The 63,644-nt window shown below is 40.2% G+C and overlaps 3 protein-coding genes and 1 long non-coding RNA gene across 8 annotated transcripts; 2 read left to right on the top strand and 2 right to left on the bottom strand.

The window, feature by feature from the left end:
* Positions 1-6,528: 6,528 nt before the first annotated feature.
* Positions 6,529-27,097, top strand: gcc2 (GRIP and coiled-coil domain containing 2). Its single transcript, XM_005451973.4, has 24 exons — positions 6,529-6,739; positions 7,310-7,372; positions 7,599-7,683; positions 7,768-7,847; positions 7,938-8,042; positions 8,220-8,724; positions 8,846-10,704; positions 10,860-10,935; positions 11,068-11,168; positions 11,399-11,497; positions 13,587-13,706; positions 14,639-14,803; positions 14,972-15,076; positions 15,759-15,921; positions 16,333-16,433; positions 16,646-16,723; positions 16,817-16,954; positions 18,151-18,269; positions 18,762-18,938; positions 19,208-19,416; positions 21,123-21,350; positions 21,559-21,698; positions 24,129-24,330; positions 25,184-27,097. Exons 1-24 carry the CDS (start codon positions 6,734-6,736, stop codon positions 25,255-25,257), a joined length of 4,998 nt encoding a protein of 1,665 aa, XP_005452030.1. The 5' UTR covers positions 6,529-6,733; the 3' UTR covers positions 25,258-27,097.
* On the bottom strand, positions 22,855-23,860 carry tmem223 (transmembrane protein 223). Its single transcript, XM_003445309.5, has one exon. The coding sequence runs from the start codon at positions 23,746-23,748 to the stop codon at positions 22,966-22,968; it is 783 nt and encodes a 260-aa protein (XP_003445357.3). The 5' UTR covers positions 23,749-23,860; the 3' UTR covers positions 22,855-22,965.
* On the bottom strand, positions 26,880-28,011 carry LOC112844068 (uncharacterized). Its single transcript, XR_003216639.1, has 2 exons — positions 27,951-28,011; positions 26,880-27,591 (listed from the first exon to the last, which is right to left on the bottom strand). It is a non-coding gene; the product is annotated as an uncharacterized LOC112844068 (long non-coding RNA).
* Positions 28,012-29,012: 1,001 nt separating this feature from the next.
* On the top strand, positions 29,013-63,032 carry lims2 (LIM and senescent cell antigen-like domains 2). 5 transcript variants are annotated; one of them, XM_005451977.4, is made up of 11 exons: positions 29,013-29,198; positions 52,330-52,489; positions 54,646-54,712; positions 54,868-54,988; positions 55,701-55,850; positions 56,128-56,278; positions 57,521-57,613; positions 59,104-59,152; positions 59,394-59,469; positions 59,823-60,010; positions 61,387-63,032. In XM_005451977.4, the coding sequence occupies exons 1-10, from the start codon at positions 29,170-29,172 to the stop codon at positions 59,962-59,964; spliced, it is 1,038 nt and encodes a 345-aa protein (XP_005452034.1). In that variant the 5' UTR covers positions 29,013-29,169; the 3' UTR covers positions 59,965-60,010; positions 61,387-63,032. The 5 variants fall into 5 exon arrangements, with proteins under 5 accessions (XP_005452034.1, XP_005452035.1, XP_005452033.1 ...); XM_005451978.4 differs by lacking the exon at positions 29,013-29,198 and adding an exon at positions 33,305-33,446; XM_005451976.4 differs by lacking the exon at positions 29,013-29,198 and adding an exon at positions 37,436-37,714.
* The last annotated feature ends 612 nt before the right edge of the window (positions 63,033-63,644 follow it).

The raw sequence follows: 63,644 nt of genomic DNA, 5'->3' as shown, positions 1-63,644 counted from the left end.
CTAAACAATGCTTTTATATATAAGACACTGTCTCACTGCTGAGAAGCTTTTTATTTATGTAAGGAGTTTTTTATCTTTTACTGCAAATGCTGAATGCTTAACTTCGCTGAATTTAACACACACGTTCCCGTACTTGTGTGTGTGCAAAGAAGCAGGGCTGAGCTGAGGGTTGGCCAGCACTTCCATTAGCTCTGATTGAAATTGAACCATGTAGATGAAATATGTGAAGGCTAAGAGATCTCTTTAGTACACACATATACACACACACACACACTGGAAAATATGTTCATGCGTACAGCTACAGGCCAATGGTTACAGGTCACAGCTCCACCAGACTGATGATGAATGACAAGAAGCAGAAGAGAGAGAAAAAGGTGGAGAGAGAAGAAGCGTAAGAGGGACGCAGAGCGAGGCAGTATTTCAGTCACACTTAGCAAACAGCTGTCACTGGTGAATCCAGATGCCTCATCACTCTCTGAGCCTTCAGCTACAGCGCTTTATCTCCACAGCCGCTAATGAAATCAACACCGGCCTGCTGTGTGCAAGCGTGTGTGTGTTTTGTATCTGCATGTATGAGTTTGGGTTGTTGTTTGGCTCATGTATTAAACAGAGCTGACGTTTCAGGGCTGCCTCACTAGGCTGAATGAATGTGTACATTAGCTTCTGTGGCGACTGAGCAACAGGGTCATGTATAACAAACTGACAGTGAAAAATTGCATTCTCACTGATGGTCTTGAAATGATTTGCATTACAGCTGGCTGTTTGAATGCACAGACTTCAGAAAATGTCCAATATGAAAAGCTACTACTGGCTGCAGACTTCTCATAACCAGTATATGTGTTATGCAAAAATTATATGTTAACTGACCCTTACAGCTCCTGTGGCAGTTTCCCCAAAATTTCACCTTTATTTTTAAGATGACAGCACTGTTTGGTTTCAGTTTTCTTCGGAGGAAGCAATTCAGTGAATCTGCAGCATCTGTGCAGGATGTTCAAAATGTGGTGTAAGCATGTGGAAGAGGCAGGCAGGGAGTGGGGACAAAGGAGGAGGAAGAGGGGGGAGAGAGGAAGATGGTTGTAATCAAGTGTATCAAGCGTAAGTGCAGACGGATGCAGGTTGTGCCCGTGGTCCTTGATGAAGTGCTGTTCTCCTGCTGAGCCACCAAACTATTTATATACAAGACACTGACAGCCTATAGGTACGGAAGAGAAAACTGCTACACTTACCACTCTTTTTCCCTTATTGCTCGATACCTCACGTGTATCCCCCCACTGTGTGCTATTGTACACAAAGCGAAGTCCAAGAGTTGCTCTCTCCCAAAATTTTAAAGTGTTTACAGAAGCAGTTGACCCTGTCCTGTGGTAACTGGTGTTCTGGACCCAGGGGCATCTGCCTCAAAATGTCTGGTTAACCAGAGAGCAAAATCCTGATGAGATCAAAGGTCACCCATGCATTTGGATTCATCAGATCAGAGGCCTTGCTGCCAGTATGCAACATCAATAATATACTAGCATCACCGGGATCAAGGGCCGCCACCTCTTCTGTTACACCACACCTGGAAACACAGAATCAGTGAGAAGATCCACCACCAATTTTTGTTATCTTATCACATTTAAGCAGTCATTCTTTTAACTTCAAATTGTTCTGTATTTTTCAGCAGCCTGCCCAGAACACCTCCTGTTGCAAAGCTAAATGGAGTTAGGTGATGGAGGCCATTTAACAGTCACAAAATACCTTTCATGTTGCTTCTTTTCATGATTCCTTCATGTTACATATGATGCATCATAATGACCAGTAACCTTGACATGGATTGTTATTTGCATTTTAACTACCGATGCATGGTTTGATATCGAGGTTTAGGTCTCCAAAGCTCCAGATGTTTCATAATGCTGCCTTTGACTTGACTTGATTTATCATTATAGATTCACAGAACTGATGTGATTTACATCACCTTGAGCTCTACATTCATTTATGATGATGAACATTCAGTATGGTAAACTAAGATGGCAAACATGGTTATTATTACCCTTCCTTAATATCGGCATTTTAAGTCACGGCATATGGCTACTGCTCCCCGAGCCTGATTATGCCGGTGTTTCCTTCCTGTGAAAAGGAAGTTTCTTCTCTCCACTGCTGCCAAGTGCTTGCTGTTGGAGTTGTCTTTTCATTATTGTACATTCTCAGTGTACCTACGAAACATCTTGAGGCAACTGTTGTTGCAATGTGGCACCATATAAATACAGTTTGAATGTAATTAGAAACTAAAAGACTACACAAAAAGACTACCTATCGCTCATCTCTACTTGAATAATGAAATACAGCCACTGACAAATTGCCTCTTCTGGGAATTCTGACACACTGATTTGACTATTAACCTGTTACATAAAGAGCCAGAGTTATTAACAGCAGCTCAGAACATAATGACATATTCTGTCATCTCTCAGGTGTTCACGCTTTGGTCATTTATTAGAGAACCTGCGCTCTCGGGGTCTGTGGTGAAAAGAACAATCTGAGAGGTTCAGTTCCCACATTAATACATTAAAATGTCAAAGCTATATGTTAAAATGCCAACCCTATTAATGGTGCTGCCAGTCTGCAAAGGTAAAATGTCAAGAGGGAAACAAATGCAGAAAACAATGAAGGAAATAAGGGGGAGACCAGTATAAATGCTGAGCAAAGGTAACAATCTTATCTCAAGGACTCATTCAAACAAATGCAAATACTTTGTTACAAGAGAGGTAGCAAAAAATAACTCAATGAAGTCGCTATTGCTGTGGTGATTAAAGATGGCAGATTATAATCCAAAGAGTGTGTAAAGAATTTTATACATAGTTAGTGATGAGTAGAAATCTTGTATTCTGAATTGTTCATTCAGTCTTTATTAGCAGTGAGTTGTGCTTGTTTAAGCCTAAATCAAAATGTCATTGTTTTCAGTGAAGTTGTTGCTTACTCAGGAGCTAATCAACAACTGCCTTGGCTTCTGAAGGGTACCCACTGGGAGGCTTCAATCACACTGTAGGGGTCAGTGACATAAGCACTCCACCTCGCCACCCCCAAAGTCACCTTTCAGTGATTGGGTAGGAGGTCGAGTGGAATAGATTGGGGGAGCAAGTGAAGACAGAAATGGGGCACGGATGCCAATTTTTTTTTATCTCCCCTTCAGCTCTGCTACAGCTTCACTACAGCTACACTGATTTCCATATTGTTTAAATCACAGTTGGTACCTTACACATCACTGATTTAAGAAATCCATTACACTGTCAAAGATTTGCCTAATGTAGCGACAAACACACTGAGGATGATCGCCAAAGTCTGCTGGATCACTAAGCTTGACTGAGCTGTGTGTCTTTAACCTTATTATTATAGTTTTCTTGCAAGGTTCCTACAACTTTACTATTTTATTTTATTAAGTTCAATTCATTTTTATTTATGAAGCACCAAATCACAACAACAGTCACCTCAAGGCACTTATATTTTAAGGTAAATACCTCATTATAATATTGAGTAAACCCCAACAATTAAATGACCACCTATGAGCAAGCACATGGGGACAGTGGGAAGGAAAAACTCCCTTTTAACAGGAAGAAACCTCCAGCAGAACAAGGTTTAGGGAGGCGCAGCCATCTGCAGTGGCCGTTTGGGGGTGAGGGGATGGAAACAGGACAAAAGAGTGGAAGACGGTCAGAGATGAATATGCCGAGTAGTGTGCACACAGAGAGTGAAAAAAAGGTGAGTGAAGAAGAAACACCCCGTGCCAGCAGCCTAGGCCTATTGTAGTTAGTTAGTTATCTTTAGCTGATGCTAAAGATGCTCTAACAATCCTTTTATTTGCTACTGTCAACTAGCTAGTGAGGACAGAAAATGGCTTCAAAAGTCTTTTCATTCATAGGTTACTCGCTCATTAAACACTCATCAGCAGAAACATTTATTATGTGACAGTTGTTGCTGATTAGTGGTTGTGATTTCGTAGGGTAAATTTGTACTGAACTAAATCTGAACAATAAATTTACTTCCCCAGTAACAAGTTAGCCATATCAGCAAAGCTTAAGGTGATGATTAAAGTGATGATGAATGGCTGTTGTGCGTACCAGCTATTAGTCACAACTATCAGTAAATGTGTGTAAATGCATAAATATTTAAAGTTAAATTGTAGAGATGAAAGATGTGATTTTTGTGACAGCATGTGTATATGCTTTTTAATGACAAAAAACAACTGATTTTTATATTTACTATATTTATAAAGTCACAAATGCAAATCATGTATGCGTGTGAAGCATAAGAGGAGCCCACTTCCTGTGGCTCCATGTTCTTATACAAAGAGATGAGGTGAGGGAGAGCAGCAAAAAAAGGTGAATGTGTCTCACTTGTTATGTTACTTTGAAATGTGGGAGCAGAACTTACAGGAGAGAGAGATAGAAATAAAGAAAGGCAGAAGCATGAAGGAGCGTCTGTTGCTCCTCTTGATAGACCCAGTCAGGCTATTCATTACTCCCGGAACGCCAGCCAGTGTCAGTTATATTACGGCAAAGCCATCCCTGACTGACGGCCACGAGTGGGGGGAGAAAAATGGCAGCAAAATACTGCTCCATGCCCTGGGAGAAAACAAGGGAGTTGCTGTGATGGATGGATGTGTTTGACCCAGGCGGGGTGGAAGGTAGAGATGGGTCTCTTCCAGATGAGACAGGGAGCCGGCAGAGTCTCTGCACCCCCCTGCTCGGAGCATCTCAGCCTTGTCAGGATGAGAGGCATCTTGCTAAGTTGCTTCCGTCAGTGCTTCTATCACTTGTGTCAAAACAGACGCTCTCCATATTCAACGGATAAAACTGGACCTCACGTGATTGGAATACTGAAGCAGAGCTAGGCTGTCCACTGGGTTTATGACAGCCCTGATGTCAGCAGGAGGGCAGATACCCCCCAACCTCTCTATAGCAGTCCCAAAAATATCATTGTAGTATCAGACAGCTTTGGGATGATTTTATGGCACTATAGGCTTGCACACACAGTAAAAAAAGTCTCTCTTTTTTAGGATCTCAACTATAGTATGCAACCAACTCCAATCTAGCCTTTGACTCCACACTCTATATTGCCTATTTCTTCCTGAATATTTCTTATGCAGTCATGCTTTTTGTTTTTCTTTTTTAAATTTGTCTTACTGGCATGTGTTTTCTATAGGTTGATAAGGTATTCCTCTTTAGTGGGACTGCAGAACAAATGGTTTCAGTAAAAACAAAATGCATGTCTCAAATGAAAAAATGTGTCTAAAAAAGAGATTTGCAATTTATGGATGGTCCGTGAAACCCAAAGATGATTAACAGAGAGAACAGCAGATGAAATAACTGTAAACTGTTTAAACAGATGTTGCAATACAAAAGCCAAATACAGGATGGCAGAAAGCCCATCAATAAAAGTCTGAACCATTTAATTTAAATAAATATAACAGAATATCCCAAACTTATGACCTGCATAGTTTTCTTGTCTTAATCTCTTAAGTTATATATCAAAATTAAATTCTACCCCGTCCTGCCTTGTCCCATGCAAACATACACTTTGCCTCATGTAGTTTGCTGGTATCTGTTCACCCTACGGCTAGATCGAGTGGCTTTGATACAGTGTATGTGTATAATAAACAGCAGTTGTATTTTACTTTTACAGTGGAATAAAATCTTTCTTGACCATAATACTAAATTCTGTTAATAATTTATTAAATGCTGAAAACCCTGCTGCAGGCAGCTATTTACTATTTCTCCTCTCAGACGTCAGGCCAGCACTTAATTACAGGTTTTGCTGCCATATAACATACCCAGATAGACATCACATCTATGTAGCCATTTAAGACTATTTACCATAATCACTATTTAATTAAGTTATTATCTAGGTTATTTTCAGTTTTTGCCATTTCCACATTTTAAAAATCCAAGCTGTTTGTATCTAACAGGTGAGAGTGAACAGGAATTACGTCTGTGCACAACTCAGAGTATGTAAAAGACTCTGACTTAAAAGACAGATGTGCTGAGCTGGTGAAAGTGAGATGGAGAAACTCAAATTCCAGTTGGTAAAAAATGTAATTAGATATAAATAAATTAAATATGAACATAGCAAATAAACAATGATCAGCCAGGATCAGTATAACTTATACTACTGTTATACTCTTTTTTTCTTTTCTTTTCTTTCTAAATTTCTTTACTAAATTTCTTTACTAAATAAGGGATTTTATCATGTAAATTATTTTTATTATCATCATCATTATTATTATTATTGTTATTATTATTATTATTATTATTATTATTATGAAAGCATATCGGGGGGCGCAATTCGTTATAAAGTTTAGCTGCTGACATGCTTTTATTTGTTATGAATTTATAAGACTCAAAGTACTCATCTTCACCACTTAGAAACAATGTAACAGTTAGAAATGTACCAATAATACATCATTTGTTGTCTTTACGTTCAAAATAGATAGTTAACTTTTTCTCTTCAATGTTAAATTGATGCCGGTGTCTGTTTTTGAAGATGTGACGTCAATTATACCGACGTCACCTGGTTGACGAATGCGGAAGCGTGTGCTTTAGCTTGTTAACTCAAAACCATAACAGAGGAGATGTTTTCCGTGTTTAGTCTGTGACGAATCGTAAATTACTTTGGAAATCGATTCATCTTTGTCCGGTCAACTTCCCGGCTATCTCCCTGCGCTTGTCAAACGATTGAGAAGCAGTAAAAAGTCCGAAAAGCTGGGATGGAGGTAAATGATCATTGTGTGGAGGGGTTAGCGTTAGCCAGTCTCACAGATAGTAACGATGTGTATCTCGAGGTTAGCTAATATATATACATATATGCGTCTTTTTCTTAATATCTGTTGTTATAATGCATAGTTAATTATCACGATGAACTGTGCTGGTAAAAGTAAAAGTCACCTGCAGTAGTCCTACTGTAACAACCATGAATTTTAAATGTGCTTAATATCGAGACGTTACCTGGTGGTACTTCACTAACTTTGCTTATGGAGTTTCAGTAAAAATTCTTCTGCTTAGTTTCTTTGCCGAATTGAAAAGAAGTCCGTAATCAATCACAAAATGTTGTAAATGTGCGCCACCAGAGGTAGACTTTTGGTAAAAAAGGACCTTAAAGTAAAGTTCAAAGGAAATATTATGTGACCTTTGTGGAATAAATCTGGAGTTGACCATAAAAACAAAAACTGTAAGGGTTAACATCTTTCTAGTTTTTAGATTCTGTGTTTGTTCCTCTCTACATAATTACTCATTTATTTCTTTTTGTTTGTTTGTTTTTTCATATTTTTCTTTTATTAAAAAAGGACCCTGGTGGTACCGGAGCTGAGTCTGTGACTCCATCAGCAGCCAGCACACCCAAATCAAAGGTACTGCACTTTAGCAATCATCTCAGCTATCTACAGGCTTGTGACAAGCCCAAAGAGTTCAACTTATTCTGTTCCTGTAATTTTTATTACTGTCCTGCATACTGTTACAAATTACACATAATAATTATATGTATCAACACTCTTCAACAGGATTTTTTTCTCTTTTGTTAGAGATGTTTTGGTAAAGATATCTTAGCCTCATTTTAACTTTGTGTCTTATTTTTAGCTGGACACGCTCTCTAAAGATGATCTCATCAAGTATGCAAAAAAGCAGGTAGCTGCCATGCAGAAGATGAAGAGCAGATGTATAGGTATCATTACACATTCATCCTGTGTTTGTATTGTGCCAGTACTATACAAGTTTATGTCATGATTTTGTTTATTTGTCTTCTTAGATTTGGAAAAAGAAGTTGCAGCCCTGAAACAGCAATCCAAAAGCAGCAACAACAGCAGTTCAGATGACTCTTTGATACAGGTTTGCATGTTAGCTAAAAGGTTCCTCTGTTAACATGCAGTACTTCATTTTCATACTGCATTATGTGAATCGTTTATTTGTGTGTAACAGGAGCTGACTGAGAGGATGGATGCGGTGCTGCTGGAAAAGGCGGAAACTCAGCAAAGTCTTGCAGTGTCCCGTAAAGAACTAGAGAACACTAAACAGCAAGCCAAGGTGAAAGATAACACTCACACCACTGTATGATGTGTAAGCCTGATTACACATTCAGGTTTGTGTTCAGAGAAACTCAAACGGGTTTATTTGAACACACTTTGACATTTATGCAGTCTAATAAACGTATTTTGTTATTATAACCAGATCTTCTTAAAACACGTATGCTGTTTGTTGCAGGATGATCTGGCAGCGCTGCAAGGTGAGTTTGACCGGGCGATAGAAGAGCACCAAAAGAAGATCAAAGCCCTAGAGAGCAGCATTGAGGAGTGCAACAGCAAACACCAAGAAGAGGTGTCTCATTTCCAGAAATTACTAAAAGAGCGAGAGGAGAGTGACAGAGAACGGGAGAGTGAAAGAGAGAGGGAGCGCCAAGCAGATCTTGCTAATGCAAAAGAGAGTGCAGAGGAAGTCCGACATTGCTTAGAAGCTCAGCTGGAAACCCTTCGAGCTGAACTGCAAACAATGCAAGAGCGAAATTCTCAGGAGGTTCTTGAGGTCCAGGAGAACCACCAAAAGGAGTTGACACTGGCCCAGCAAGAGGTGGAGAACTTGAAGGAGGAGCTGGCTCAGAAGAGTCTGCAGCACGAAGAGGAAATGAGGACTCTAGAAGAGGACTATGAGATTGAGAGGGAACGTCTCTTGTTGCTCCAAGAGGAGCTAACTGAGCAGCTTGCACTCAAAGGTAAAAAAGCTCTTTTTAGTTAACTCTGTTCTGGTATCGAAGTATTAATATTGTGTTTGCCTCCTTTTTTTTCTTTAAATTCAGTTTCAATTAAATCAAAATATTACTCTTATATTTCCAGATAGCTATCTGCAGGATGTGCAGGAGGAAGAGGAAGAAGCTGCACGTGGTTCGGGGATCGCCAAAATGCTGGAGCTGTCTGGCTGCAGTCAGGGTGACTCGAGCCATGGTGATGGAGAGGAGACAGAGACGGGAAGACTAAAAGCGACACTGGATGATGTTCAAGCCCAGAACACCATGTTACAGGATGAGCTGACCCTGCTCAGTAATGTGAAGGGTGAGCTTGAGGCAGAGCTGGAGAGGGTTAAAGAAGAGTTTCAAATGGAAAGAGAAGAACTGGAGTTCAAAATTAATGAGCTGCAGTTGCTCAAGGACAGTGCTTCTGCTGAAGCTTCAGTGACCCAAGATCCTGATCAGCAAGGTGTCCTCAGAGAAGCTGAAGAGTCTGTAACCAGTCCAGCCGAAGAGCAAAAGTCTCAGAGTCCAGAGGAGGAGCAGCAGAACCTAAACCAGGAGCTGAGGACAAAATGTGAGGCCTTAACCAAAGAGCGAGACTCTGCCCAGGCCGAGTGCCACCATATGAGGGGCATACTTCAGAGTTTTGAGACAGAATTGGGAGAGAAGACAAATGATTTTATAGTACAGTACAAAGCCATGAAGGAACAGGCAGCTAATAATATACGAGACCTTAATGAGAAGGTAGAACAGCTCAGCAAGGAGAGGGATGAACTGCTGGCGAAGATGAGAGAAGCTACAGATGAGAAAAATGCTCTGATGGGGGATATGCAAGACCTGAAACTGAAGCTTGAGAGCTCTCAAGGTGAAGAGCAAATGTCTTCAGCCTGCGAATTGAAACAGTCGTTGGAGGACATTACTAGGCGGAATGAGGAGATCATATCCCAGCTAGAGATGAAGGAGAACATGACCCAAGATCTGAACAAAAGGGTCAAAACACTGACTGAAGAGCGAGACGAAATGCAACACCTGCTAAAGATCAAAGAAGAGGAAATGCAAAAGCTCAATGATGAGAGAACAAAAGAAATCGAGAGGCTACAGGAGGAGAAAGAAAAGGAGGTGCTTTTGCTAACAGAGGAAAAAGAGACGGAGCTGAAAAGCCTGAAAACAGAAACTGAGGATAAAGTGAAACGTTTAAAGGAGGAGAGAGAAAAGTTAGAGGGAAGCCTAAAAGAGGAGTTTGTGAGATCTGAACAGACAGTTTCCACTTTAGAGCTGACTATAAAAGAGCTTTCCACTGAAAAGTCTGAACTCCAGCAGAAAATGGAAGAGGCTCTCTCAGGGCTTTCCAAGGCTCAGGAAGAGAGGGAGCTCTTAGACTCTAAGCTAGCAGCCCTGGAAGCTCAGCTGAACCAGGAGACATCTGAAAAGCAAGAACAAGAAGCAAGGCTGAATTCAATGAAAACAGAGGCAGAACGAATCTCTGGTTTTCTTGGCGTAATGGAGGAAAATCTGGGTGAAGAACTCCAAGAGTCCATGAAAGAAGTCAAAGACCTCCAAGCACGGGTTGATGAGCTGGAGAAGGAGAGGGCCCTGTTGAGAAGCAGCCTTGAAGAAGCTCAAGGGGACAGAACATTTGAGGAGGTACAAACAGAGCTCAAGGCCCACATCAAAGACCTGGAACAAGAAAGAAACATGTTGAGAACCAACATAGAGGAGGTGGTGAAAGATACTGAGGGTCTCCAGAAAGACCTGCAGGATATGAAATCAGTCAATGAGAAGATCATTGAGGAGAATGAGAAACTGCAAGCTCAAATTTCTCTCATGACCAAAGAGGAAGAAGAGAGGGAGGAAATGGTGAGAAAGGTGGAGATCATGGAGAAAGAGAGCAGAGAGCTCAAAGAGCAGCTGACAGAAAAGGATTCACTCATATCGCAGCTGAGGACCGAAATGGCTTCTATCCAGGTGAGTGGAGCACGTGATGTGTGTTTATTTTCTGTAAATGGGGAGAGTAAGTGCTTCTCCACACTAGGAGTAATGCATCTGTGAGGGGGGGAAAAAAACTGTTACTATGACAGTTTGTTTTTGTGCTCTTTCTAACGTTCTGTCTTTTTCCTCAGTCACCCTCTCAGGAGTCTCCTGAACAGTCTGCTTCCTCTGAGGAGAATAAACCCAATGAGACTGCAGAGAAAATAGGTGTGGAGATGATTTCTGTTCATGCTATTTATAAAAGCAATCTAATCTACAAGTTATCATGCCGAAGAGAACCAAAGTTATTTTCCTGGACTTTTGATGAATCATATTCTTCTTTATTTTAACTTCCTGCAGCTCTTTTGGAGAAAGAAAATAAAGAAAAGGATGAGAAAATGAATAAAATCAAGGCAGTCGCTGTCAAAGCAAAGAAGGAGCTGGACGCCAGTAAGAAAGAGGTACTGTGAAGAATGAAGAATGTTATCATTTACCAACACACACACAAGGCTATAATGAAAAGCTTTAGATTTCTCTAAATAGCAAACATTGTGGTAGAAAACTTGCACTCCATACTCATCCTTAGGAGAACTCCACAACATTCTCCTGTTTTACAGATTAATGTAAACATGATCATCAGTATATTTTTGGCCAGTAACTGAATGCATGATGGTTTTTGGGGTTTTTTCAGGTTATAACCCTGAAGGAGGAAGTAGAATCACTGAAAGCAGAGAGGGAGAAAGTGAACAGTTCTATGAAAGATATCATCCATGGTGCTGAAGGCTACAAGGTAGGAATCTTGGGTTGGAGAAGACTTGTAGCATACAAAGGCAAATAGTTTGCATGAAGTAGTGCACAAAGTATGTGAACTATTACAGTTTTGTCTTCTCACTATACAAACGTAAAATACTGGGACAACTACATATTAATGCCTACGGGAGTTTTATGCCGTGAAAACCATGGCATGAAGCTCCTGGCCCACAGTTTTTGTGCTGATTTTAATCCCAGAGGAGGTTTGGAGCTCTGCAGCTACTGAAGTACCTCTGTATCTCTGCATTCGACAAACCTGCTCTGTAACTTTATGTGATCTGACACTTCCTAAACACTAACGCTCTCAGTGGCAGTATTTCAAAGTGGATCATGGAATATCTAAGACAGCATCCTGTTACAGCATCACACTCAAATTCAGCAAACTTTTTAAAACAGCCCATTCTTTCACAAGTAAATGCAAAGCAGAAATTTGTATTTTCTTATATAAGTAGAGCGTTATAACTCCAGGAAGCCACTCTTTTCTTTCTCATTGGATGCGGTACCCTCAACATATTTTGGTTCAAAGTTTAATTTATCAGCTCACCAACAAGCTCTAGATTTTAGCGTCTTACATAGTGAGAATATATATTTTAACATAAGTAGTGATTCCGCTTGTTTCTGAGTAAATTACCTGACAGTGAAGCAGTAAGTTGGGATAATCTTTCAAGGTTGACTCCATTAATACAGCACCATTGATTCAATCAGTTAACAAGCATAATGCATTCACTAGAGAAAGAAAATATTTGGCTTATTTTGGAGAAGTTTCTAATGAAATATAGGTGCAAAGTGAATGCTTTGGAGTTACTGGGATTTCTGACTTTCCTGCTTATAAAATGTAAAAGGGTGGCTGTAGCTCAGGAGAACAGGTCATCTACTGATCGGAAGGTTGGTGGTTCGATCCCTGGCTCCCCCTAGTCTGCATGCCAAATATCCTTGGGCAAGATATTAATCTTAAGTTACTCTCCAATGCATCCATCAGAGTATGAATGTGTGTGAATGTTAGTTGGTGAGCACTTAAAATCATAGAAGAAAGTGCTTGTGTGAATGGGTGTATGTGACATATTGTATTAAGCGCTTTGAGTACTCCGGGAGAGTAGAAAAGTAGAATCAGTCCATTTACCATTTAATTTGATACTGATCAAAATGATTGAAAAACAGCATTTAAATAAAGTAATAAAACATATACAGTTTTACACTGTAAAGATTTGCATTGCAGGCTGTTTGTCTATAAGAGTAATTTTTAGGCACATTTTATAAGCCAGCACTGGAGAAGTCCTTGTCCTTGAGAAGGCTTCACAAACATGTTCTTCCTACAGTACCTGCAAGAAGAATCCTGCACTGTTTCTAATAGGCCTGACCTCCTAACAGTTAAGATAAAGGGTGTGAATAAGGCATCTGTTGTTTACATGTTAGATACTATATATTGCTATATTATATCTATATTACTTGAAGACACTAGGATCCTGTAGTGGGACTTTCATGAAACTGAAATTTCCAAGTGGAAAAAAGTTTGTTTTCCTCTCGGGATTATGATGTCAGACGTGTCAGAACAGAGACGCCGCAGTGAAGTATGTTTACACTGTGACTCTTTTTCCCAATGGCTGATTGAAAATGGCAGAACTATTAGGTTTGTATCCGGGTGTATCAGATGTTACTGCATCGCATGGACCTCTTTATGTCATTAGCTTTTCATCAAAATAAAAGCATAACATGAATTAAAGCAAAATAAACTTGACAGATTCCATTGTGCATTTAATTAGTTTCATGCATTACTAATATAAAAATCTTTCTAATTGGCAAGTAGAGGCACGCTCACTTTAAAAAAAGACATCGCTCCCAGTGGTCTTCATAAACAGCCCCCAGATTGCACTTTGCTTTATGACTGTGTCTCCATTAAAGAATAAAACCACTGTGTTGTGTCTAATGAGAGTTTTGTCCCACGTTCAAATGTAAATGCAGCTGATATCTGAGATGCATAGTGTTTACCTTCACTGAGCTGTTCATCCAGCTTCTAGTAATGAATATTGAAGACTTGTTTGTGTGTGCGCGCGTGTGTGTTTTGTGTTTAGAACCTGCAGATAGATTACGACAAGCAGACAGAGCAACTGGATAAGGAGAGGGAGAAGGTGGAGGCGGCAGAGAGACAGATTGCTGAGCTGACCAAACGACTCAGCAGTGCTGTCACACAGGTAACACAGACACACATTCAGTCTCACGCACACACACACACACACACACACACACACACACACACACACACACACACACACACACACACACATACACACACACACACACACACACACACAAACTATCGTCCTCCACTAAATCAAAGCAGGGGTTTTTGTCCAGTAATACATTTCTTCAATACTTACCCCATAATTCAGTTTCTGTATGATTTAGAGGGAGTCGTTTTAGCCGACAACACTTTACCCAGCTATATCTGACAGCCCGGCACCCACAAATAGCCCATCAGATGTGACTGGGTGAGCTAGGGAGAAATCGTTTTTATATGTACTCTTTTCCCCAAGCTCATAACTGTTTCTCTCCAATGAGAGAAAAAGAGGCAGGTAAATGGAGCGGGCTGTAGCTTCCATCTGCTGCGTGCAGTACTGAAACACCATTTTCTGAAGCACGGGCTTAGTCTTGTGTGCGCTCATGGTTCTCAGGGGGAGCGCGAAGACTGGAGCTAGTCGGGGATCTCAGAGTACGTCTGGACATATCTGTTTACCAATCATAGTTTCACTGTTTGGCTGACAGATGATGGGAGAGAGCTGCTGCACAGGAAGCCCATAGAGCCTGCTACTGTCAGATTTGCATGAATGATTTTTTTATTTTTATTATTTTAGGTGTCACGTGCCTATAGGTGTATTTTTAAATGAGAATGTTGACTATAAAATATGTAAAACAGCTTTCCTCTCAGTATGTCATCCTTTTTGTTTCCTGCGGTTCTTAACTGACAAGGTAAACTGAAACCAGAATGAAGTTCACACTGTAGAGTCACTAAAGCTGACCGATTATGAGCAATAAATTGGATGAGAATGCACCAGATTTCCTCAAGTATCACTGCACGCTCACCTGACAGCGGCAATAAACAAGTCCATTTTTTTTTTGTTTTCAGAGTGAGACACTGAGCAGTGAGAAGGAGGACCTTCTGGCTGGTATGGAAACCATGAGGAGCACAGTGAAACAGTTGGAGACCAAGAATCAGGAGATGCAAAGACAGTCAGCAAGTTTGGAAAGAGACCTGCTGGCTGAGAGAGCAATAAAAGAGCAAAAGATAAAGGTAGAAATGATGGATGTCATCTCCCTCTTTTGTGCAAGCAACTGCTCTATTATTTATGTTTTTAAATAATCATAAAAACAGCCATGCACAGTGAATTTATTTTTATAATATGTAATCTATATTACATTTAAATATAACTCCCCAATGTACACTTGCTTGCCTCTCTAGGATTTGTCATCTGCCATGAAGGAGGCAGAAGAGCTGACAGCCCAGCTCCGCAAGCAGCAGCAGCAGTCTCAGCAGACTGCTCAGGAGCTGGAGCAGCTACGCAAGGTACACACACACAGACACAAAAATAACACACAAATGCTTCTCAGACACTAGCGCGTCTCAGAGGGCCGATCCAGTCAAGCGACTGAGCTGGTGATGGCCGGCCTGCAGCTACAGCAGCACCTGATGGAGAGAAGGAGAGTAATTCTAGCCCACAGTACAGGGACCGCTGTTACTTTTCCATTAGTGGAGACCTACATAGTATAGACGTGTACATGAAAGCTGCCAGGAGGTCTGTCTACGTCATATGAACACAAAGATTGGATTTTTCAGGTTGATACTGATAGTAGAAAGACAATTAAATGCCTATAAAGGTTTTTTTTTAATCTCATTTTGGCAGTTTTAGATCAGTAAACAAGCATGTTTTAAGTGCAGCAGAAATATGTAGATGTTAATTCAAGGGAGATGAGGGATTGTATTGTGTGGCTGTGATTGTAATTATTTAATTTAACTAGATTTTAGGACTTTAAAAAGTCAGATCCTTAGTTTTCTTTAAGAAAACAATGTGTGTGTAGATTATTTCATCCACTTTCTTCAGCTGTCCAAAAATACTAACTGCACAATATATTCAGCATAATTCAATTAAATGTAGAGAGGAGGACATCAAGAGTTTCAGATAAATGGACTGAAGATGAGTCTTAGCTGTGCTCCGTTTAAAGCTGTACTATGTTGATTCTCCCTGCAGGAAGCGCAGCAGAGCTCTCTGTTGGACATGGAGATGGCTGACTATGAACGTCTGGTTAAAGAGCTCAACACCAAACTATCAGAAAAAGATGAGTGTGTTGAGGAGCTAAAGGGCCAGATAAACAGCCTCAACCAGAAGGAAGAAGTGCTCAAACAGGAAATTGGTATGATAACAAGTTCAGGTTTACACTCACAGACTGTCACACAGAATAATACAATCCAAATGTATTTAATGTTGCATTGTATAATAATCTTTAATTGAAATTTTGCTCGGTGAAAGCAAAACTTCAGTTTTATTTATGTTCTATATTAGCAGCACACGCATGCTTTCACTGACCTGAGGCATCCATTACTTTTGCATAGCCCTGTGTATCTGTGTGCCAGTACATGGGGTCAGTAGGATCATTATTTAGGAAATGTTATAGCTTGTTTTTTTCTTTCCTCCTTATGTTGCTTCATGCTGTCAAGCTCCATAATGACAGCAAAATACTAGAAAAATAAGAAGGCTACAGTTGAGAAATTATGCTGTTTGTGTGTGTGCACATGCCCATTCAAATGTGCAATTGTGTCATCAGAGTCTTTGAAGTCCCAGCTGGACCAGGGGGAGGAGAAAAACGCTAAGATAAAACAGCTGCTGGTGAAGACCAAGAAGGACCTGGCTGATGCCAAGAAACAGGTCTGTGTGTGTTTGTGTGTATTTGAGGTGTGTCCCCAAGGATTTCTTATGAATGTGTGTAATGTTGCTTCTTGATGAATGTAAATAGTGTTATGCAGCCATGTGTGGACATGACTGTGGAGGGGGCCTTGAAGTTATTGGGAATTCTTAGTCATTTGTGTGCTTTCCTATTTGGTTGTATGTATTTAAATATTCCGTGTGCATGTTTGCAGGAAAGCTCACTCATGGTGCTGCAGGCCTCTCTGAAAGGAGAGCTGGAGGCTAACCAGCAGCAGCTAGAAAGCTCTAAGGTAGCACACCCAGCACTATCCCTTTTGTAAACTGTAGAAACACATTTCTTTCATACCCGTGGTACTTACTAAAGCCTGTGTTTTTGAATTTAGATTGAGGTGTGTGACCTGACAGCCGAGCGCCATCGCCTGCAGGAGCAGCTGAAGTCTGCGTTGGAGCAACAACAGAGAACCAGCGGCTCTCTGCAGCAACGCATACAGAGTCTGCAGCAGGAAAGAGACACTGCCAAGGTGCGCGTGTTGACTTTTGTAACTGTTGAATTGACAGTTTACGCTGTAATAACTCAACCATAACGACGCTGAAGTCGTTCAAGGACACCTTAACTGTAAATTTTGAGGTGCTGTAGCTACTTCAGACCCGTCCAGCTTTGATTAAATTAATTGAAGGCTTCTACAGCTCAGGCTCAGCAGTGTTATATGAGTCTGCAACTAATTACTACTTCCATTATTAATATCTGAATTATTTTTGATTAATCCTCAAATCTTTGTAGTATGTAGAATTTTTGAAAAGTGCTCAAGGTAAAAAATTTTAATTACTCATTTTTGGGTCACCAACACTGAAAAAAAACCAAATTACACTATATGTATAACACAAACGAGAACTGGGTAATGTATTTATGCATGACGCCTCATCAGATAGAAAATATGGGGTTTAAATAAATTCCCCAGTTTAATTTTATTGACTATTTTAAGATTATTTTAAGGTCTTACCTTACCTTATATCTTATATCTTACATGTATCTTGTAGGAACTGTTGTGATTTGGCGCTATATGAATCAAATAAAATGTATTTAATTTGAATTGATTGATTTTAACTAAGGTCATACTACTAATCTGAAGTCAATGGAGGAAGATTCTTTGGCTCAGATCAGTCAAACAGCATTACAGAAACTTCTGTAATTAGCTCTAGAAACTGTAAATCTTTATAATCGTAGATTTCTGCAACAGGAAACAAAAATCTGCAAACTAGTCGTTTCTGGTAAATCCCTGTAACCAGCTATCTATCTGACCTTGATTTACCGTAATCTTCAATGCTTGGTGACATCCAAGACTGACAGTAAAATAAATGCTTTAGTCAACTGCTGCCACCTCTGGCTCAGTCTTTACTTTTTCCCCTTTACATTTTTAGACAGTAAGAGAGGTTTATTTTATGAATGGGTTGTTTGCCTAGAGCAGTTTAAATAAAGTTATTGCTTTCTTTCTGTAAAAGACATCGTTCATCATTGTTCATCCAGTGAAAAACTGGTTTTATGTAAGCTGTGGTGTTAAAATCTAAATTTTTGTAAATGTATGAGATACAACAAAAGTTGTCTTTATTAGATTTTCTAACAAGACTCACTAAAATAAATTTGTTCACCAACAATGTATTAGAAAATCAATCGTCTTTTAATCATATATGTCTTGTTAACCTTTTGTATTGATTCCAGGTCGAGCTTGAGGCAACAACCAAGGAATTTGAGAGTTACAAGGTGCGAGTCCACAATGTTCTCAAGCAGCAGAAGAGCAAGACGACCCAGAATGAAGTAGACTCTGGCAAACTAGAGAGGTAAAGGCAATGCAAGAATGATAGAAGTCTACAAAGACTGTAATAACAGACAGCTGGTAAATGTATGTAACCGGTGGTGGACTGTGTGCTGCAGATCATTGCATGTGAAATTAATGGAAACGCATTCAGTTAGCTTTACATTAGAGGAATTCAAATCTTACTGCATTGATTAAGGATGCTGTTCTGGAGCTTCTCTCTTCACATGAGACTTTTAAACACATGAAAAACTCGAAGTACACCCAGAGTTAGGGTTAGGAAAGAAAGTGTTGTTCAGATGTGATCAAGAATACTTAAATAACATGCAAAATGTCAAAATGCATAGCACATAATTGAGTTTGAACACAAACACCAGGTACTTACAATGACCAAAGCTGAATTATTGAAGACAAAGTATAACCTACAAGAAATCCCACATGAGAAATAATTTACATTCATTTACATCCTTCTAAAAGAAAATAACACTGTAAGAGTAACGTGTCGTGTGTTTTTCAGGGAGCAGTTGGTCTCTCAGGTGGAACAGCTGAGGACGCGACTGGCAGAGAGCCAGCAGAGTCTCCAGAGCAGCGCGGCAGAGCTGCAGCAGCTCCAAACTGAGCATGACACTCTTCTGGAGAGACACAATAAAATCCTTCAGGAAACCATTAGCAAGGAAGCTGAGTTCCGTGAGAGGTGAACACACTTTTATTTTTTTATGTTGTTCTTTAATCTTGTCTTGGCAGGAATTCATTGTACTGTCACATTGTTGATACACAGCATGTTTTAGCCTTTTCAGCTGTTCATCCTTGGATTTGATTTTGCAATCAGGAGACATAATCATACATGCTGAGAACACCTGATTGTGCTTCTTTTTTTTTTTTTAACTTGCCTGTAGCATTTCATATTGATTTGCTCCTAAATGAGCACTTTCTAAACTCTCTTCCTGCTCTGTCCACCTACAGGCTTTTGTCATTGCAGTCAGAGAACGTGACACTGCGGTCAGACCTGTCCCAGGCCCAGGCTGACCTGTCTTCCCAGGTTGAGGCCCAGCGGCAAACCTACAGGGAGCAGCTGAGGAAGCTGCAGGATGACCACCGGGCCACTGTGGAGACCCTGCAGGGCCAGCTGACTCGTGTCGAGGAGCAGCTCTTTACCCTGCAGAGCCAGAACAGTAAGCATGGGGGGGGGTTGTAAACTTGAGCCAATACCTGATTCTCTACAAGAGGTAACAGAGCAAATAGGTGAGGTAACATTTTTATTTTTTACTAAAGAGCAGACAGCAATAGACTCAAGGAGTGCATGAAAGGTATGGTATATAGAGATCAATGAAATCATCAAATGCATTACAGTCTCAAAGTTTTCCATGGTGCTTGCGCTTCTCCTCCATGAGTGGAGTGATGTGAGTCAGAAAGAAAACCATGAAGAGGGCATCAGTGTGTTTATCAGAAGAGCAGCACTGAGAGCTCATTCATCACCTCCCACACAGCTGCCCGCTGGAGTCAAACAGCAGAAACACACACAGTAATGACTAGGAAAGGCAAGTGTGTGTGTGTGTGTGTGTGTGTGTGTGTGTGTGTGTTTCTTCTCTGTCACTTGAGGACGCCAGGTGTTGGCAAGGTTCCTCAGCTCTATGCCCGCCTCTCAGTGTGGCAAACGGCTCACTGTGGCATCTGGAGAGACTTATCATTAGTGGCTCACACATGGATGCAAGGATTAGCTCGATACTGGAGCCAATATTAACCTTAATTTGAAGTCATATTTGAGCCACTTTTTTACCACTATGCTTCAATTTCACGCCAGATTAAATCCATTACTGCCCTATCGGACAGATGGGAGATGAAACTACTGGCCTCGTATTTTTTTTCTTTAATAAATCAGATGTAACATTTATATATGCCTTTTGTCATATTTTGTCTAATCTTTTATCCAAACGTTCAAGCAGCACATAAACACACACATAAAAAAGTCTTTTATAAATTAGAAATCAGTCAGTGTTTAAGCCTTTCCAGCTGTTCCCTCTGTTGCAGACTGTTGTGATGGCTTTGCAGAAACACTGCTCAGTATTTTTCAGATATACATATGATCCCCAGGGTGTTTATTTTCCTGTAAATTAGGTGCTTTTATTTCCTTATTGATTTCTTTAAACCTTTTTATTAGAGCCTGCTGTACTATTGAATCAGGACTCCTGTATGCTTCACTCTTTTGAGTGGCAGTTGTCAGGATTTGGTTGATTAGAACTGGGTAAATATGTTGGGCTCTTGAGTTTACTGGACTTGAACTATTATGAAACGTGTTCAGTATGCAGGTAGACTTCTTGCTCCTTTCACTCAGCTACATGACAAGGGAAGTAAAGAGCCTGACGGGAGGTGGCGAGGTGAGAGGGATTGGTAGCGAGTCTGGCCTCTTAGCTCAGTTCAGGTTCATTAATCACAATCTATTCTTCTGAAGTTTCTCATGCTTCCCTCTACCCTTCTCTTCCCACGTCACCATTTATGCCAGCTGAACTGGTTAAAACCTGGAGTAGTCTGGCGCCCCCTCATGTTACAGTGAAGTAGGACGCTAACTCACAACTGCTGTGATCGGACTTGTTTGTACATAAGAATCCAGAGATGCTTAAAAAAAGATTTGAAGGCTGCTTTCAGTTGAAACCCTTTTAAAGTCCCTTATTTATTTACTATTTTGCACCAGGAATTTCACTTAAACATTTTAAGGCCATGAGCAGAAAGTCTTTTTTTTTTTTTTCCTTCTTCATTTTTAATTCTTGTTTGACACATCTTGAATCCAACCTCCTCCTTCTCTCCTTTTCAATATGAATGTATTGATTTGCCCAGAAGACCCACACAAATCTTCTTCTCCCAACCTTTTAAACCCACTCAGATTCAGTTGCTGTCCAGTCCAGCCGTAAGCCGCTTGCATCAGATCCACAGCGCAGAAACGCTGACCAGAACCAGGCGGGTGTGGGACCAGTGGCCCTCGGCGACCTGCAGTCTATGGCCAGGGAGGAGGGTGAGGGCATGGAGACCACTGAGACTGAGAGCTTCTCCCCTGCTCCTACATCCCTACCCTCTCTGGAGCAGCTTCTCACATCTCCAGACCCCAAACAAGGTGTGTTTGAAAGCAGACATCCACAAAAAAACACACACATTCAGTTTACAAAAGGACTGCATATGTGACCTTTTCAACAAGATATAATGATGAGAGTTACAATGAAAAATGAATATGTTTGGGAAAAAGAATAGAAGTCGACTTTTTGTAGTAACAGAGTTTAATGTATTATATCACCTCCTGTATGTGGCATTTGTTATATCTCTAGAGCCATTTGTGTGGACAGTTGAACCAACCAAAGAAGAGTTAAGTGAAAAGCTGAACACAGCCACCCGCAGCATGGAGCACATGAACAGCCTGCTGCATGAAACTGAGGCTACCAACGCTATTCTCATGGAGCAGATCACTGTATGTATACTTACTCAATATAAACACAGAAACAACATTGAAAGTTGCCCAAAACTAAATAATTATTAGAGACCTAATAACCCAGACAAGTTGTCTATTTAAAAGTTGCCCCTGCACACTTAGCAAATCTACTATATGACACATCCACTAATAAACAGGACCTACTCCTAAGCATTGGTTACAAAACTCAAAGAGAATGATCCCCTTTATTAACGAACAACTTGCAAGATTTAAAAACATACAATTAAAATCACTGAAAGATGTTTCTTCAAGACTGAGAGCAAATGCATTACCTACATTTGCTGTACTACTGTTAGCTGAAGGAATGGCATAATTTTAAACCATCTCTTTTTTTTCTTTTTCTTTTATATTTTTAGCCCGACGCAAAGCAGTCAAAAGTAGATTAACTTTAAGTATATATTTTATATATATTCTGTTATAAAGACCATCTTTAAACTTGTTTTGTATTGTATTAGTATATTTGCATTATAGGTTTTATTACATTAAAATAGGCCATATTTATTAAGTGTTATTAAAGGAAAAGGTCTGTTCTCTGGTTTCTAGCACTTTATAAGGCACTTACAGAATTACTGTAATTCAGCCTCAACTCTCTTACTTACTATAAGCTTTTATTTAGGAGGTTATTGGTGGAAAAACTGTTAGAATTAGTCATGCTTGTATATGGTAACTTATCTGTGCATTGTCAAGAAAGTCAGTCAGAGAGACTTTATTTATCCCCAATGGGCAAGTCGTTAAAAGTAACTGTGTTTCTAAACTTTTGTTCTTCCCTACTGATAAATATCTGTATTTTTACTCATGCTTATATTTATCTTGTCTGTTACCTGTCTTTTTCTTCGGGTGGCATGGTCGTGCACTCACTATATATCACCTCAAAGCATGAAGGTTCTGGATCCAGGCCTGCGGAGATTGTTTTTTTTCAGGGCCAGTGTGGCTTTTCTCCAGGGGCTGATTCTAATCTGCCTATAAATTTTCTTATTTTTAGGGTAAAGCACACTGCATTTACATGTAAAGAAATGTGCAATATACATAAAAATTCCAGTCCATTACTTCGAATATTAAATACTTAGAAATGTATATAATTATACTGAGTCAAAAGCATGAGGTTTTCAATGTAATTAACTAAACGAGCCAAGTATTTGTTGTCAAACATTTAATTCGGATTGTACAGATCAGATGAAAAACACACTGATACATTAGTGTGGCAGCCACGTGAACACACACCTGTAGACTGCTGTTTCAGGTGTGTTTAAAGTGGCCTGTATGCACCAACGGTGATATCAAACAGCTTGGCGTTGTTCACAGTCCCCTCTTTGTCCAAAAGAAAATAGAACTTGTGACCTTTGACCCTGAGAGGAATAAAGGAAGTGGTCTCCTGCCTGTGGGCGTGGCAGGCTACATGAGATAGAGGGACTGTTATTCTCCGGCCTTGGCTTGGTCCCAGAGGTGACTGTGTGCAGACTGTCACCATCCTCCCACCCTGGTGTAAAACCACTTTGCTGACAGAGCGCCGACAGAACAGAGCCCCGAGTCCCACTATGCCTGCTCCTATTGTCAGGCATCCCAGCGTGAAGCCATACCTCCAGGTGTTTGAGCCCAGGTTCATCTCAAAGCTCCACATTCCTGCTAGCCCCGTGGTGGCGGTGCTGGGCGTCTTGGTTTTCCCTTTCTCTTTAGTACCGCCCGTGTCTCTGAGCCCCGTGTAGGCGAATTGAGCCAAGTACGTCCAGAAGACGAACTGTCCGCCGCAGAAGATCGAGAGAAGCCGGAAGAAGCGGGTCCTGTCGTGCTCGAACAAGGTGACATCTCTGGGCGGCTGGGGGGAGGTGCACATGCTCCGACGTACGGCCAGCTGGGGACCTGTGTGGGCAAATATCCCGCCCAACAGTCCGGGAGAAGCACCAAACCGGGAGGACGCGCTGCCGACAGGCGAAGTGTGCGCCGACACCGACGTGTTTCCAACCTGGTTTAGCTGAACGCTACGGAACCGAAACCGCCTGGAGTAACACCACAGCAGCCGCTCGAAGCCCATCTTTGTCTGTCGCTGTAGTTATTTCGCACAAGAACTGCTGCAGTCCGCGTTTAAAAGTCGCTGTTGTAACTCGCGTTCAACGCTTCATATTGAGTAGGTAGGCAAGAGGACGCCGCCATACTTGTTGTGTGTGACGTAAGGTGCTCGATGACGGAAAGTAGCGTGGACCAAAATTAATGTTATCCATGCGAGATACTAGTAATCGCTAAAAACTCTGAGCTGACCTCCTACATTTCTTTTTTTCTTTTTTTTTCTTTTTTTAACCTGAAATGGACTTGATAAGCTATTGTACATTAGCGTATTTTCCTGCCGTTTAGCATTAGCCGAAGGGACGCTTGGATTTTGTGAATTTAAAAGCGCTTGTATGTTCTACCTCCTAGCTGTTGAAGAGTGAAGTTCGCCGTCTGGAGCGAAACCAGGAGAGGGAGAAGAGTGTGGCCAACCTAGAGTACCTGAAGAACGTCCTCCTGCAGTTCATCTTCCTGCGATCCGGCAGCGAGAGGCAGGCTCTGTTGCCCGTCATCCATACCATGCTGCAGCTCAGCCCAGAGGAGAAAAGCAAACTGGCTGCCATTGCACAAGGTATGCAATGGGTAAACCTTGTTTACATGCATATATAAAAAGAAAAATCTTATTCACCGCATGACCTGTTCAAAAGGTTATTATGTATGATTTAAAGTGTAGAAACCTTTTGGTCAGAAGTTTGCATCCACGCCTCATGGAAATGAATTCCATGGGAACTTTGGACATTTAATGATTTCTTTGAGCTCTTCTTTTTCTTTTCTTTTTTAAAGTGTGGGGTGATTGTACAGCACATGTCTCTTAATGAATTTAAAAGCAAGAATTGGGTGCACAAGTTTGAGCTTATTTTGGATTTTCTCTAATCCACATAGGGCCAGAATTATACTTAGAAACTGAAATATATGCATACACTCGAACTAATATTATTATATGCTACCACGACCATGCTTGACAGCTGTTACAATACTCTTAGGTTTGAAAGTCTCACATTTACACTTCCAAACATATCAACAAAGATTTCTCCACAAGTTTGGCAGGCTTGAGCCTTGGTGATTCCTGAAAATAATTTATTCTCATTTTATGATAGGAAAGTGAAACTGCCAAGTCATTAAAGATGTGTGCTGTATTCCAACCTGAAAAAGAGACCATTTCCAATTCGCTTACATGAGCACACAGCCCCGCTGGAGGAATTTGTCTCAGCTGTGTTTTGTACAGAGCAGTGTCACATCGATTTTCATGCGGAGTCATAATAGCAAACACACACACACACAACCTGTCTTTGATTTTTTTTTTTTTTCTTCAGACAAACCCCTTGTTTTAAATTGATCTCCTCTTTTCTGAGGTACTGCAGGTTATAGCATCCAGAAAACCTCATAAATGTCTAACCACCTGTTCTTGTGTCTCCTCTCTGCAGGTGAGGAGGAGGGGTCTGGGTCTCGGAGCTCAGGCTGGACCTCCTACCTCCACAGCTGGTCTGGGATCAGATAAAACCGACCACAAATCAAAGCCAAGAAAAAACTGGGAGCACAAAGTCGGCGTTATTACTGAGCCTTTATTTTTAATGTGAAAACCTGTCCTCATCATTGATGCTGCACTTTTAAAACAGTGACAACTGGGTGGTTAACTGAGGTCACTTACAACTTTGGTGGGATGCAGTAGATGGGACCAAGGAATGTATCAGATAAAGAGGAGTGTATGATTAAGATAAAGAAAACCAAAATATTTAACATGTATAATAATTTGAGTTTGCAGTGCAATAGCTACATGGGTCTCTTACTGATAACTGTGATGAATATCTGTCTTCCTTCAGCGTACTATAAACATGTGTTCCAAACATTTACTGGACATAATGGTTACACAGTGAGGCATTACAAAGCATCATTACTAAAATGAATGGGTATAATACATTAAGTGTATGTTATGTGATGATCGCAGCATTTTTGAATCTAAAAGGGTGCAAACTAATTGTGAGAGGAAACCAAATCAAGGGGAAGAAATGTGTGCTGGTGTGTTGCTTGATATGATTTATGGATCTTTAATTACTTCTTAAGACAACTTTACCTGCATTTTATGATGGGCTTGATTTACACGATTTACATTTTAGCTTTTCTCAGAGGCATACCTAAAACGTATAGGCTGTTGAATGTGATTGAACTGCCTTCATGTCAGCCATTCTACCAGTCTCTGCCGTATAGAGATTAACCTTCTTCACAAAAAATGTGATTCTCTGGTTTTACTTTTAACTTGGTTGTTTCCCAGAAGGTAAAGAAAGCATTAGGTGATCTGTAATGCAGTATGCTGTGGGGAAAAGTGTGTGATTTACAGCAGTTCATGGGCTAAACTGCCATAATCTCATTTTAGTTGCACAGGGATGTTTATGAGTCTGAGGTTCTCCTCAACATTACTGATTGTTGGTGAGGAACTGTGATGACCTGTTATGCTCCTTCCCACCTGTATATTTTTATTTTCGAGTAGTTTCTCAGACTTCATGGTTTAAAAAAAATGCTTATGTATATCAGACTGAACTTTGATGCAGCCCTTCATCCACTTTTGACTCTCACTCCCTTTAAGACAGCCTCTTTTTCTGACTGGCTGCCCCTGACAAGCAAAAGGTCGGACCTCCTGTGACCTCACTGACATCACACAGAGCCAAGAGTGTAAGAAAACGAGTGTTTAAAGCCTGGGCTTATTTGCACATACACTCTTTGTGTTTAATCCAAACTTCCATACATATATGTCTATAAAACAGACAATAATAGAACACTTTTAACATTTTTCCTTTTTTTCCCCAGACTGGTTTTACTGTTTTATGGTTAAATCCTCACATACTCAACTCAGGAGCACTAACAGTTTCCATGTCTTGAGTTCTGATTCATCGTGCCCTGTAATAATTTGTAATATTAGTTGCGACTTTAATATTGGACCATTATTTTAATAGTTTGTCTCTCTTTTATGGGAGTGTTTTATAGTTTTGTCACTTGTGTTGCAGTTTAATCACTGAACCTTAACAAAGATTTGTTGCATCTTGCAGTTTCCATTGCTGAAAGCGCATCTGCCTCGCAAAAGTGTCCTTGAGCAAGGCTCCCCATCAGACCCATAGATGGTGTTGATTTTACATTCTTACATTCTGACTTTTGACCTCTGCTTTGAGTTAGGAAAAGACCTCATATATACCCCGCTCCCAGTGAAACATATACTTACTCGTATGAATACAGTTTTCTGCTGACCAGTGATAAAAATAATTATTAACCGGTTTATTTTCTCCCTCCAGTGGCAGCTTTTGGTGATTCACCCAGCACAAGGGACTGTATTTATATCTAGACTTTTATATTTATGATGCTTAATGTGGGCAGAAGCTATGAGAGATTACCTGAACTACAAAATCGTACTCAAGAAAGACTGCAGCAGTGATTGTGTGTTTTTCTGGTGTATTTACAACTGTAAAAAAAAAAAATGAACTTAACAAAGATTAAAATGATTCCATGCTTTGCATTCAGTCCTTGTTATAATCAATTTGTGAAGTGCAGCATTGCATCTACAGCTTCTAATCAGCATCAGCAGCCAGATGTTTTAAATTTTTACGTCTTTATTTTTTATGAGGACTTGCATGTGGTGAGAAAGCACTTTTAAGGACATGTTTTGCACATTAAATCAAAAAGAGCACATAAAAACTGCAAGATGAACCTTAATGCACATCATTAATAATCCTCCGGTTTTTGGTGTTACTACTGAAGAGATGCAGTAGCCAGTCTATGTGCTGCAGATGTTGCTTTGAAAGTCCTTCATCCCTCTGGAAGGAGGGAGCAGGGTCTAGGGGTTTCCCTTTTAAGGAAAAAAATGGTGGGTGCATAATCATGACGCAATCAGGGGAGGAAATGACAAACAAACTCCTGCATCTTTTACTGTAAGTAATGTAAACATGCTGTTAACCCCTCCCGCCCTGCCTGCTACTGTTATGTGATGGATTCTGTGATATGTTTTTTCAGGGCTCCCACCCGCCATGTTGAACTGTAGTTACAGTCCTCCCAGTGGTGGCAAACTGAAAGTCAGATTTTCCATCAGTGCTGACCAGATACTTCATGTGTAGATACAGCCCAGCGTAAAGCTGCAGCGATGTATAAGCGACTCTCGGCATCCGTCTCATTTATATTATAGTGAGATAATGAGCGCAGAGCACTTACTGAGTTTACTGGGTGGTTTTAGGTGCATCCTGCCAGCAAAACCTGAAAAAAACAAAGTCACTTGGACCGCGTGCAACAATGCACGAGCCTCTGGTCTCCAAAATAAAAGCACTTGATTTGATAACGGCGGGTTTCTGTTCTTCCCAAATGTGTTTGGACTCTGTTTTATCGCCTCACTATTTAAAAAAAAAAAAAGATAAAATAAAATTAGGAGGGAAAGGCAGACAATTGAACTTTTTGCTTTCTAACAGTTCTGAAATCACAAAGTAGCGAAAGAAAGGAAAATTATTCACAGTATCAACAGTTTTTGTTTGTTTTGTTGTTTTTGTGTGTTTTGCTTTTAAGCAAAGAGCAACAAGTATAAAATCTTTCAGAGTGAGCAACAAGCTCTTTGCATCACACACTTAAGAAAAACAAAAAACAAAAACCCATTGACATTGAAAAATTCTTTTTTTAAAACCAAAATGTAACTCAAAATTTCGGGTTATTAACTTAGAATCTCGTCTTAATAACCCAATTAATCCAAGTCGTTTTCTCAGTTTTCAGGTATTATTGTGATTTATTGACTTAGGTCGGGGGTGGGGACCCATGTCAATATATATTTGCAAAAAGCCACTGAATAAAATCATCAAATTCCATAAATTTCTTAAACATCTTAGCACCAATACTAAATGAAATGTTTACAAATGTTTTCATTCATTCATTCATTGATATTTTTGCTGTATATTTTATATTAATGTGCATTAAACTTTGTATAGTAAATGCGAGGCAAACAGAATGCAGTATAAACACACACAAACAAATACAGGTTAAAGGTATAAAGGAAAATTGTTCCCTACTGTATTTCAAGGCAGTTTTCCTGACTCCTCATTAGCTTAAATGGAAACTAAATTTGTGTTAATAGTCTCGTGTGATAGCGGGAGAGACCAACGTAAGATGAAGTATTGCTCGAGTTTATGCAAAAAGGGAGGAATTTATTCTTTTTAATCCGATTTTTAGAATCCTGTTTGAATCTTGCAAGCCCGCAGTTTTACACTGAAAGGTCCCACCTGGAAGTGGCTCATTCACTGGAGTGAGATCGGCCGGACTGAGGCGAGGCCCCTTTTCGCCATTCTGCTCCGCTGTGCGAAAACCAACGTTACATCCCAGACTGCACAACATCTGGACAGCTGCAACAGTGATCGTGTGACGCACATCTGGTGGAAGAGAGGGCACAGTGATGCTGGGCATTACAGAAATGACAAACGGGTGAGCGATTTGTTAAAAAGTTTTATTTTTTCTAAAAAGGGAGAAATTGGTCTGAAAAGTTGACAGTCCGCTATGCTCTGTTCTTTTGTGGAGTGGAAAACTGCAGTTTGGTAATTTATAGGTCATCCAAGGCGGTTTGACCCTTTTAAAATACACAATGTACTTCAGAGGCAATACTCTAAAATAGATGTAATAGTAAAGATAATTAGTAACACAGTCATATTTATTGTATTGCATCTTTAGACACAACTTAAGCTCCTCTGTAGCGCCTCCTACCTAGTTACTTTCACTGTGGGAAAAGGTAACGTAGTTTTTTTTATAACATATGATTAGAAGTAAAACACGTCCAGCTATCACATGGAAAATGATACGTAATCAGAAGTAGGTTTGGTTTAAGAAACCTCTGTTTTAAAGAGCGGTTTAATCTGTTTGGTCTGTTGCTCTGTGTGGCCGACGACATGGTCTGGAGGTTTGAAAATGATGTTACCTTATGTTTGAATATTTTTAATAATTGCAACAAATCTTCTAAAGAGCATTGCTGTTTTTTAATGACTTTAATTTTTCAATTTTATCCAAGTTTTCCATTTTGCACTGTTAAAGATATAGTGTTTATATGACGGTGCAGAATTTAGGCCACAAAATCTGGAGTTTTTAGCCTTGCACCAAATGAAAATCTCCAAGACAGATTTTTTTGAAAATTTGGGTTTATATTTAATACATTTTTGTTGACCTGGTACTCATGTGTGCAAGTCAGTGATGCATGCCCTTCTCACACCCACAGGTCTGTTTTCCACCAGGAAAACAACCCTGCAGGTTTTTCCAAAAGCACAAAACCTTGAGAATATTTTTCTCCAAAGGGAGGCATTATATATTTTTGTGGATGTTTTCTTCTTTTTTTTTTAAACGGAGGAGGATGTTCCTCTTCTCTGTGACCTCCACCCTGCCCTGGAATGTTCATATAAAGAAACTGGACAGTACTGCTTTCCAAATCACTTCCTGTCTAAACAGTCCCCTTGGGACTGCTGTTCAGAGCAGTAGTTTCTCCACACAGCGTGAATGCTTCTGCAGAATTAATTATGGGTTAGGATGAATATGGCTTTTATAAAGCACTAAAAGCTCTAAGATGACTAGCCCTTCTAAAAGCCTGAGGATTGCTGCATTCCCATTGCATTACATTTTTATCTGATCACACGTTCTGTTGATACAACCAGAGCTTAGACCAGCGTCTCGGTCTCCAGTGTGGACTTGTCCTTGTTTGGAAGCAGTCAAGTTGCGTGATGGTGGATTTAACCGTGTGGGCGATTATTCATACTGTGCTTAATCACTCTGAAATGCAGGAGTTATTTAAACAATTCAGGTTTTAAAAGAAGAAAAATAAGTTCAGTTGGGTTTTTTTCTCCAACATAGTTCCTTCTTATATATTTGATCATTAATTGTTGGAAAAATCTCCATGCACCATTAAGTAATTTATTGAGTCAGCTTTCTCTAATTGTCCACACTGACTGTTGCCTCACAGTGAGAACCTACCTCTTACCGCTCATTAAAAAGTATTTATAGTCATGGGAAAAAAAACAAAGTACACGCCATGTTTCAGTAGCTTGTAGAGCCACATTTAGCAGCAATAAGTCAAATGAATTGTTCTCTGTATGACTTTATCAGTCTGTCAGATCATTGTGGAGGAATTTGGCGTTGCTTCAGTTCATTGAGGTTCGTGGGCATTTGTTTATGCACAGCTCACTTAAGGTTCCACCACAGGATTTCAACGCCTGGGCTATTGCAGCATGCAGATTCATTTCTTTTCAGTCATTCTGTCATGGATTCACTGCTGTGCTCAGGATCATTGTCCCGTTCCAGTTTTAGCTGTCGGACAGATGTCCTCACATTTGACTCTAGAATACTTTGGTTTACAGAGGAGTTCTTGGTCGATCCAGGTGCCAGATCACACATGCCTCCCTTCACGCTATGCACGACAGTTGGTATGAGGTGTTTGGATTTTGCCAAAGGTGGAGCTGTGTAGTATTGTCAAAAGTCTTAACTTTGGATTCATGTCTTCCACAAATCTTGTGGTTTGTGCAGATGCAGCGTTGCAAACCTAAGTCGTGCTGCCAGGTTTTGTTTTGTTTGTTTTTTAGAGAGATGAGGCTTTCTCCTGGAAACCCTTCCTAACAACACATACTTTATCCAGTCTTTAACATTTAACATGCTAAATTCTGGCATTGGGGTGAATTTGAATAAAGTCAAAATAAAAAGAAGATGACTTTGTAACTGATGCAGCAGTTAGCCTCAGTCACAGTAATTAATGAAGGTAACGTCTCCACAGCAAGAGTTTTTTCTTGGTTAATGACTAATTGCTACTAATATATTAAAAGCAATGAAGTTGTGTTACTTTATCTAACAGAAGTCTTTGCATTTTCCTGTTGCTTTTTAAAATTATTATTAATGAGCAAAATTTTATATTACACTTAAGTAAATCAAACCCCCCAAAAAACTGAAAAAACCCCATTGTTTTTTGTTTTGTTTTTTTCCTTTTGGGGGCGCCAAAGTTCTTTCCTACAGGTAGAAACCATTCATGCCACAGTGCTGCTCTAAAACACTATGGTTCCTCTTTGTAAGTACGCTGAAGGATTGTCTGCGGCTTATATGAAACCCTGCTGATGTTTTTAGCCTCTGGTTTGCAACGTATTAGAGTGTTTGACAGGAAAAAGCACAGACTTCTGCCTTTAACTCTTTCCCCCATAAAGATGACATTTGACAGCCTACCCTGTAACCCTAATGATGAGTTTTGACACCTCAGGATATATCTATAAAGATGCAATTTCATGACCATTAGTTTCTGTGTTTTTCCTCTCTGCAGAGGCAGAGACCACTCTCACTAAAATCTGATGTACACTCAGTCATTTTGTTCTATAAGCAGGCCTGAAAATACTACAGAAGCTGCTCAGTTCAGAAGAGCGCTTGAAATGTTACTCCTAGAAGGCTTTTAAGAGGTAAAGGGGTTAATAAAAGCTCCAGTCATGCCTGCTGTCATGTGTAGTCACCTCTCAAAGGCTCATTCAGAGCAAGAAAAACTCTTCTGTTAGTTAGCTGGGAGCCTGACCGATGCACGGGGAAGTATGGACCAACAGGATGTGTAATAATCGTACAGTAATTGCAAAAGTTCCTCAGTGGTGTGTGTGTGTGTGTGTGTGTGTGTGTGAAAAAATGGCCTTTAAATAGGGTGAGCCAGATGTAGCTATTATTAATCCTGCAGACAGAAGAAGAAGTAGCTACTTTTGGCTGCTTTGTTGTTTATAGCTCACGTTTGATTTGGCAGATTTTTTTTTCTCATCCTGACACCTGACACCTGACACATCCCCAAAGGGATCTGTGTTTCCTCCTGGGATCAAACCGGGAATCTTTTGCTACAAGAGACTGCGAGCTAAAGATTCCCTACACACTGTGCATGACTTGAGTTCCTCCTCCTTGATTATTTGTATCAAGATTAGCTTGCAATATGTTGTACTGAACATCAGGACTTTTTAAAATTATTATTTTAATGTGATATGCATTTGTGAAGATATGAGAAAATATCTTTTTTTCTCTCTGTCTGTATCCAGTGATAATGGTAGTGAATCTTTCCAAAGAATTTATGTATCCAGACAGTTAATCTAAGTTGAATCAGGGAACTGAAAAACTGAACCAATCATATTGTTGGCAGATATTGTTGAGGAGATATTTAGTAATCTCTTTTGTCTCATCACAGTCAAACAGCCTGTTGTTAGACATATGAAGGCACACCCATCACTATGATGAATCCCTCACACACACACGATATAACATGAGCTCAGCCTGTGGTTTATTGGGTTTTACCCTCTTGATTAAAACTGAGAGAAACGCTACATTTCACAGCTCTGTGAGAATTACTTTATTATCAACGCTCCTTCGTCGACGGCTCTTCGCGCCACCTCGTTCCTCCATTTTCCCCTTTTTCCATGTGACCTTTTATCTCGCCTCCTCACACGCTGACTTCATCCTGGCAAACAGTCTTCGAGCCAGTGGCCTGAACAACGCCTCCCCCCCCCCCATCACTCTCAAACACACACAGTGCTGACATGTAGACACAAGTGACCACAACCACACACAGCTGTGAACAGGAAGTGATGTGGCCGTGTCGACTGAGATAACGGTTGCTAGAGCGTTTGCAGTTATAGTAAAGCGGACTTTGCACCAACGGCCGAAATATTCTAACTGCAGTCTGACAAAATATTGGTAAGATGTTTTTTTTTTTACATTTCATTATCGCTTTTTGTGATTTTAGCAGCTGCAAGGCTTTACTACATGCACCAGTGAAAGACATGTCAGGGTGTTCCTCTGTTTTAGTTGTCTGTGCTTCCTCATGCAGGTGTAAATCTTGGCAAGAATCAATTTGTTATTTTAATTTAACATTATATAGTGTACCTATTTGCCCCCTTTGCCTTCAGAAATTGCCTTCAACAAACAGTTGTTGCAGATTTGTCAGCTGCACAATCTCCTGTCTTCCACCACATCTCAAAGGTGCTTTATTGGTTTGACATCTGGTGACTGTGGAGTACAGACAACCCAGTGTTAGGTGGTCAAAATAACAGGTTGAGATGTTTGGGCTTTGTGGCATGGCTGGAAACAGGAAACAGAAAATGAGTACACCGTGGTCATAAAGGGATGGACATGGTCACAAAGAAGGCTCAGGTAGGCTGTGGCACTTAAATGATGCACAGTTGATACTTAAGGGTCTGAAGTCTTTGCCTTCTTCTTTCTGCTTTTTTGGGGTCGGCACAGCAGATCATCTTCCTCCATCTCATCCTGACCCTGCCATCCTCTGTCACACCTATGCGTGCATGTCCTCCTTTACTACAGCCACAAATCTCCTCTGTGATCCTCCTCTTGTCTTGCAGCTTTGTCTTCAACATCTTTTGTCCAGTATATTCACTCTGCACATGTCCAAACCATCTTAGTCTTGTGTCTCCCACTATGTCGCTAAAACCCTCAACCTGAGCTGTCCCTCTGATGTACTCATTTCTAATCTTGTCCCATCTGGTTACACGTAATGAAAATCTTAACCTCTGCCTCCGATCTTTTTTTCTGTGCCACGCCCTGCAAACCATCATTGCATATTTCATAGTAGGGTTCACTACCATCTTGTACACCTTCTCTTTCACTCTTGCTCCCATCCTTTTCTCACAAATCAGCCCTGACACTTATCTCCACCCAACCCTCCTTGCCTGCGCTCTCTCCTCCATCTCTCTTGTGCAGTCTGTTGCTTTGGTTGATTGACCCCAGGTATTAAAATTCATCTACCCTCAACTTGTATCCCTCTCATTCACACACATTTATTCTGTTTCTTCTACTGACTTTCATTCCTCTTTTCTGCAGACATGTGAGTGAGTGTATATCAGTGGTTTTAGGTGTGCTAAAAGCAGTAATTCCACTGTCAGCTTATTGTTGTATAACATATTAATCATCATTGTGATGAAGTTTGTTCTCTGGTATGAACGTAGACCACACATAGGCACGCAGCACTGCCATGCAACACCTTAAATTAAACGAGAAGCAGCATTGTGCTACTGTTAGCACTGTTTCTTAATCCCCCTGTGATGTGTTTCATCTCTTACCTGCAGTGGTGCATGTCACACAAACCGAATATGAAAAGCGTTGGAGTAGCTGTAATATCAGTAACAGCCACACAGTGGCAGTGTGTTCATGGTGGAAGGCTTGTTAAGCTTGTGGGAAATGTCTGCTCAGCTTGTGTGAGTGTGTGCTGATGACGATGAGTCAGTCTCAACTCAACATTTCCCCTTAAATTCCACATTGCACAAATGACATTGCACAACATCACTTTTCCTCTTTTCGAAATACAGATGGCACGCTTTTATTCGTTCCGAGGAAACATTTCGAAACTGACTGAAGCATGTGAAGAGTGTGGAAGAAAGAGAGAGAACGGTCTGGGATTCATCATGAGTGTTATGGCATACTGAGACATGTCAGCCGGAGCTGCTGTGACCCTGTTCCAGCTGCTCCAGGATGTGAAGCTGACATTAAATTTCAAAATTCACACTCTGTGGATGAGTGTGTGTGTGTGAGCGAGCGTTTGTTAAGGCTACGTGGAATGCTGAACAGGTCAAGGCAGGCTGTTGAAGGTGAATCTGTGGGGTGGAAATGTTGCGTGTAGTTGTCTGTACATAATGAGGAGATACATGATTTTTGTCAGCCGTCAAACAGCTTTCAAACCTGAGCTGTACCTTTGCATCTCTAACGGTCAGTTTATTTAACATAAACATCATAAAAAGAACTCCTAAGAAAGCAATCAGAATTAACTCATGAGAAGTAGTAGGTTGTTCTATAGCCAGCACCTGTATAGCTGAGCTGTTAACTTTCTAGTAAATGTGCTAATAAACAAAAATTAAATAAATGAAATAATTGTTTTAAAGGTGTTTTGACACCTCTCCTTTTTAGTCTGATTAGATCGACCTGTGGTTGCTTTGTGCAGATGTTAACACCAAACCAGGTGCACCGGGAGATGAAGTTAAATGAATGAGTCACATGAACTCCAAAGCGGTTCATTTATGGTGACACCATGATCCAACCCAGCTACCTGTTGTGCTCTGCAAGTTTGAACTAAACACCTTCCTGTTGTAGCCAGGTATGCTATCTGGCATGTTTCAGAGTACCACAGATGTTTAGAGTACAAAAACTCTAGGAACTAGCCATAAAATGAGTAAAACTGCCCAGACAAAGAAGAATGTTGGTTAGTTCTCTGTCTTATCTACTAGTTTAGAACATAGCACCTTCTTCAAGCCCAGCAGACTGAGTAGGCATGTGCAAGAGTAGCTGCAGATACATAAGTATATCCTTTTAAAATCCTCCAATGAAATAAGAGAACGTAACCTTATATTTGTTTTGTGGGCAGTAAAATATTTAAATTAGGTTTTTTTTACATGTTAAGTGTGAATAAGAGTAACTGCTAATAGTGTGCCCTGCGACCAGACATTTAAGTATTTAAATTTAGGCGCAGGGCAGAGGCAAACAGGCCATCTGTGCAGTATAGTCTTCTTTTAGGTAAAGACAACCTTCCTACCTTTTCATACAAGATGTAACGTGAGGGACAAAAGACTCAACTGTGGCAAAGCGCAGCAGGATCAGGGGGCTTCAAGGACGACAAAGAAATATGCATGTGATCGGTAGACTGCACTTTTGCACATATAAACACACAGAGCAAGAAGTCACGCACCCTTCGACTTTATACCTCAGGAAATGCTCTGTGTGAGGGAGCTTCCTCGATAGAGCGTGCAGGTAGTCAGTTGATGGCTGTGAATGCTGTTTACCGAACCCCGTCCCTTCTTTGATGACATCACAGCTTCATGTTTTGAGAGGTCTGCGCCTGAATATCTGTTGTGGTTTGTGTTCGCTGGAGAGGAGCCCTTCCCACATAAGCGCTCCCACATAGTGCTGCGATGAATTATTCATAGAGTGACATTTTGCTTTTTCTCAATAGTTTGTTCTTTGTTGCTGGGAAATAATTTCAGTTTACAAAAGAGAAGCCGAAGCCGTGAAAATAGTATCCGTACCGACCCGTGTACCCGTGATCAGATATCAGCGCTGGTCCTTACTGCGTTCCAAAGTACAAGAAGTTTGAAGTTTGGCCGTTAGAAGATCACGGTGTCGTGAGGTTGTTGTGTGCTTTCGTTGTGCGCAGTTTAAATCTTGTTTTGTGTTATTTTAATGAAATTTTTAGTGACATGAACTATTTAATTTTATATAATTACTTCAATCCTTCTTATATTCCTGTCACCGATCATAATAAAGTAGGTTTTTACAGTTTCTTTATGAACAAACAAGACATTTACAAATACTTACTGGCAATATTGACATTTTTTTACTTTAAAGCTCCGACATGAATGCCTTCTTCAGGATTATACACAAGGCACTCACACTCTGCCGTTGCATATTTGTATTCTAAGTGTGAGAAAATAAATCTTCTTCTTCTTATCAGCCGTTCATGCCTTTTCTTCTCCAGCTTGTTGTTTTGCTGTAAAGAGAATGCTGAGGCAGAGAGATGTAGGAGGCGAACAGAGACTGCGTTGACAGTGCAGAAAGGTCGAGGACTCTTCTTCTTCTTCTTTTGTCTCCTCCTTCCTGTGATGCATTCCCCCCCTTCTACCTGCTGCAGGAGGGGGAGGGGGGAGCATATGTTTTTTGATAGGTGTGTAACCACATAACCACACCTCTGTGTGCTCAAGGGTGTGAGCCCTGGAGGTGTATTTGAGGGACAAGTACCGGAGTGAGACGAGACTCAACAATTCGTACTGGGGACTGAGTGTTTTCAGCCGACGAGAGGTAGGAAGGAAGGAAGGAAGAGAGGGAGGGAGAGAGAGAAAGCAAGGCAAAGGGGAGATGAACTCTTTGAGGCTGAAAGAGTTGTCAAACTCAGACTTGTACAGACGGAGGAAGGAAAAACCAGACAATGGAAATGTCAGCGAGAGTTTGGCTTGGGACAGCTACAGGTGGGTGCAAACTGTCACATTTACGGTGAGAAATAACGATTTATGCACACAATTTACTTGCGTCATAGTGTGTGTTGTATTGGCCGACATGTGATCGTCAGTCTGTAGCACTCAGTTTTTAGTAAGTGTGGTCTACGCAGGGCGTTGAGCCCACTTTGGTTTTCACACATGTAAATAGTTTTTAATGGCTCAACAATGACACTTAGCATTTCAAATAAGAAACCATTAAGACTGTGCAGGTTCTTCAAAGGTCATGTCAAGTACTGCAGTGTGCTTACAGAAGTGTTTGGCGAGCTAACAAATGATTAACTTCTTCAAATCTGTTTTTGAAGTCTTTGTTCGATGTTTCTTTTAGGGTTTAATCTCGGTTCACAAACATTGATTTTTAGTGTGGGGTCCAAGTGTTGTCAAACTTATCAGCTTCCTTATCATCAGCACTGACTTGCAGTCTCACATAAAATAACAAATCTGGTGTGTGGTATACTACAGATACTTATCTTTACTACAGGCTCTTTGAAGAAAAGTACTTACCGATGTGCTGCGTATTAGCATGGATGGATAAGGTGATATTTTCTGTGGTGTTTGAACAGTAAATATTGTGGTTGATGGTTGAATTCCTGTGAGTTATGTGAGCAGCAGCAGCAACAGATGTGTACATGTACAGACTTTTGCAATATTGGTTTTTACAATATGATAACATCAGTTTTGGATGTTGGTTGGTTTCTCTCTCTGTCTCTTCCGCTGTCGCTCTCCTCTGGTGTGTCTCTGCGAGTGTGTGTGAGATGCTGAGTCGTATGTGGAATGCAAAAATGTCAGGAATGCGGACAGAAAGAGGGCTCTCTTCAGAGGTGTGTTGAGCCTAACCAAAAAAAAAGAAGCTCCTTCCTCGCCCTGTAACCCTGCAAAAGGGTTTGTGGAGCACATGGTGCAATTAACATTTAAACAACTAAATTAAAATCAAACCTTTGGTGAGGCAATAACATCCGACTCAGCAGGGCCACTGTGTTTAACAGGTATTCAAATGCAGTGTCACAGACAGCTTATATGAATATAGTGCATAAAAAATAACAAATTTATTAAATATCTCTGTGACAGTTGTGACTGTGCAGTGTTTGTATTTATCTATAATTACATTTAGGCAGCATCAATAAATGATAAGACTGCTTTAAACTACAGAAGTCAAAAGTTAGGACACTCAAAAAACACTGGTGAGAAAGACAGTGTGCATTTATTTACTCCAGTATTTCTGATCCACTCTGTCATGGTGTTTGCTCTGTGTTGTAGCGTCCTGATGACACCCAGTTTGTGGTTCAAACATTAAATACTGGTCCATATGCATTGGTTTATAGTACACATTAGCTTTTAAATGTCCCCCATTACTGATGGAAATCTCACAGTCTAAGAAGGCTAACCTGCCACTTTTCATATCCTCCCTGGTGAATTTGATGTGTTGGTCCACCGAGTTAATGTAATCAGTGAATTGTGGTACGTCCTGAGATTTGATTTTCACCCAGGACTTATCCACATACCTGAACCAATGACTTGGTGGTGTTCCAGGGTAGGATAACAAAGCCCTCTTTTCCACTTCTTCCATGTACGAGTTGGCCACAATGGGTGAAACTGGGGAACCCATAGCACACCCATTTTTCTACCTTTATCACTGAAACAGGTGGAATGAAGACACAAAAGCAAACACACGTGGTCGATGCTGACCATCCTGTAATGTCTTACGAACTACCTCCAACGCTTCCGTGACTGGGATGCAAGTGAAGAGAGATGTAACATCGTATGAGACCATTGTTTCATCTGCCTCCATAATAACATCTCTCAGCTTCTCAACAAAATCCAAGGTGTTCTGAATGTGGTGTTCAGAGCTGCCTACTAACAGGTTGCGGATTGAAACTTTGAGATGGTATAGGTGACTGAGTTGATCACACAGACAGTTGGTACACCCTGTTTATGTATCTTCGGTAAACCATACAGACTTGGTGCAGATTCTCCTGGGTATAGCCTGTGGTATGAGGTCCGGTCAATAGCTAATGGCTTCAGACAATCTAACACCCTCTTCTTGTAACCACTTCCTGGGTCTTGTTTCAGGGGCTCATTAGTATTTTTGTCACTAAGCAGTAACAACATTTTCTCATGATAGTCTTTCTGGTTTAGCACAACCGTGCACCTACCCTTGACTGCCAGAGGGATGATAATGTTGTTGTCATTGCTAAGTGATGTGAGTGAGGAAACGTTTCTCCCACTGAAAACGCTACGTCCAGATGAACAGAATCAACTTTTTGGGAACCTTCCTCAATGACGAGTTTGACGTCAACATATATCAATAAAGATGCGGCTTGACGACCACAGGGTCTGGGTTTTTTCAAGCCCTAATAAGCTTATGCACAGCTCATGCATACCCAGTCATATTCCTCTAGAAGCAGGCTTGAAATATGACACAAACTGCACAGTTCAACTAAGAGGAACATGGGCTATTCCTAGCAGGCGTCCAAGGGGGAAAGAGATAATATTTATATTTCAGAAAGAAATATAACCAATGAAACAGTGCTACAGGATTTAACAGTGGCAGGTTATCCTTAATTTTCTGACCTATTTTTGGTGCCAGACTTGTCCGATAAATTTTCAACAAAACCGAAATGAAGCAGATGCTGTAAGTAAAGCTGATCATAGAGAACCTTAACAAGCAAATCAGAAGAGCAAAATGAATCATTAAAAACACAAAGAAGGAAACACTTATCAAACTGATTAAAGGTTTGGGTGGAAACGGTTTTTATTTGATTACCTAATCATTTGTTTATATAGGTATGAATCCCATGACAACTCATGTACTGTTGACTATCCGTGTGAGGGAATAATAGTTAATATCACAAAAAAGGTTCTGCTTAAAGAATAGTAAATACTAGTCTACCTTGAGTTTTATGAGTGTGTGAATAACCTCTTACTTCAATATTGGTTGTGTGGTTTGGCTACAGGGGTGGCCACATTTTAGTCTCTGTTGTCCGTGGCCATGGCCACCCCTTACCTCCGGCCCTGCAGTTAGATCCGCCTACACACTTCCACTCGTCGTCATCAGAATTACGTGGAGCAGTTGCAATGTTGACAAAGAAAACAAACACCGCAATTTCAAAGATTAGATTACATTTACATTTTCCAAACCAAAAAAACATCCATAACTATGTAAAAATTATTTATTCGTTACATGTAATGATCAGTTGATTCATATTTATTGGGGATGGGGTGATGTTAAATAATCTTTAAAGGAAGATGAAGATTGCAACTTGCTAGTAACTCTGCACTAATAACAAAGAGCATGTGACATGTTGCTGTTATGCTTTGTGTGTTTTTCCTGTCCTGGGCAGTTAAGTGGGATTGAACATTTGATAGTGGAGGTCAAAGTGGCCCTCAGGACAAAACGCCCAAAACAAAGGAAATGTTAGTCATGAATTATGTTTGCACACTCATCGATTCACTCAGTTTTACATGTTTGTGTGCACTTCTATGCTTGTGCTGGTGTGTGTACACTTGACTCGGTGCCAAAGGTTTTGCTCAAAGAGACCTCAGGTCTGTGTTTCCATGGCTGCTGTTGACACTGCGAGTATGTTACAGGGCGTGTGTTAGATTGGTTTCTTTGGTCTGAGACTCCTTGTGTTGCATCAGCTGAGAGGAATCAGGACTGCTGCTGATTCCAGTTTTAAAGCGTGTCTGCAGAAAGAGGCCAATTAAGCCTATAGTAATATACATTTAAACATAAATGTTCTGTATTATATTGTATGAATAAATGACCTGCATTGTTATTATATATATATGTATATATATATATATATATATATATATATATGTGTGTGTGGAGGGTGAAGGTAACGGTGGTCCCCGTGGTAATCGGAGCACTAGGTGCGGTGACTCCCAAGCTAGGCGAGTGGCTCCAGCAGATCCCGGGAACAACATCGGAGATCTCTGTCCAGAAGAGCGCAGTCCTGGGAACAGCTAAGATACTGTGCAGGACCCTCAAGCTCCCAGGCCTCTGGTAGAGGACCCGAGCTTGAAGGATAAACCGCCCGCAGGGGCGAGATGGGTGTTATATATATATGAACAACAAAATCTGGTTAGGTTCCATCTTAAGATTAAAAACCAAATAAAATAGAAATAATTAAAAATAATTAAAAAATGAGAGTCGTGCCGACCCTTGTCCTTTGTTGAAAGTGCCAACAATGTTGAAAGTGCCAACAATGAGCACCAGAATTCGGATACGGAGCAGTGGAAGAAGGAGGCCTGGTTTCTTTTACATCACATGGATGGCCTGGTGCATGTGCATGGCATACCGGGTGAACATCTGGCACCAGGATGCCCTGTAGGAAGAAGGCAGTGTGGACAATGTTCTGCTGAGAAAACTTGGGTCCTGCCATCTATCTGGATGTTAGTTTGACACATACCACAAACTTAAGCAACGCTTCAAATCCAATAGTGGATCTGACCCATTGGAGTACTCCTTGATAGCTATAGCCTCTTTCAACAGGATGACACGCCCTACTACAAAGCAGAAATGTTTCAGGAATGGTTTGAGGAGCACAACAATGAGTTTGAGGTTGTTGACTTAGCCTCCAAATTCTCCAGATCTCAATCCAATCAAGTATTTGTTGACTGTGTGGGTCAAACAAGTCTGATCCATGAAGGTCCTACGTCACTGATCAGTGCTGTTAAAATCTTGGTGCTAGATACCATGGCACACCTTCAGGGGTCTAGTGAAGTCCATGCCTCGACAGGTCAGAGCTCTTTTGGCAGCAAAAGGGGGACCAACACAATATTAGGCAGATCTTCATAATGTTATGCCTGATCGGTGTATGCTCCCGAACTCTGCTGAAGCTCTGCCGTGTTTATTTGCTCATTTGAAAAATAGAGGACCTGTATTTGTGTTTTTAGGATAAGCTAGTCAAAAAAGTGCACATCTAAACATCAGCTCCTTTGTGATCAATGGATGCTTATCATGAGTGCCAAGGGCTCGGACAGTGATAGAGTCTATAAAGGGATCAAATGTTGGTTCAGCACATCTAACGTTCGTTTGGAAAAAAAAAAGAAAAAAGAAAAAACTTCTAAAATAAATAATTTGTTTACTTTGTTTTATATAATTTTACACTCCAAGACTACTGATGTTTCTTGTCTTATTTGTTAATAATTCATGAGTTTTTTTACATTTTATAAAAAGAAAAGGTCTCAAATATTGTACACAGAAATCATAAAGAAAAAATCTCTTATTCTTTTTCTGTCTAATGTCTAAATATTCTCCACGGTTGGAGACAAGCCCAGGTCATTTGATTGGAACCTGACCTGTGAACCCTCCAGTGATTCCCCCTCTCCAGACTTTTATTAGCACTGGTCATTTATAGCACTCTTTCAAGCTAATGCTGGACACACGATCCCGAGTGTCCCATGTTCTGGTTTTGGTTGAGGATTAAGATAAGATACATGATTTTTTTGTGGCAAACAATTCAAACCACAAAACAAAATACAGATTACATAATTCACAACACTGCAAAACTACTTTTTCAGAGCTTTCGCCCTGGCATGATGATGCTGACACTGTACCACACTCACTGACCCTTAATTTAAGTGAAAACTGTTGCTAATGATAGCTTAAAACTAGATTATTTAATTTCTTGACAGGTTGTATTATTTACTTTATGTTATGCAACCGATGCTGACACAGATATTTGTTCAGTTAAAAATCGAATATGACGAACCAATAACATATCTATGAAAATATTTTTTTCTTTCAGATACACAAACACATTGCCTTAGCATTTGTTTTATTTGGTTATTTATTTATGTGTTTAAACTCGTCTCGCCTCAACTCTTCTTGGATCAGTTGGTTTTTGTGTTTGTTCCAAACACATGTTGCCAACTGGAAATGTGTCAGGAAAAAAGTCTCAGATTACCCGTTTACGCAGATAACTCTGACTCTGCTCTGCTCATCCATTCTGTTGCCATGAGGGGAAGTTGCGGAGAGCCCTCTGGTGGGCAAAATTAGCAAAATCAATACTCATAACATGGTTAAAGGTTGTTTTTTCCATCTTGCCTTTACTTTTTAAATAAATTTTTAAAATCTGTGTTCAATTCTGAAATTAAAACAGCAATTGTCTTTCGTGGATGCCTTGATTATTTCCCTGATTATAACAGCTGGAAGACAGGCTACACTGATCCCCGTATTAGAGTATCTTTTTTTAACCCTCAGTAGTGCTTGACACTATTACATCAGATTTAACAAGGAGTGAATGAAGCCTAAAAATCCTGTCCTGCTAAAGGAACACACCAGAGACATTTAGCCAACTGCTGACAGTTGCTGTAGCCAATTTTAAGCTCAGGTTGACGTTCATATCAACACTCACATTCTCTCTCTCTTCTCTTTCACCAGCATTGAGAAGCTCTTTGGCTGAGTGCTGGGATCAGACTATACACTAACTGTCCAATCTGACTGTAAAGAGCAACAAAACTCTGTCAGTTTTGTGTCTTGGATGCTTCAGGAGCCTAAGACAGAAAGTCCTGTGTGAAGGGTTTTTTTCACATATTCTAGTTTAGTTGTGTCTACAATGATCAATACAAACGAGAGGCACAGTTTGAGCGGTTTCATCTCCTCACATGTCTAAACATAGTCATTTTGAGTAATGACAAACTCTGCTCTAGGGTGAAGTCACTTGTTTGGCCTTTAAATAATATCTAGAGAAGAAAAGTTATAACAATTGAATTTTCTGGTTTCAGTATTGGCACATTCAATATTTTCAAATTGACACTATGGTTAGAAAATACCCAACTTGCAAAAACAACTATGGTCAGTGTGGGCACCAGAGAACTTGAATAATTGTTTATTCAAGTCTTTCATTTTTTAGGGTGGAACACTGTGCTGTGACTGTAATCAGGAGGAAAGCTTCCTGTTCAGCACCCACCCTGTGTCCATTGTGCCCCGGTCACTCAATACTTATTCCAAGTGGCTAAGATTCCCCGCACAGACCACGTGACATTATGATAGACAATGCTCTTTTCTGAAAAAGCTCTCGAGACTTTAAATAGTGCCCGGTGATATGTCTGGCTGATTATGTCATCATGTATGAATCCAGACTTTGTCTTTTGATGACAACCAGATTGTTCAGACATACCTACCAAGATGTCATCCATTGGTTAATATAGTCCTGTTGTGAAGCCTTGAGCTTTTTCACCATATTGATGTTTGGAAAGCAGGCATGACACATGAGGGGTAAATATGACTAGGAGCCACTTATCAGTACTTTACCCTACTTTACCCCTCTTTTCTTTACCCGAATCAAGAAAGTTATTTACAGATTAAAAGCCGCATATTATTCAGCAAGCTTAAAAATAGCAACTGAGACCATAAACTCACAAGAAACTCATTGCCTCAGGTTATAAATCAAAGCCTGTAGACTTTGATATAATCAGTTGTTTTTTGCAACGAGGGGAGTCGCCCATTCCTGGAAAGAAAGAATGCAGGTTTAAGGCATCTGCGTACTGGCAACCTTCCGATTACCCCCTGAGTCTCTACCTCCTGAGTTTACTTTGCTTACTTTCTCACTGGTTTGCATCTTCCTATCACAGATAGGCATCTTCTCCAGTGGCCAGTGGTTTCGTAACATCTTTCAGTCACTGTAAAACTACTATCGTACTTTAATAAAATATGAACAATGTCTTTACACCAGTTAGTATCTCTGGTGCGGCCTAGCAAGAGCACCAGTCACCTAGTTGCAAGCTTATGCGAGAAGAGGTATGAAAAAAATCTACGACTATGATGCTTTTAAAAACAAGCAAGAAAAAAAATGTGAGTAATAGACTTTGAATGTGAAGTTATGTAGCCTTCCTCTACCCCGAAGACAGAGTTGGCCTCTATCATGTATACAAACTCTCGCACACATACACAGACACAAAACAGCAGCTGCCAGTACCTAGTTTGGAGTCGAGGCTCCACTGGGTGTCTATTTGTAGAATGGAGTCATGTAGAAGACTTATACTGAAGGACTCCGAAATGTTTCAGCTGGACGCACAGTGACACGTGGGACTAGAACATCATGGTGCTGACGCTTTACAGGTTTAAGCAATCATCAGTCATCCCTTACTCCTGCTGGATTAACACACTGGCTGCTCTCCAGTGTGGAGAGTCAAACATGTTTGCCTCACTGGAGCGTATTTCCGGATATGGCCTGGTGTTGTTTTGATGGTTTGGGAAGTGGTCATTAATTTGAGATGCCAGCTTAGTGTAGCCACATAAAGAGCTATCAAAGAGAATTATGGTTTTAAAGGAATGCCCTTGGCTTGGACCAATATAGGATAGAAAGATGATTAACAAATTTATAATTGTAGCCCTGGTCAGCTTCTGATGTTTCAGACTGATATTGGAGAAGATTATTACTATTTTCCCAGTTGAATCCAAGTTTGAATCCTGCCGAGTCTTTTAAAGCCAAAAGCAGTTCATAAAAGGTGCTTTTGGAAACAGTGAATATGAAAGTGTTGAGGGATTCTGACTCAGGGAGGCAGCTTGTATTGATAAAACTTTTGCACAGAGTTTTGCAAGATTTTCACATGATACCAAACCTTTTTTTCTTGTGTGTGAATTTCCTGCTTTGCACAACAACACAACAGCTGGAAAGGGAAGAAACAGGGATGCTTGCGTGTAAAAATAATAATAATAATAATAACAAAGGGAATTGTGTGCAATTAAAGCCACTTCTGTTTTTTCCTGCATCTGTTAGTTACTTACCTCGTATCAGGAGGCTGATTACGCATTCAAGTCTGGCCCCTGCAGGCTTGCCGAGCACACTGCTGCTTGGTTTCTTTCACAACTGTGCTTATCCAGTGATGTCTTACATGAGATGGAATAAACAGTAATCTGTTACACTGTTATTCTCTCTGTTCCTGGCTTGTACTGGACTCTTTTAGGCTCTTTGCTTCGCTGTCTGACATTCCCGCTTTGCGCAATCCTCAGTTGGAGCCACATTGTTAGATCTCCCAGAAAGCTGAGAGCTCCAGCTGTTTAACACACACACAAACACACACACACAGATTGATAGCATGAGGAGATATCAGGCAAAGACTGTTTATATATAAGGGATTTCAAAAATTAAAATAATGCTCTGTGTGTGTGTAAGTGCGATCTGACACAGTGACCTCTGCCTGGACAGGCGTCAGGGTGGGCCTTTCAATTTCAGCAACCTGCCCAAGAATAGACAGCGAGTTTGGCAAAGTGTGTGTGTTGAGAGTTGATGGGGGAGTGAGAGAAAGGGGGGGAGTATGTCCATGAGAGAGGGTGTGTGTGTGTGTGTATGAGAGAGAGAGGGAGAGAGAGAGAGACTACTCCCAGCGTAGTGTGATTGGTGTTTTGCTCTCCTTCTTGCTATGTGGATTACGGCTCTCGCTGCCTACTGCATTCCTGCTGCTGGAAACGAACACTGAAGCATCCCAAAGCATTTTTACTGGAGTGTAAGGACTTTTAATAGCACTTCCCTTGAGCCGGCGGTAGACAGACTATTGCTGTTAACTCAGATAAGCATGGATATGAACGGACGTGGAATGCCTCCATCGATACCTGAGGATGGAGAAGCCGTACACCATGGTCCTCACAGCGAGATGAACGGCTACCATCAGAGGCTTCAGGGCGGTGGAGGAGATGGAGCAGAGGATGAGGTCCCCGTGTCCAAATCACAGAGGCGGAAAAGTGATGTGAAAGTCTACAAGGAGTTTTGTGATTTTTATGCTCGCTAGTAAGTAGATCGGAAGTAAGATTTTACTGTGACTTGGAGACTTCTAACCACAGAAATTCTGTGAGTGTAGTGAGAAAAGATATACCTCAGTGTAGGATGTTGAATGTGCAAATTGTGCCTTTAGTCTTATGCGTTCCCCTTTCAGCTGTTCCACCGCCAAAATATCACACCTTAGTTTATAAATCTCGACAGGACTTGGAGTTGTCTTCTTTGCCTGACTGTATGATGACTGGTATCATCTCATTCTCAGCTTAAGAATATGCTTTTTGTAACCAGCATGCCAATTGAAGTGGTAGCAGTGCACACAAAAAGGGATTATGACAGAGAAATTGTGGGTTAAAGACTTTGCTCTGCTCATTCGCTGACGTAGCGTTAGTGTGTTAACCCCGAGCTTACGGCCGTGTTACAGAATGTGAAGAATTCTGATTTATTTACTGGGTTTTATCAGCTTAAGCTTCCTTAGGTGCCATGTTTGTGCAGGGATTGCTCTGAGCGCTATAGGAGGGAGCACACAGGAAGAGTTATTTTTGTGCCAAGGGGGGGAGTTGTTATGCAAAGCAGAATATGCTGGCTGGCATTTGAAGTATGTGTGCCTGAAACACAGGAAGGCTAAATATACATACTTTATTTCTGACTGATCGGGGTACATCATCACATGTGGGAAAGCATGAATGTAGGGTCACCCACAGGTTTCTCCAAAGGACGCTTAGAGGCCTGTCATCAGGAAGCAGTAAATAGCGACAGAAGAGACAGAAAATTTTGTTTTAAGGAAAGCAAGAGCCGTTAGTCGTGTAAAACATTGAAGTGGACCTTTTCAATATAATATTTCTTTTCATGTGCTAAGACAGTCATTTCATCCATTCATTTTAGCTCTATCTTTGAGCCTGCCCCTCCCTGTAATCCAGCTTTTCCCTGACTGGCTGCACCTAGCAAACAAAAGGTTTGAACAGCAGGTGGGTGGGGCTTCTGTGCTCACAGCCTAAAATGGCCATGTTAGGAATATCCATTCTCAATGACATCATACAGGGGCCGAGTCAGGAAACCGAGCTGTTGGTTCACGGGGATTACTGGCACTTGTGCTGACTTCATTATTTAAAACTTTGGCCATTTTTACTGTGAGCATTCACCAGTGTAATAAGATCATTCTTATTTGTAAATCTGTGTTGAAATCATTTAAAAAAGCTGAAATTTACCATTGCATGGTCAGAACAGTCAGTTTTTTTTATATTAAAGATATAAGAAGAACAAGAAAACATTGAAAAATCAAATCAGAAGACCTGAAGATAAATGGAGACCAGAGAAGGCAGAGTGCTCTCTCTTGACTTGTCCATATGAGCAGTTCATGCAGAAGCTGCTGAGAATTTTTTTTCAGCCTACACGGCCTTAAAAAAAAGCAGGATTATCATTGATTGCACTAGGTTTAAAGAAAAAAACGTATTTTGTCTGAGCTCTGGATCTCCGGCTTGTCTTTGGCTTGCACAGAGTGCTAGAAGCTGATAGCAGAGTGGAAATGCCTAAGGGATGTATCACTTCCTCCCACCAAGCCTGTGGACAGGGCAGGGCTCTCAGTGTGTTTGATATCAGCCCAGACAGGGCATATAAAACAATATGCGTCTGATAAGCATGTGAGGAGTGGAAACATCTTGTTTCAATGTGTTCATGTTAAAAGAACTTCCACTCACTCTACCCGTTTGATGTAGCGCGCATTCTTAAAGCCATTTGGCAGACATTTGGAATGATGACCAGTTTAGAGCAAAGCCCTAAACAGTGAGTTAAAATGTCTTGAAGTTTATGGAATTCTTGATGATTCCCAAGTTGGTGTGAGTTTAAATGAACAGATGGCATCACTCCATAAACATCCTTCAACGGCCTTGTGTGCGTACTTCTGTTGCTTAGATACACTGTGGTATTGTGACTTTTAAAACAAAACAGCGAAGCCGGGACAGTCCCGCTATTGCCTTGTCATTGTTCCTTTATCTCTGCAAATGTCTGCACATTCCCATTTACCTCCAGTTTGTTTTAAGTGTTAGGAGGTGTTGTTATTCTGAGCAGGGGGCATATGCTATTTATTAATTAACACTGAATGTTGCAGTTTTGGCATTTGATTGCTTTCTGTGCTTGAGCTCGAGATGAAAGTAGTCCAAAGTTCAGCCTGAGTATAATTTGTAACAGAAGTGGGTTTAGAGAGTTATGACAATATAAAGGATCAGATTGTGGAGAATTGTGTAGAGATTGCCATACCGGATTCATTTGGTCAGATCTCTGTGCTCGGTCTAACAAATCGTACCTTTAGGAGTAAATACAGACTGGTCAGATGCACACAGGACCAATCAGCCAACTATTAGATGATAGCATAGCCAAAGCTTGTCAACATCTATCAAAACTAGATGCTGTAAATTTGAGCTGAGTGTTTGACAGATGTGTTGCACATTTTTCATAATAGATTCATTCAGTTTGAGGGAGAGCGTAGTTTGCCCGTTGCCAGATCAGATTGGCTTGTTTTCCATTTTATAAATCAAAATCAAAACATCCAGCTGTGCGCCAGCTGTTCATGTGTCAGATTTTCTTTTTATTTAAATGAACTAAAAGTTTGGGGGTTTTAACTGTGTGTTGTGACAAATTTTGCAGATGTGATGGTTGACAGAAGAAAAGATTGTAAATAATTCTTTTTCTTTTTTGAGGAGAGTTTCACAAATAGCTGTGGCAGGTTTTTGGGTGTGCCTCATAATGTGCTGCTTGTTTTGGCACCGGTTTTTGCAACATAAGGAAATATTAGCCTGGGGCCCACCCCCGATGATGCATTACAGTTGTGTTTTTAGCAGTACAGCAGTAAAAATAAAATGTCAGGACTGGTTGTGTGGCTGGCAGAGTTGCACCCAGAATGCAGCACTTGCAAACAAGAGGATTAAACTAAGCTAAAAAGTCCTTTATTAAACTAAAACAAAGTATAAAAAACACAAGCTAAAGAAGAAGGCATAAAAATAACCCTTTAACAAAGATAATGCAAGGGAGAATATAATGAGAGAAGACGTGACAAAAAACAGGGGAAAATCGAGGCAATAGATACAAACAAAGGATAACGAGAGGATGAGAAACAGGTTGGAACACAGCTGGAGATAACTAGCATAATGTCTAAGGAGGAAGTAAAACTAGACACAAGATACAGGGAGGAACAGACATCAAAATAAAACAGGAAAAGACTGACACACCCAGACTAAGACAACCGAGGTTGACACAGACAGAAGACAAAACATGGAGAAAAGGAACAGAGTGGGAATACACAAAGGGGATATGCAACCTCCCATTAACTAAATGCAAAGATAATTGGACAGTAACCATAAGATCGTAACAAAAAGTCAGAATGTCAACAAACAGAATGCAGAACCATGACACCAAGAATAATCAAAAATACAAAACCAGAGAAACCCAAAGTTTCTCAAAACAAACAATTCTGATTGTCGAGCAAAACAGCAATAGCAGCTGCCTGTCTCAAGTTTTCAAGCTTTTTTAAAAAGAAAAATCATTAGACCACATCTGTTCTGTTTTGGGGTTTTTTGTTCTGTTTTGTTTTCTGTATGAATCCATTTTAGTGCATGACTCACATTTCTTGGATGGATGAGCAGTAACTTTAGTTTGTCTCCCAAAAGACAAGCAGCATGTAGGTTTCCCAAATCAGCTGAGCCAAAATAAACCTCAAACCTTGTGTGTGTGTGTGTGTGTGTGACTGGTCTTTCCCACATTACTTTCTCTTTTGACTCAGTATATCTTTCAGCTGTTATCATGTTGGTGGACGATACTACATTAGGTGTTAGGTGTGTCCTGACATGACCCTCGTTATTATTATTCTTTAGGGAAATATCTAACAGAAAGAAATTCCTTACAGATGTAAAATCAATGGTAGAAAACAATAAAATCAAGTTTTTATAATTAAGTTAGAGAAATAAGTTTGGACTTTTATAATTAAGTTAGAGAAATAAGTTTGGACTTAATTAAATAGGGGAAAAAAACCCTGGGTACCCTAAAGACAAGCCGTCTAGAGGACTACTCATACATTAATAGCAGTTGTTTTGTAAACCATAGGAGTTGATGCAGATAAGAAAGTAGCTTACTCAGTATGGCAAAAACAATTTGCAGGGAAGTGGCAACCAGAGACCATGGAAATGAATATTTGATAACCACAGGTGAAGTAACGGTTGGCAACACAAAGTAGGTAGGAGCTGAGATAAACTTTGCGACTAACTGAAGCAACCATGAATGAGAGTAAAGAATACTGTTGACTGAGATATGACCTGGTACTTAATACAATAGAGGGCTTACCTTGGATACTAGAGCCTGGAATGTTGGCAAGCAACCAGCAGTCACCTTCAAAGCAATGCACGGAGTGACTTGGTTCCCAGCTTTGGGATTAATGAAGGCCAATAAACCGGATTATAGAATACACAGTTATGTGTTTTCTTAGCATTATGAACCACCTTTAAACCACACAATGATGCCTGCAACAGACAAAAGGCAATGCCCTGACTCAGAGTAAAGTGTGGTGTCATCTGCATAAAGCTGCATTTTAGCAGTAAATCAATTCTTTTAAATTGTGTTAAAAAATAGAAAAAACAGGGGCCTAAAATTGAACCGTGGGGGACTGTCCAGAAAACTTGACTTGTATCCATCTATATAAACACAGTGAGATATATCCGCAAGCTAGTTCCTGAACACAGTCACCCAAACCAACATCACTGAGTCTGCCTAAGAGCAGGGTTGGCTCAAGAGAATCAGATGCCTTGAATAGATCAACAAACATGGTAGCACAATATGTCTTTCTGTCCTTTATTTTAAGTTTGTTTATCTTCTCCTCAGCAACATGGCCAATGCACTGGCCAATGCCATGTGTGAGCGCTGCAAGAGTGGCTTTGACCCAGTAGAGAAGATAGTGAACAGCAACGGGGAACTGTACCATGAACAGTGCTTCGTGTGTGCCCAGTGTTTCCAGCAGTTCCCAGAGGGGCTCTTCTATGAGGTAACATGTTTTTCTTTACTAATCCCATAAAATATGCATGATGGTACCTGACAGGTTTGTGCATTATAATAAACACCTGCTAATTGTGTCAACTTTTTATAGCAGATATGCTTCATTGAAAAATGACTCTGATAGGTTTAGATGTGCCTAACAAAGCTTACAATGCAGCTTAACAATAAATTGGCCTTCTTTATATAGTTAGATCAATGTTTAGTTTGAGGGAACTGTCCAGTTAAAGTAAATAAAGAAGGGTGAGCACAACCTTAAAGGATTATTGGATTATTAGAAGCTCTCTTCCAGTAAACCATTTGCTTACTTGACACAGGGCCAGATGTTTCACCGGCTCCAGAGAACCTGTCAGCTCTGATCAGTAAATAAACATCAAAGCCAAGGATGTTAGATGTCATTCCTCATGCTACATGCTCCTATAAATACTCAGATAAAGATTAGCCGCCCCATTGTGTGACAGTAAATACTGGGATGGCTGGTAATACATGAGGAACGCTTAATGAGTTTTTTGTTTTGTTTTTGTTTTTTGTTTACATGGCAAAATGAAGTATCAGCATCGGTATCAACCTCACAACTTGTGCATCCTTGATGATTGTACTATACTTCTTGTCATTTTGTCAGCTTTTGCTCATCACTGCTGTGTCAGTTGATACATATTAACTGTAAAATGTAGATTTAAAAGAAAACCCTCTTGATAAGAATGATAATAAAACTATTGCTTTAGAGGGAAGACTTAATATATAAAGTTTAAAAACAATTACATGAAATTAAAATGTATACAAAGAAATATGTACAAAAGCCTGTTTATTCTTTTTATATTCTAAAACTGGGTTACAACAGTGTGGGTTTAATTCCACCTGCCGGACTGATTGAAACACCCCTTCTGTTACTTGACCCCCACCCCACACCCACTTTCTTTTCCTGCATATCCTTTAATCGTTCAAAGGAATTATCATTTGTCATCATTAGACGGTCCATTTTTCTGACACGCCTGTTACTGGATTATAGTAATTATAAGTGTTTCCAGTCAGATTCACGATATAATAAAACATAAACTGTGGCAGTCACTCATCGAGATTAACCTTTAGAAAGCTCGGTCATGACACTCCTGTTACACCCAGACAGTGGGACAAGAGATTACCCAGTGGTGCGTGAAGTCAATTTATGCATTTCAGTTGTCTCCATCTTGGTTTTTTTGAAGGATGGATCCAGCTGAGAAAGAATGACACTGTGCACTCATAAGGTAGCAACTTGTCAATGAAAATATGTACTTTTTCGTTAAATTTCACTCTAACTGGCACCTTAAATAACCAAATAAACATCATGATGTGCTGAAGACTTGAAACTAGTGATGCATGTGGTTCAAGTGGTTGCTTGAGGTTTATGGCAGTTGCTGTGAAAATAATGTCTAAAACTTACAGACCGGTTAGTGAACCCCTGGAAGCCACCTGGAAGTCACTAAGGGAAATTTCGCATTTCCCAACCATTTGGCAAAAACCTCCAAACTGATTGCTTTGAGGTATTGCGTACTGCTTCAGTTGCTGTTTAAATAGAAGTGATGGACTTTTCTAGAAACATTTAACAGCTACTCTCCAAGCTGTAGTGAAACTGTGGAAAGGGCAACGCAAACCAGAAATACAAAAATTCAAAAATCACCGACTCGTTGTACTACTGCTCGGCTAGTAGTTAGCAGGTATTTCCAGATAACAATAAAGTACCAATGGTAGCCGCGGCAATCTGCTAGTACCCAAAGCAGTCAGTAGGATGTTTTTAGTGCAACACTTTATTTTAATCCAATTTCACCCAGTGAGACCCAGCAACCTCCAGTAACCACTGCCAGTCGGTTTCCCTAGCAACCAGTGGTTGTATTGCATCCACTATGGCATCCCAATACAGTCCGATTTGCTTTTTTAAACCAGAATCGCCCCCTGCTGGCCACTAGAAAGAATGCAGGTTCCAGGTATTTCTGGTTAAAGACCTCAAGCTGACATCCACCTTTTATTTACAGTCTATGGTTCTGCTAGTTGTGAACCACACAGTATAATAATTAGAAGTTTGTGTATATTTTAGCTATTTGAATTTTTTCACAATGATTTTGTTTATCAGTGTTATGACTGTTCTAATCTGTTTATGTGGTCTGTTGACAGTTTGAAGGCAGGAAGTACTGTGAGCATGACTTCCAGATGCTGTTTGCACCTTGCTGCCACCAGTGTGGTAAGTGCAGGGAATTCATTAAATCCATCCATCTTTTTTACCTGCTATGTCTGTTTCAAAGGGAGGATGTGGACTTTGTTTCTCTTGACACAATTAATGTCTGCGTAACTGTTTGCTCATGAACACACTTATTTAAACATTTTTTTTTCTCCCAGGTGAGTTCATTATTGGCCGTGTGATCAAGGCAATGAACAACAGTTGGCATCCAGACTGTTTCTGCTGTGATATCTGCCAGGCTGTGCTCGCAGATGTTGGATTTGTTAAGAATGCTGGAAGGTTAGTCATCTACATCAACTCACCACAGTTTTGGTTGCGATTCTTTTTAAATGATGTTTTTTAACAGGCATAGAAAGCTACAGTTTTTTTTCTGTAATGCTTTTTATCAGGTACTTTATATAGACCCTGTCTTACTCTCCCTGTCTTTTATATTGTCTTGGCTCAGCTCTGAAATCTTACACCAAAGCTTTTTTCATAGATGTAAAACAGCCCTGAATTTTTCCCAACACCTTCCGACAGCGCTGAATGTGAAAACCAAAATATCTGGCACAGCTGGAACATATTAAACAGTTTTAACTTTGCCAGCCTCGTAATAAAAAGTCAATCTATTGTCCAACCGAGATAAATGTGTGGTGGTTTTCACACCAATGAGCAAGCATCATTTGTCCTGCTTCTTGCAAGCTCTGCACAGGCAGCACCTTTGTGTAAACCAAAATATTTCAAGTAGTTAAAAGTTCTACATATGAGGAAGTCCCAACCTAATTTTCACTGTGTTAGCCACAGTTAATGTATAAAAACATGTTTTTGGACACATCTACTCCTGTGAGAAGGATTTAAGGAGGATACTTGTAGGCTCTGTTTGATTCACTTGAATCACTAAAGACAAAACCAGATATTGAAAGATCCAGAATGTTCATAATTAGGTGATAAAGCATCTAAACAAGTATTCATCTGTCTTTCTATATTTCTGTCCCTCTTGCTCTCCCACCAGGCATCTGTGCCGTCCATGTCACAACAGAGAGAAAGCTCGGGGCCTCGGCAAGTACATCTGTCAGAAGTGCCACGCCATTATTGAGGAGCAGCCTCTGCTCTTCAAGAACGACCCCTACCACCCTGATCACTTCAACTGCAACAACTGCGGGTAAACAGAGACTTTCTATTAAAAAAAAAATCACAGTCAAACATGTTTGAAACAACTATTCAACAAGGAGCATTTTCAGATAGTCACAAAGTTATAGAGCAAAGGCGTATTATTGCTCTCTGCTGGACAGACTGTGTTATTGCAGCTGTGTGAAGCTATCCTATCATATTCATATATGCTTTATTGTGTTGTGTACGTAAATGACAGCTAAATAAATCTCTTCAATTACAGTAAAATGTACTGGGATTGTTTATTGTGTTTTTTTTAACCTTTTCAGTAAGGAGCTGACAGCTGATGCAAGGGAGCTGAAGGGGGAGCTCTACTGTCTACCCTGCCACGACAAGATGGGCGTCCCGATCTGTGGAGCCTGTAGGAGACCCATTGAAGGCCGTGTGGTTAATGCAATGGGCAAGCAGTGGCATGTGGAGGTGTGATAATAAAAGAACCGAAAAGCATATGAAAACAGCTTTAGTTACATTAACTTGGCTCAGTTTATTCACTGAAAATAGAGTCACCTTGAAGGAGATAATATTTCAGTGTGTTCATTTATTTAGTATGATTTGTCACATTGTATGTAGATATAGTTTAACTCTAAATGATGTATTCTTTGGTTATTTTCCTTTTCTGTATTTATAGAAATAGAACAAACACAGACATTCTCAGCTGGATTTCATAGAGAAAAGAAAATTATTGCTTTCTGTTATCTATATTTTATCCTAGTGAGTGTTCTTAAAAATGTGCCATACTTTTTATCCATATTTTTTACCTCCACAGTTACGTTTATTGGCTTTATTCCTCCATATATGTATCGATGTATTTTTCCTATTTTCATCTCTATTTTTACATATTTCCTTGCGTATTTTCCTGTCTTTCCTCCTCCACGTGTAGCATCATGTGTGCACTGTGTGCGAGCGCCCGTTTCAGGGCCACCCGTTTTATGAGCGAGGCGGTCGTGCCTATTGTGAGAGACACTTTGATATGGTGAGGGGATTAAGCACCGGCCTTACGTTGGTTACCGCCCCGCCTCCCTGCCTGTCTACAGTCACCCGGCCTCCATACAAGGGGTTACACAAGTATACAAGTTTTCTAATTAGTCTTTCAACTAAAAAGTGGATTTCTTGCCAAACTTTTTTCTTGGGGCCTAATCATACTTCCACCTTAATTTCAAACGAGGTGCTTTTCCTGACTTGACATTTAAGGGTATCTAGAGAGCTTTATTGTCCTGTGACATCTAGAGCTCTGTCTGAGAGTTTATATGTGCTACCAGAAAAAGATGCTGGCTACATATATATATAGTATTTATTTTGTAAATGAACGTTAGCATTTAAAAAGTGGATCGTAAAACTATCCACCAAAATCAGCTATTTAAAAAATCCATGCCCTCACATGTATTAATCAAAAATATGTTATATCTCGTGGCTGAGATATGATTTTTATTCATTACCGTCATAAAAATGTTGTATTTTCCCAATATCCTCTAGAGGTCACTATTCTGACTTCTCAACTCTCTGTATGGACGCAGTAACAAAACATTTGAAACGACTGATCTATTTATGTTCTGATAATATCTAAGCCGGACTGTGCTGCTACCTTTAACACAGTCTGAGTGTGGTACTGTACTGACTGATGGCTGTGCTAACCATGTGTGCCTGGCTTGGGTTTGCTTGCAGCATTTTGTGTGTGCTAAGTGTGAGAAACCTTTCCTGGGACACCGTCACTACGAACGCAAGGGCCTGGCCTACTGCGAAACGCACTACAACCAGGTAACACACACTGGTACTCGAAATATTGATGTGGAACACCAAAATAGAAATTGAAACATGCTAGTATGTTTAGCCTGTTGTGAAACTCCCATTTCTCTGTCTTAGTTTATGGTATGTGTGACTCTATCAGTGTCAGTAAGAGAGTTGACATTAGCAGTGAATGTATAAATATATATATATATATATATATATATATATATATACATATATACATATGCTTACTGGACACTTTATTGGGTACACCTGATCAACAAATTGGTGTAGCTGACATGAAAGCATCGCCCCATCTTGGCCTGTACCAACAGCTCAGGCTCCTGGTGTCATTTGAGCATCATTAAAACACCTACTTCAGTATTGTTCCTGACCATGCCCATCACTTTGTGACCACAGTGTACCCATCTTCTGATGGCAGCTTCCAATAGGATAACAGACCATGTCGCAAAGTTTAGATCATCTCAAACTGGTTTCTTCAACATGACGAGTTCACTGTGCTCAAATAGCCTTCAGTCACCAGATCTTAATCCAATAGAGCACCTTTGGAACATGGTGGAAGATCATAGATGTGCAGCTGACAAATCTGCAGCATTTGTGTAATACCATCATGTCGATATGCACCAAAATCTTTGAGGAATTATTACAGCACTGTGTTGAATTGGTGCCATGAAGAATTAAGGCAGTTAAGATTCCAAAAGGAGGTCCAACCAGGTACTAACAAAGGTGTACCTAATAAAGTGACCATAAGTGTATGTAAGCATTATGGATCTGTTCCAGATATACACATATTAGTTTTTTGTCCAGTGAGTCTATATAAAAAACCACTTGCACAGGTAGATATGTGTTACACTGAAAGAGATATTTCTCTTGTCCCAAAGCAATTAGCATGATCATGATCATAGATCTATAATATTATATCAAAATGATTACATTTTTTGGTGGACTTTAATTTTCTTTTATATGAGTTGGGTGCTTATATTAAACAGGACTAAAATCTCAATAATGAGATAAACACATGTAGAAGTGAGCCGAGCAAAAAGCTCAGGTTTCAAACGGGTCCAGATTCTCAATTTCTGATGTTTTTTCTACTATTGAGCTTGGCGCAGACTCCCATGATCGTAAGGAGTTTGCTATTATAGGCACTGATTTGGTGGGGAGCAATCAGGAAAGCAGGCTTTCCAAAAATTAATCAGGAGATCATTTTTTTCATCGTAAAGGAGCCTTAAAGCTCGTCTTTCTCATACGTGTATATGAGACAGGTTACATTAGTGTTCACTTCAGTGGCTCTCAAAGATGATTGTCAATGTAACAACTCCACCTAGTGTTAGAAAGCTGTAGTGGATCTTTTTTCTTTTTCACCCCAAATGCCTTGTAGCCTGCGCTTGTTTCTGTGCCTTCTGAGCACAGTACTGTGTGTCATGTGAGCCTCAATAAAAACCGATAAGATGTATCAGTGCATTGTTAACCTTTTGTTTCTCTCTCCTCGTCACATGCAGCTGTTTGGGGATGTTTGCTACCACTGCAATCGTGTTATTGAAGGCGATGGTGAGGAAGTTAATTTTAATAAATATAATGTATAATGGCTGTTTACATCAGCATTGTTTTTTGTTTTTTTGTTTTTTTACTTTTACTGCTTCCTTATTATATTGAATTTAACTTGATTTTCTTCTCATGTTTTGCCTTGAGAATTATTTGTAGCCTGAACTTCACACCAACATTAGTTTAATTTAAACTATAAGTCTACAATCTGCCTCATGTGGCTGCTCCTTCTGCTTTTTTTTCCCAGTGGTGTCTGCTCTTAACAAGGCGTGGTGTGTCAACTGTTTTGCCTGCTCTACTTGCAACACCAAGCTCACCCTGAAGTAAGTTTTGCAGACAATTCAAACTGAATTATGAATATTTGAAGATTCTCTGTAGACTTTCACATGTGATATGTCTGACAGTTTCTCTGTTTAGTCTATCACGTTTCTTTTCACTATCCTCCATCTGAGACTGTTTGCTGCTGCTACCAAACTGTTTTTTCTTACCTTTCTCTGTTGCTATGTCTCTGATGGCTTGTTTCTTCACCTCGCCTTCCTTTCATCGTCCTCCTGTCTTGTCCCACTTTTCCCCTTCCCTCTCCTTCATTCCTTTCCCTTCATCTTCTCTCTCTGCCCCTCCTCATGTCTTCCTCCTCTTTCACATTTCCATCTCTGCTTCCTCCCTGCTCTATCAGGGATAAGTTTGTGGAGGTGGATCTGAAGCCGGTGTGCAAACACTGCTATGAGCGCCTCCCTGATGACATGAAACGTCGGCTGGCCAAGCGAGAACGTGACTCAAAAGAGAAGAAGAAGAAATTGATACCCATGTGTCTGTGATCCCTCTCTTTCTCCTCTCTCCTTACTTCAGCTGATCTTTCCTTTGGTCAGTTTTCGTCTTCCTTGCTATCTGTTTCAGTTTTTTCCTACTTTCCATGCCCTTAGATCACTGATACACTGAGTTCAGTTGGCTTTCAAGGCATGAAACAAAAATACAAGCAGAGAATTGTAGATGACTGAGTGTATCTGAGTGACGTAAGACCGGGAACATTTCAGCAAAATGTTCTTTTCCTAGCCGGAAATGCTAGTAAGGATTTAAGCCGGTACTCTTGTAACCTCTGCTGTGCAAACAGGAAAATCAGATCAATCACAAGTTGAAGGGAAAGCTTTGTTTCATGGGTCTCCCAGTCTGTCTGGTGTAAGCCGCAAAGCCGTAATCATTTCCGGCAGCTTTCTGGCATCAGCTGTTGAAATTCCGAGGTCCTAACAGTTATGACACGTGCGCCGCTCCATACAGCGATTATCTACTTTGGGAGGGAAGGCTGTTCAGGGGCAGCTGGAGGAAATTGGTTAGGGAGCTGGCCAAGTTAGTAGAAGTGAACACAATCAGAAGGCACCCAAAGACCTCCTACATCTCTGTAAATATTTTCTTGTAACTCTGTGTCAGCACACACAGTGATTTCTGTCAAGGAAAACACAGGCAAGATTCTGTTCATTCAGGGAATTGTTATTCGTCAAAAGGCATTATGAATGCTCATGAATCCCAGTGCTAAAACAGACATAAATTAGGGCTGCTTGAAAAACAATGATCAGAATCACTTCATTTAACGTTGAGACTGCAATTATTAAAAGAGGGATGTGCGTTTCTCTCATCTTGATCATGTCTCAGCCTTGTAGGGCGTCAGTTTTTGTTATAAAGGGTGAGAAAAGATGAGGTCAAGTTGAAAGAAAGGCAGATGTGAAATGTAAATATTAGGTCAGAAGTCAAATGTGACATGATACTTTGAATGCAGAGGATAATGTGATATTTAGAATCCCTGGTATCAGTATCCAAATTTAAGTCTTAAGTTAAGACAGCTGTCTTCTTCTTGTGTATTGTCTTTAAAGATAAAAATATGATTAATTGCAGCACCCTACCAGAAACACGCATGGGAAGGTGTGCATCTTTGTCCAGGATTTGGGGTTTTGAAATAAAGGTCTGAAAAATAACATTCGAAATTCAGACGTTGCTACGTCCAATGTTCGCAGGAATCAGAGTTTTTATGATGGAATTAAAAATGTATTCAAAAAATTAGATTTCAAAAGTAATCTCGAGTCTCAGTAGGTCTGAGACTTGTCAGAAGGGCTTCTGAAGGAATGAGATCATTACAGTGATGCTACACATATCATGATATGTTACAAAATCCTCTCACCTGGAAACAATATCCTCTACTGATCACTGGCCAGTCTTCTGAAATACAACTGTTTCTCTTTCTTCCACAGGAACAAGTTTGTGGAGTTTGACATGAAGCCGGTGTGTAAGAAGTGCTATGAGAAGTTCCCTCTGGAGCTGAAGAAGAGACTGAAAAAGCTGTCTGAAACTGTTGCAAGGAAGTAAAAACACAGTGGAGCAGCTGGAGAGGGAAAGATAGATGAGACCATGAGGTGGCCATGTACAAGCCCAGAATTAAAATAAAGAATTTGTGTGTTTTGCAACTGCTATGTTGCATTTAGGTTGGTTATAGCTAGAAAGCATTGCACTTTCAATTTCATGTGCCTGCAGCCGGCAGCTCCGCAGTCACATTTTCGGTCAGACAGCTTTAACTTTGTGCCTTGTACCATTTTTGCAAAATTGCTCCACTGTGTGTTTTACACATGCCTGCTAATTTCCTGTATTTAAAAAAGTGACATATGAGTTTTAAGAGTACATAGAAAGCCAGAGGTAATATGATGACTTAAAAGCTTTGCCGCCACCTTGTCTTGTGATGCCAAAAAACCTTTATTGAAAAATATTACTGCTTCATTTCTATAACAATCAAGTAAGCCCAAAGAAAGAAAATGTCCCAAATGTGTAAATAACCTCAAATATTTCCAACTTGTATCATTTTATGTATTAGTAGTGTTTATTTCCATTAATATTATGCATAATAAGTATTTTATCTGCCTTTTTTTTGTTTGTTTTTTGGACCTACATTTTAATATTACACAACGGACTCGACCATCACCTGCAGTGTTGGATTGCCTTGTTACTGTATGTGCTATGCATCTTTGTGTGGCATGATCTCTGTGCAAATTGGTATTTATTCAGCATTTTTTTGCGTTTACAATCTGAATTAATCTAATACAGCCAAAGTGCCGAGGGCGAAATTTAGATTTATTAAATACATGTGAGTGAATAACTGTTACCTGTCAGTGTTCTATAAAACAATCCCTCCCCCGTCCCGATGTGCTGTCAACAAATATTGATCATAACAAGCATCTGAGCCACAGGATTTATTGAATGGTTACTGCAAACTCAGTGTGTGTTACAACATGACGGCTTGTGGCATGTACAGAGACCGGATATGGGATTGATGTTGAACATTTGAACGTTTCCTCTGTTGTTTGTAATCCAGGGAAAGTGATCCTCTTAGGGAGGTGTACCGACTTCCTCGGGGCTCAGACCCACTTAGGAAAGAAAGCCAAACTGGTCTCATTCTTGCAGAATGCTTCACATGACCTCCATTTTATCACAAAGCTTAGCTTAAAATACAAGCTCTATAGATAAACACATTCCACTATTTTATCATTATGAAGTGTATGTTACTGCTGTGCATTTCCGTGCAGATGGCACAACTTTCTCTATGTCATACAGAAGTAAAACTATCCGCTGGGCTGATTGTTGTGAGGCAGAACTTCGGCACCTCGAGCCACAAATAGTTCAGTGCATGGTTTTATTTGATACTTTACTACTCTGATGGACTGAGATGACTCTGTGCAAACAGATACTGCTCTGATACTGGATATCATCATTGCAATGTTTGTGAGCAGATTTATTCATGTTGGCACACCAAAGTGCATGTTCTTAACTTGAAATTTGGGAAGTTGTTTCTTATTATATTTAAAGTCATTCTGACACTTCATCGGAATAAACACATATGTCAATGCTACCGGTGTGTGTGTAATGATTTATTTGGTTTACAGCTTCTTACCATTCTCAAAGTGTAACGTGAAACCAGCAGCAGGCTCAGGATTCACAAGTGTTGCATAATGTTTAATGACACTCCAAAATTTCACATATGTTGCATTCGGGTCCACGTTAAATGGGAACATGCTTGATTTTGAGCTTCATCAAGTATATTAGCAGCTCCACATTATCATATACACACACATATGAAGTGACTCAAAATATCCCAACATCAGAGGACTACTAATGGACATTATACACATGTGTGCAACACTAAACAGCCATTAGCATCTGCAGGATAGTCAATATGACAACCATAATCTGAAACAGCATCCATCTAACTTCAGAAGTTATTAAGAGCACAAATCAATAGAGTTCAAGACAAAATTGTTGGCTATATCCAGATGTTAGCTAACTCTCACTCACATTCAGCTAACAGAAAACAATTAGAAATACAACTGCAACATGTTTGACTATTAAAATACCGGTTCAAAACATAAACCTGTACAATAAATATTTATTACTAGAATTATGCTGTAAGTTTATACAATGCAGAATATAAAACTTTTGGGAATAAAGTTAAAGATAAAAAATA

The sequence above is a fragment of the Oreochromis niloticus genome, linkage group LG16, assembly GCF_001858045.2.
Source record: "Oreochromis niloticus isolate F11D_XX linkage group LG16, O_niloticus_UMD_NMBU, whole genome shotgun sequence".
Lineage (NCBI taxonomy): Eukaryota > Metazoa > Chordata > Actinopteri > Cichliformes > Cichlidae > Oreochromis > Oreochromis niloticus.
Note: the sequence above shows the minus strand (reverse complement) of the source record. Positions and strands in the feature narration are given on the sequence as shown.

Bases quoted from the DNA above. Each gene is read 5' to 3' on its own strand.
- lims2 (XM_005451974.4), top strand. From the start codon at position 47,267: ATGGATATGAACGGACGTGGAATGCCTCCATCGATACCTGAGGATGGA. The intron at 57,614-59,103 runs GTAACACACACT...CGTCACATGCAG, and splicing joins GCGAAACGCACTACAACCAG to CTGTTTGGGGATGTTTGCTA. The intron at 59,153-59,393 runs GTGAGGAAGTTA...TTTTTTTCCCAG, and splicing joins TCGTGTTATTGAAGGCGATG to TGGTGTCTGCTCTTAACAAG.
- gcc2 (XM_005451973.4), top strand. The intron at 14,804-14,971 runs GTAGAAATGATG...TTGCCTCTCTAG, and splicing joins TAAAAGAGCAAAAGATAAAG to GATTTGTCATCTGCCATGAA. The intron at 19,417-21,122 runs GTAAGCATGGGG...AAACCCACTCAG, and splicing joins TACCCTGCAGAGCCAGAACA to ATTCAGTTGCTGTCCAGTCC.
- tmem223 (XM_003445309.5), bottom strand. From the start codon at position 23,748: ATGGGCTTCGAGCGGCTGCTGTGGTGTTACTCCAGGCGGTTTCGGTTC.